Genomic DNA, 71,194 nt, shown 5'->3' with positions numbered 1-71,194 from the left:
GACAGCAGCCAGGAAGCCCACACTCTCCGGGTCGCTTTGGAATTCACGGGGAAGAACCTGATTGGCTCAGCTCAGGTCAGGGGACCAGACGGCTGTGGCAGGGAGGGGCATCAGGTTGCACCAGCAGGGCAGCGCCATCCTCCTCTCCACGCCTTCATACTTTCTTTCTACCACGTATTGGAAGCTCCGTGACGGTGTTTCTCTAATCTGGGGAGAAGAGGCATACACGCCGTGTCGAATCAGGACTGGAAAAAGGAACGAGAAAGTTCTAAAAATACAGACTGTGCAAAATCCCGTTTCATGGAGGCTCAGATTGGCGCCGGCCTCCTGCGGTTGGGGCTCTGCTGCTCTCCCAGCTCCAGCCTGGCCCTCTCCCTCCATGGGATGATGGCCTGGAACAGCTTTAATGCCATCCTGTTCTTGAACTGAGGTGATCGGCTGTGGCCTCCCTCCTGCACGGGGAGCCCGGGTTCCAGGAGGACTGGGCCCCATCCTGCCGGCTCTGCACACACGGGCTCCCCGGAGGCGGGCCCTCCATGCTTCTTGGTGGGATGGACCTCCCAGCTGGCCTAGTGGGATGAGCTTTCTATCTTGAACACAGCCCTGGTCAATAGACTTTGGCGTGTGGGGTAGAATCCTGTTTATTAGTAAAGGTGATCTGCATATGGGCAAAGAGGCTCTGGCTGGATCCCCAAAATCGCCTATTGGAGTTCGGAGCCAACCACTCTACCCGTGCTCCTACCCTGGAGGACTCGCCGTGCAGTGCTCTGGGCACAGCCGGTGATCTCCAGGGTGGCTGTTGTTGCCATCTTCCCTGGCTTGGATGGAGCAGGGCTTCCTGAGACAGGATCTCTAGCTGGTTTGGGGGGAGAAAAGAAGTCTGGGTTAATGGCATCCATGTTTTCTGCTGAGCGAGGAGGGGTCCTTCCTGCTACAGCACCCAGGTCTCTCGAGATGCTGATGACCTCCCGGAGGAGAGGGTGCAGGGTCACCGCCGGTCACATGCTTTGTAAACCCCACATCCAGCGGAGGAGCTGTGCGCCTGAGTGCCTTCACAGCCCTTTTCTCTTAAAATGGACTTTATCTGGGAAGCCAAGAGACCGTGCCCTTTCTTTATGGTACTGGAGATTGAACCCAGGGGTGTTCTACCTCTGAGCTATACTCCCAGGATGTTTTACTTTTATTTTTTATACATATTTTTATTGAAAATAAATGGTATACATTTAACCTGTACTTGGTGCCCTCTCCCCCTCTCCCCACTTTCCCTGCCCCCCTAACAGTGATTGTTCAGGGTAACCATGCTATTTTGAAATAGTCTCCCAAATCGCTCATGGTCTCCCCATAAGTTGCTGAGGCTGGTCTTGAACCTGCGATCCTCCTGTCTCGGCCTCCCAAGTGCTGGGATTACACTTGCACACCACCACGCCCGGCTCCCTCTTTGAACACTGGAAGCAGGTCTAGCTGAGCCGGGCAGGGTGTGCGGGGTCGGGGAGAATGGTGGAAGGCAGCTGTGTAGCCAGACCCATGCCCACGCCGGCTCGCTCGCCTGCAGGTGCCACCGCCCCAGGTCACCTGGGGCCTCCGTCTGTCCCCAGGCTCAGCTGCATGTGCCCTCCGTGGGCCCCGCAGCTGCTTCCTGTCAGCCCTGGAAGAAGGCAGCAAGCTGGAAGATAGGAATCTGGAGAACTTCTGCGGGCAAAGGACAAAACTCAGAACAAAGCAAGCCTCCAAAATGGGCCGCCTTGCTTCTTCAAAACCTATTTACCAGCCGGGCGAGGTGGCGCACGCTTGTCATCCCAGCATTCGGGAGGCTGAGACAGGAGAACTGCGGTTCTCAGACAGCCTCAGCTACTTAGTGAGACCCATTGCAACCCAGTGAGAGCCTGTTTCAAAATAAAGAATCAAATATAAGGCTGGGGATGTAGCTCAGAGGTAGAATGCCTCTGGGTTCCATCCCCAATACTGGGGGGGGGGGCAAAAACCTGATTTACCATGCAAGTGAAAGTCAAGGATGCGGTTTTCCCTAAAGATGGATGTACAGATACGGGCTCTGGGTCCCCTTGGCTAAGAGTTGGGGTGCGTTCAGACTTGGCCGTCCCACCTACGTTCGGCCGCTGTGTGTTGGAGGGAATTTACAGGGACTACATCTTGGTCCCCAAATTCCTGACCTGATTTGGGACGCCCTTCAGCAGGAGGGGTGCTAAACATTATTATTTCTGGAGAGGAATAAATGACGGTGAGCCTCCAGGTAGAAGCACCAATTCTATCGAGCCCCAAAGACTGGAATCATGTCCAGCGTCTGCGGCCGCTGCCCGGGCACCTGTCAGAGATGACGGGAGGCCGCGTGAGCCTCAGGCTGCTCCCCGGGGAGCCTGCGAGGAGGCACAGGCCGTCTCCTTGTTCTCATTATCCAGTTCTTGGCTGGAGGAAGTGGCCGTGCCCGCCCAGCACTGGTCCTGAGACAGCGCTCAGCCGGCCTGTTTGCTCAAGTGTCTTCTCTCTGGGGAGCTGAGAGCTGCCTCTCTCCTGGCTGTTTTCTGTTCTGGCTCCAGGGAGGAGGCAGAGAAACGTGTGCTGATTGACCCCAGGAGAGAGGCTACTCTCCGGCCAAGAGCTGGCTACCATTAAACATAACATCGGGGTTAGGGAGCCAGACTTCCAGGGGCCGGCCAGCCGATAGCAAACAGCCCCGTCCTGCAGGTGCGGCCCGGGAGCCCATGGCAGCCTGCAGCTGGCTGCAGGACCCTGGGCACCCTGCTCATTCTCAGGCACCTGCTGGGTTTTTGTGTTGGCTCGCTCTCTCTGTCTCTGTAGCAGGCCTGGTCATCCCCTGCCCCTCCCTGCCTTCCTGTGTAGCCAGGCCCAGCAGTGAGGTCTTAGTCCTTCCTGGTAGGAGGGTTGTTACTGCTGCCTTGTGTCTACAAAGGCTTTATTCTGGGCCAGCCCAGATATTCTGAACATCCACGGAACTATGTATGGGCTGTAGTTGTGACAAAATGGTGAACTTGGACAGATTGGAGAGGGAATATGCGTGGACTTGGAATTCTGGGGTGTCACATGGAAATTCAGGATAGGATCTCATAGGAAAGAAATGGGAGGTAACACATTGGCAGATCCTTAGGGAATACTTAGGAAAAGAATAAAGTTAGCCAGCAGGCGGTGCGTGCCTAAAATCCTAGGTACTTGGGAAACTGAGACAGGAGGATCACAGGTTCCAGGCCAGCCTCAACAAATTAGCAAGATCCTGTTTCAAAATAAAAAGTAGAGACAGGAGGATTGCAGGTTTGAAGCCAGCCTCGGCAACTTAGCAAGACCCTGTTTCAAAATAAAAAAAAATGAGCCGGGCGTGGTGGTGCACGCTTATAATCCCCACGCTTGGGAGGCGGAGACTGGAGGATTGTGCAGGTTTGAAGCCAGCCGCGCTGGCGTAAGAGACCCTGCTTCAAAAATATAAAATAGGTCTGGGAGTGCAGCCCAGAGGTAGAAGGGCTTCCAGGAACCCCAGTACCACCACCAAAAAAAAAAAAAAACCAAACAAACAAACAAAAAAAAAACAAAAAAACAAAAACAAAATAAAAAAATGGGCCAAGTGTGGTGGTGCACACATCTAATCCCAGAATTTGGGAGGCTGAGACCGGAGGATTGCAGTTTGCAGACAGCCTCAGCTACTTAGTGAGGCCCTCTGCAACTTAGTAAGACCCTCCCTGTTTCAAAATAAGGAATAAAATGGGGCAGGGAGTGTAGCTTGGAGGTCGAATGGCCCTGGGTTCCATCCTTAAACCCGAAAAGAAAAAAAAAAAAAAGAAAAAAAGAAAAGAAACAGGGCCGGGGGTATAGATTGGAGGTAGAATGTTCCTGGGTTCAAGCCCCAGTACCACAAAAAACAATTAATAAATAAAAAATAAAAAGGACCCAGAGTGTAGGTCATGGGTAGAATGCCGTTGGGTTCAATCTAGTGTATGAAAACAAAGAATCTTAAGGTCAGAAAGTCAAAGTCAGTGGGTTTTTTGGCAGTGGGGAGGGGGAGGTGGTAGTCCTGTAATTTGGTACACCTCTTTTGAGAAATAACTTGATAAAAAAACACCAGAAACCTTAAGTATATCCTTAACATTATTTCAGAAAGTCTGAAAAATTCTCATAAAAAACATCCTAAGTATCATAGAAAATTTAAGAACAAAAAATACACTCCATACTATAAGCTACCTAGGTTGAGATGCAGCCTGAGTGTCCAGCTACATGTGACAGCTAGGAAACCAATCCACCCCGTAGGATTTTGAAAAACTGCATTAAAGATTCTGTCTTCAAAGAATGTAACACTGGAAAGTGGGTGCTATGCCATTCAATAAAAATAAGACACAGTGGTGTGTATGTGGTATAACCCCATCTCTGTTCAAAATAAGTGTCCCCCCACACCAAAAAAATTAAAATAAAATAACTAGCAGAAGCAGCTGACTCCCAAAGCACGTGTCTGCGTGCTGGGGAGCTGAGCATTGTTTTTTATGCTCTGCGTTTTAAAAATCTTCTTTAATGACCACAGCCCTCTTTCATATTGAAAGAAAATATTAAAAGGACCATTGAAATATACATTAGAGGCTCTAATTAAGACATGCCATTTTTCGCTGGCTATTTAAATTTGCGTTTGCTTGTTCAATTTCCCTTCTGGTGGTAATGGCTGGATATTCAGAAAGCACAGCTGCTGGCCCTCTCTCCCTGTTGCAAAGGGCAGGGCGACCTCTGGGCACAATGCTGCCAATGAAATATGCACACAGGAGCTTGAAGAGATATCTGGGTAGAAGATCTCTCTCTCTCTCTCTCTCTCTCTCTCTCTCTCATTCTAGATATATTGAGCCAGGGCATTCTACCTCTGAGCTATACACCCCCAGCCCCTTTTTATATTTTTGAAACACAGTCTTGCTGAGTTGCTGAGAGTGGCCTCGAACCTGTGATCCTCTTATCTCAGCCTCCTAAGTACTGGAATTACAGGTGTGCGCCAGGACACCTGGCTGCACCCATCTTTTTCTTTGTGACTGTCACACCTCGAGTCCACAGGGGATCTAAAGACACAAGCCGGTCAGGTGATGGCGTTGGAGGAGGCCAGCTTGAGGACCTGGGGACGTCAAGGCTGTACTCCCTGCTCATCCAGTGGCCGAGGTGCCTCTGCTTGTGGGAGGGTTGAGGTGCTCACCACAGGGAGGGGCCGCGGGTCTCTTGTTCAGTCTTGGATTCACTCAGTGTTCATTGGGCACCTGCTGGGCCTTGGGAACTTTGAGGGTCACTGGACATAAACCAGTGGACAAGTGTGTCCTCAGACCTGAGTTCTAAGCACTGCCTTGACATCTGTTCTGGCCAGACTTCTCCCAGTCATTATCTAAAGACCTGACTGTGTAACTTAGAGGAAAGGAGATTTATTTTCTTAGAGAGTTTCGGGTTCAGTCCATGTGAGGCCGGGGACCACGGATCTCAGTGCATGGTGGCTGGAGGCAGAGAGAGGGAGGGCACATGGGCTGAGCTCTTCACATCATGGAGGCTGGGAGCAAGAGAGAGAGAGAGAGAGAGAGAGAGAGAGAGAGAGAGAGAGAGAGAGAGAGAGAGAGAGAGAGAACGAACGAACGAACAGGGGTGGAGGAACCATTTATATAATTCTCAAGGCCATGTCTCCAGGGACCGTCTCCTCTATCCACACCCTACTGCCCGATAGGTACCATCCAGGTAAAACCATTACAAGGTCTTATCCACCGCTGGGCTTACAACCCTCAATTATATCACTCCAAATACCAATTTATAAGCTTCCAAGCTCTTACATAGTTAACCGTTTACATATCTGAGCTCTTCTGTATCTAACTGTAACAACATCTGAGCCTCAGGGGCCCCAGAAGTCCGAGTGTGAGTTACCCTGGTCTCAGCACACTTAGAGAAGTCCCCCACCAGCCAACCCTCCATCATCAGCCTAGTGGCTCTCCCTCCCCCGGCTCATGGATATGCACAAAGGAGCCTGGCGTGCCTCTCTGGGGGACACGGGAATCTCCCTGCTCATTGCTGTAACGCCCCTCTGCCTCCCTCTTTTCCTGGGGGGGCAGCCCAAGGGCCCTGCGTGGTGGTGGTTCCTCTAATGACGAATGACCTCCTTCCGCCTCCTGTGCCCCTGCCGCGGTCCGGGTGTTCACCACTGTGTATTACTTAGAGTCGAGGCCCCCTCTGCCCGCGGGGTGAAGAGCGGCTCGCCAGAATAACCGAGAAGCAGGAGGTCATGTCCGAGTGGGCGTGTGTGGGAATAGAAAGCGGTGAGTTAGTGGACACGCGCACTCCCTGTTCCTCTACGCCCTGTGGAGGAAGCAGGCGGAGGCCAGGCATGGGGGCTCTGCTTCGGCCGCTGGAGGTCAGCAGAGGCTCCGCGAGGCCGTGGTATCTGCAGGCTGGGAAGGAACCAGCCTGGGTGGGCAGTGATATGATCTCAGGAGGGCAGGCAAGAGCTGGAATTTATTTCACAGATGGGAGTCCCTGAGCATTTTAGCAGGGAAGGGGCGTGACAGGGCTTATATTTTTCCAGAGGTTATTTTGGCACTTGGGTGGAAATGGATTCTGGAGACGGGACAAGATTAGCTGCAGGTGCCCAGGGAGATGGGGTGGGGACGAAGGGCGTGGTCAGAGGTAGACATGCATCTTGGAGCTGGACCAGGGAGAATGGCCGATGGACTGGCTACGGAGGATGCGGGAAGGCGAGAAGAGGACGTGTCTGTGGATTCTTCCTTGAGTGACCGTGCGGTGCTGGAGCCCTGTTGTGGACGAGGGAGATGGGAAGACGTGGGGTGTGGGTGGGGATGGGGCTGGAATCGAGGGTCGGGGTGGATTCTGTGCTGTCTGATGCTGACGTCTGCTGGCGGCTGGGCGTACTGTGAGGCAGCTCAGGACAGACGCGGGTGCCGAAGACATTCACGCGGCCATGCCTCTGCGTGCCAGTATTTAAATTGGTGAATAATACGGGGAGATGATAAAATATTCAGAATGATTTATCCTTGTAAAAGGAATGTCATGTTCGACACAAATCTGACTACATCAGCGGAATCTCGTCTACGGAGACCACTTCGGAAACTCCGAAGCCACTGCGGTCGTTGACACGCGGCCATAATTTTTGGGTCTCCCCGCAGCCCTTTTATTCTGGGATCTTTGGCGCTTCTGACTAGTGTTTCAGGCACAAAATACCTCCTCGTCATGTTCTCCCATCCAAGTTTCTTAGAATGCACTTGCCCTTCAACCGAGAATAACGAACGCTTTAGAAAGAATTTTTGCCAGATATTAAGGTTTGGGAAGCTCAGTTAAAACTAACAGTTATCTTGAGTTGGGATAAATTTCACGTGAGTTATTTTAGGTTTCATGCAGGGAGATTGGAGGCTCTGGGACTTCTCTGATCTGTGTGGGAGTTTGAAGAATGGATGGGGTTCCTTTTCTCCGGGAGCATTTTGGCTGTGGTCAGAGTGGTCTCCCCAGGGCGCTGGGTAAAAAGTCACGATTTTATACCTTCGTGGGTCTAGATGTCATGATTTGGGAGCGAGGCTGGCTGGCGGCTGTGCTTTTCCTAGCCAAGAATCACGTGGCAGATCAAAGAGGTGGAGTATATATTTTATAAGATTGAGTCCGGTTCAAGGGTAGTTACTTACATTTCAAAGAGATTCTCCTGAGTAGGCTTCTAGACTAACCTTTTTAGTATTTGAAGCAACCAAAGCCCGAAGAAGTCATGTGGATTTCCGAAGCCCACTCAACTACTCGCAACTTGACTTCCTGCCTCCCTTGGTCACGCCCCCTCCGCCGCCCCTGGAAACAAGCTCCTGCGTGTCCCCTTGTACGTGGGGGCAGCTTTTCAAGAACAATCAAATGTCAATACTGCGGTCCATCTCCAGGATCGTGGTCCCTTGAGTTGGGCCACCGTTCTGATCTAGAATACTGATGTTTAGATTCTCCTGGCTACATTTAAAACCAGAAGAAAATAGGGCAGGGCGCCCCCAGTTAAATGATGCGCATACTTTCAATGTAAGATTATCAGGTTACTCTAGGTAGAGAGGTGACCGTTTGATCATTGGATTGTTATTATTTACGTTGGGCTTGCCTTTAGGTTTGGTGTGAGCATACAAAACCCGAGGAGGCTTTCCCGATGACCAGGGAAACAGACACGTAACAAAGCAGAGGTGGTGGATGGGAACCCCTTGGCATGGCTCACGATCCTACCTGCGTGTAGGGTGGTCATGTGTGGTTGCTGTGAGGCTCTGGGCGGGGCACCCAGAGAGGAGTCACGGGGAGCCCTGGCAAGCTGTACACAGGCTGGTGAGAGTGATCAGGGTCCACAAAAGAGAGCCAGTGTCCAGGAGGAGGAGGCCAGGGCTTCCGGGAGGGGCATGGCTCTCTGAACCTCCTGGCCTTTAGGAGACTCAGAGCACCTGTGTCTGTTTCTAGTGCTTTCTTTGCACCCTACTGTGTGCCAGCCCCTCTGGAACATGCCCGTGCGTGGTTCTCACCTAATTATCTGCCCTTGCTAAGAGCGGGCACTGCCCTTAGCTCAGCTTTCCATCAACTTTCTCATGGCTGTGGCCCAGAATACTTGATGACCACAACCTCGAGTAGGGAAGATTTACTTGGGGGCTCATAGCGCTGGAGGTTTCAGTCCTAACACAGGCCTGTTCATGTATGCAGAGAGGACACCAGGAGAGGGGATGAAGGATACACATACAGTCCCCAGGACACACCCCAGTGACCCTCAGTCCAGCCGCACCCTGCCGGCTACCCTGCCACCCAGCGAGTTCGTTAATCCACAGAATGATCTCTCCACTGATGAGGTCAGGACTCTCGTGACTCATTTATGATTCAGCTGTTTCACTTCTGGACCTCCTTGCATTACCACACATGAGTGTTTGGGGGGTCATTCTGTGCTCAAGCCCCCAGCACCCCCGAGGGGTCGGGTGGCGTCTCCCCCTAACGTGTGTGCCCTGCAACTGTGGAATAGGGCCTGGGCAGGTGGGATTAGTTTAGGATGTTGAGGTTAAGCCTTCCTGGATTCAGGATGGTACCTAAATCCAGTGACTGGTGTCCTTATAGGAAGACACACGAGGATACAAAGGGTTGTGTCCCTGGAGAGATGGAGGCAGAGACAGGAGCCATGTGGCCAAAAGCCAAGGATGCCAGGGGCCCGACCCCGGGGAGGCCGGCCGGGAAGGGCTCCTCCATGGAGCCCTTCAGAGGGTCCGCGGTCCTTCTTGAGCCTTGGGAGGAAGGCCGTGCCCACTCATACCTTGACTTGGGGATTCAGGCCTTCAAAACTATGAGAGAAGCCGGGCGTGGTGGGCACGCTTGTCATCCCCGCGCTCGGGAGGCTGAGACAGGAGGATCGCGCAGGTTCGAGGCCAGCCTCAGCTACTGAGTGAGGCCCTCGGCGACTCAGTGAGACCCTGCTTCCAAAAAATTATATAAAATAGGTCTGGGAGTGTAGCCCGGAGGTAGAAAAGCCCCTGGGCTCCATCCCCAGTACCACACAACAAAACAAAACAAAACAAAACAACAAAACCATGAGACTGAGAACACAGACCCTTTGTTACAGCCCCCGAGTCGGTGACAATTGTTCCGGCAGCCCCGGGAAGTGAACGCCTGTCCGTTTCATTATTTATTTATTTGCTTATTTTAATTGGTGCGTTGAAATCGCACCTCGCAGCGAGGCTGGAAGTAAAACACACACGCTCACAGCCCTTGGCGCGTTTCCTACAGGATCCCGCCCGGGCCTCCCCTCCGCTCCTGCCCGCGTCGCCCGCACGCAGGCGCAGCATCACCTGAGAAAGCACACGGCCCTCCGCCCCCAGGACGGCAGCTTCTCATCTCATGTCCACAGTGTTCTCTAGTTTCATCCATTTGTCCTTAATTTATTTTTATTGTGGTGCCAGGGGTGGAACCCAGGGCTTTTCTACCTCTGGGCTGCACCCCAGCTCTATTTTATATTTTATTTGGAAACAGGGTCTCACTGAGTTGCCGAGAGCCTCACTAAGTAGCTGAGGCTGGATTCGAACCTGCGCGATCCTCCTGTCTCCGCCTCCCAAGCGCGGGGATGACAAGCGTGCGCCACCACGCCTGGCTCATCCATTTTTCTTTTAAATGACATGACTGTTTATTCTTTCTGGCTGAGTAAAATTCCATTGTGTGTATATGTCTGTCTGTCTGTCTGTTTATACGTATACATACCACATCTTCGTTATCTGTTCATCTGTTGATAGACAACTAGGTTCTTCTGTAATTTGGCTATTGTGAACTGTATTATTATATTTGTTTGCTTGTGTGTGTGTGTGTATGTATGTATGGTACTGGGGATGGGACCCAGGGGCATTGTACCTCCAAGCTACACCCCCAACCCTGTATTTTAGTCTTTTTTATTTTTGAAACAGGGTCTCACTGACCTCCCTAAGTAGCTGAGGCTGTCGGCGAACCCCCATCCTCAGGTCTCAGCCTCCCGAAGGCCAGGATGACAAGTGTGCACCACCATGCCCGGCCCTTCATTCACTCATTCATTCACTAATTCATTTATTTTTGTGGTCCTGGGGATTGAACCCAGGGGCGCTCTACCACTGAGCTACACCCGGCACTTCTATCTTTGAGGCAGGGTCTTGCTAAGTTGCCAGGGTTGCTTGCCATCCTCCTGCCTCAGCCTCCAGAGCGTCTGGGCTTGCAGGCAAACCCCACTTTGCCTGGCCACGTGCCTATTTCAGAGACAGGAAGCCACACCGTGGCTCAGAGAGGCTTACCCGGAAGCCCAGGCCACCCGACTAGCCAGAGGTCGGGCTGGTTCTGGACCTCTCCGTGACTTGCAGCCTGCCTCCCCCACCCAGATAAGAACTGATATTTATTGAATACTTCTTCTGGGTCAAGAAGCATTTGGCTTTGATGAATTCATTTCTCTTGAGGATTATCTTGCAAGAGATAAGTCCACTTGGAAATATGGACGGAGGCGGTCTCCTTGGCAGGGGATTGAAGCAGATTTCCCGCTTTGAGAGAGCTCATCGGCAGCAGAGGCGGCGTCGGGCATCAACCGGCGGCTCGTAAAACATTTCATCTTGTAATACATTAACAGGGAAAACCGTGGCGATTTTCAGCCCATTCCAGTAAATTGGTTTTAGCACTAATGAATTGTTCTGTGCGAGCAGAGCATTATTGGCAAAACGCTGGCGTTAATAGTGACACCCAGGCGCTCAGAACTCCATCAAAAATTATAATCTCCCCATGAAAGGTGGGAAAAAAACCCGTCTGTGTGCTATTCATTGACGTCCGTTGTCTGATCGATGCTTTTAATTGGTGGTCGATTACAGTATGGCTGGCCGGCGGCCGGGCAGAGGGGCAGAGCCGTCCCGGAGACCTGTTGCTTCCAATGACCTCATTCCAACATCTGTATTCAAATCCAGTAGCTCAGGACTGGAGACGTCAGCCGCTCATAAATTTCCCCGGTTCCTCTGGCTGAATGTCAGCCGTGCGGACCACGTGCCGAGAGTGAGAATGATCGGAAAGACAGTTGTAAGGCGAGCAGGGCGTGGGGAGAACTATTCTCCCTCGAAGATGTGGCAGCAGCAATTTTCCTCTGTGCCACGCAGACGTCAGCTTTGTGGGACTGGACTGAAATCGAGACGGCTCCGCCGATGACCGTGATGGGTGGGGGAGTGGCACCTGCCCCGTCCTCAGGCGCTTCAGAGTCTCATGGCCGATTCCCCGGAAGCCAGTGGCTTGCCTGCACAGACCAGCCAGAGGGAGTCTTGGCAGAGCAAGCAGGTGGGCATGGGCGGAGGGCCCGAGGCGGACGACAGCCGCCCCCAGGTCCTTGCTAACTAACCTCAGTTGTCCTGAATGACCGGCTGATGGACGTGTCGGGTTGACCTGGGGGAGGCCGCCCTGCCCTTTGCGCAGGACCAGAACACCTGCGCACCCACAGCTGCATTGTGCGCCACCTCTACAGCGACGAGGTGCCTGGCCCCTGCAGCAGAGGAGGAGCAGTTTTCCCCCTGCCGAAGTCACGACACTTGCTGGGAATGCAACAGCCCCATGGGGGGCTGCTCCCGGAAAAGCCACCCCATCTCCTCCTCTTCTTTTTCTCTTTCTCCTGGTGAAATCAGCCTCTGCTCCTCGTCTTGACCTCACAGGGGGCAGAGGCACACAGCATTATCAAGTGTGCACAGGGAAGGCTCTTCTGGTTCTCTGTGTGGGGGTGGGGACCAGGGCGGATCCCAGGGGAACCTTTACAAGTGGATGCCGGAGAGTCAGGAGAGCCTGGCGTGGAGGCTGAGACCAGAGGATCGTGGTTTGCAGGCAGTCTCAGCTACTTAGCGAGGCCCTGGCAACTCAGACCTTGTTTCAAAAAAAAAAAAAGACTAAAAAAGAAAAAGTGGATGGAGGAGTCCACGCAGGGTGCCTCAGTGGCTTAGACTAGAGTGTTTTCGCCGGGGGAGGGGGTCGCGGTGGGGGCTACCTTGATAAATCTTTAGGGTGAGAATCGCCCGGATACGCTATGGGCGGAGAGCCCTCCCCACTGTCCCCGCCCCGGCCCTCCCAGCGCTGGCTCAGATGGCCCGCGTCACGCGCTCAGCACACCTGTCCTCTGCCCCCTCTTGACCTAGGCTCCTGAGGACGAGGACCATGTCTCCCGCTTGTGGCTACCGCCGGCCTTGTAGTGTCCGGTCCAGAGCAGGCCAGCAGTAGTTGCTGGGTTAAACCACAGAATTCAGAACAGGCAGCTGCTCGCCACTAACGTGGATCCTACCCGTAGCGTCGGATGTCTGTCGCCTTCCAGTCTGGGTTTCCTTGTGCAGAGACAGTCAGAGGTGGAGAAATAATCCCCTCCGGCCCCCCAGCCCAGCTCTCCACGTCCGCGGCACCATCTCGGCCACGTCCTGGGGCCGCCGTGAGCCGAGCCCCGCGTTCCGCGCTCACGTGTACGGTGTGACACGTCTTTGTCCGTTTAACTCAGCTCATTTGGACCACGGCCATAAAGGTTTTTCTAGATAATTTAAAGAGAACATGCTGACCGGTACTATACGCTAAGTGCTTTTAAAAAGGGGAAGCTCTGTCATCTGCAAAATAAACTGGCTTTCATTAGGGCCAGTTCTTCTCTCCCGCCCCTCCCCGCCCCTCCCCCTTTCTTTCTCCCTCCCCCTTTCCCCATCCTCTCTCGTTTTGTGTACTGGGGGATTGAACCCAGAGGCATTCTATCTCTGGGATATACCCCATTTTATTTTTTAGTTTATTTTGCTAAGTTGCTGAGGCTGACCTTGAATCTGCAATCCTCCTGCCTCCGCCTCCCAAGTACTAGGATTACAGGTGTGTGCCACTGTGCCCGGCATTTTATCAATTTATTATCATTATCATCAACGTCATCATCAGTAGTAATGGGAATTGGACCCAGGGGCATTCCACCTCCAAGCTACACCCCACCACCACCACTTTTATTTTCTCCTGGTACTGAGTATGGAACCCAGGGATATTTTACCTCCGAAATACACTCCTAGCCCTAGTTTTTAGTCTTTTTATTTTTGAAACAGGGTCTCACTGAGTTGCAAAGGGCCTCTCTAAGTAGCTGAGGCTGGCCGCCATCCTCTGGTTTCCACCACTTTTCAGTTTTTATTTTGAAACATAGTCTCGCTAAGTTGCTAAGGGTCTTGCTAAACTGTTGAGGCTGGACTCAAATCTGCGGTCCTCTTGTCTCAGCCTCTCAATCACTGGGACCACAGGCATATGCCCCCCCATGCCCTACTTCAGGGGTAGACTTTGGGAACAGGAGAAGTAGAACATTTGGCATGAAGAATCTTTATTGCCTTAAAAGTGAAAAGTCTCTTTAACAGTCACATTGCTTTCTCTGGATGGCTGCAAAGGGTTTAGAAGTAGACCCTTACCTCGAGCAGGACCCTCGGGTGATGCCGGCGTTGTCCCATTCATTAGCGACAGTTCCTTTGCACCATGGGAGGCGAGTAACGGGCCCGTGTGCAGACATTTGCCAGGCGGAAGGGACAGTGATCTGCTGGCAGCCTTCTACTGTCCAAACTTTGACAGGGGAGCAGCAGTCTCGAGCAGAGGACTCTGCTGCCTCCAGGGGGGGGGGTGGCAGCCATGGCGGGAAAGTCTAGGAAACTTCTAGAATCAGAAGTGCTTCTCGTTGGAAATTCTCCACCCACCCCCATTTTTGTCCCTCTCTAAGAACCACAGAAGGAGCCGGGCGTGGTGGCGCACGCTTGTCATCCCAGCATTCGGGAGGCTGAGACCGGAGGATCGCGGTTCGCAGACAGCCTCAGCTACTTAGTGAGGCCCTCCGCAACTCAGTGAGACCCGGTTTCAAAATAAAGATTAAAAATAGGGCTGGGGATGTAGCTCGGAGGTAGAAGGCCCCTGGGTTCCATCCTCAATACCAAGAAAGAAAGGGGGGGGGCTGTAGAAGGTATCGTTGTGGGCACTGCAAGGTGTGACCTTGAGGTTTGGCCAAGAGGTCATGCCAGAGAAGGACTGTAAACAAAGAGAAACGCTCCCGACCACTGTGCTGCCCCGAGGTCGCCTGGCCACTAGCGCACCAGCCGGTGGCTGGCACAGCTACTCCTGTCCGCAGCACTCCCTAGCCCCCAAGGAGGGGGCCGCCTGACCCCCGCGGCCTCTCCCCGGTCAGAGGCCTCCCTCCAGGTTGTATTCCTGAGTAAGCCTGTGCCCTGTGTCGGCCGTGCTTTCTTTAGTTCAGCCGGTGGGGTGAGCAGGGTGGCCCCCAGTGGTCGTCTGGGGTCCTGGCACTTCATCCCCTGTGCCCTCTGGGCTCCCCTCCCTGCTTCCCATGGCCTGGTGCCAGTCCAGTCCTCGTGGGCTTGGGTGGTGGACGGCGTGGGCCCCAGGCAGCCTGCGGCTCCTGTCTGGGTTCCTTCGCGAAGCACCTTGTCCCTCTGAGGCTCCTTCCTGATCCGAGCGTGGGTTAATACGCCCGCGCAGACCTCTCGTGGGGACTCGGTGAGTGATGTGGATTTCCTGGCACGCTTAAACACCCGAAAGAACGAGCCAGGAACCTCGGCAGAACATGGAGCCTCCACACAGCACGGGCCTCTGGCCAGCCGGCCTCTACTCTCTACCTCCACCTGCGACAGTCGCTGTACAAAGTGGCCGTGTCCCGCAGCCCCCTTGCCCAGGGCACAGTGTGTAGCTGCAGGAGCTCAGAGGCCGGAGCAGGCCTGGGTTCGAATCCTGGCTCTGCCACTTATGCTCTCTGTGGTTGTAAGCCGGTTCTTACCCTCCCTGAGCCATCTTTCTGAGCTGTGGGCTTTCCTCGGCACCCGGACCTTCCTCTCTCCTGCTCTCAGCAGTGGTGACCACTTTCCTCGCTGCTCGGGGATGGCCGTGAAGCGTGGCCAGCGCCCACTACCGGCTCGCTCACTGGCGTTTTCAGTTCAAGTGTCCGCTTCTCTGACTGCTCTGTCCGCTGCCTCTCCCTGCTCAGCCTGTGCAAGAGTGACTTTAATTGGCTGCTGATCAGCCAATGGCATGGCTCCTTCCAGGCCAGGTGTCAGTCTCTGTCCAATCAGCTGAAGCTGGCGGTGGAGGGAGCTGGGACAACACGGTAGCCTTGGGGAGCGAATGAGGTCGGTCCTTGTCAGGAGCTGGATCTGACTTTTGACCTCCTGTTCTAAAGTGGGTGGGGGGGTCTTCAGGTTGCAAAGGGGGGGGTAGCCTATGGCTTGGGGACTGTAAGGCCTGGGCTTGCTTTCTTCAACTGTGCGGATGGTAAGATTAGACCTAGATGGGCTCTCGGTACATATCTGGGGTGGTTAGAAGTTAGAACCTTCCTCAAACTGGGGGAGGGGGAGAAGGAATGAATATACCACAGAAGAATGGGAGCACGCGAGGCCCCCGGGACGTTATACCACAGAACAGGGCTGTTTATTGAAGTGTAACGAACGCTTGGCCTCTCTCCCGCGTGGGCTGTGGAGAACAGCATTCTCCTCAAAGTCCCCCCGCGAAGGATCCTCACTTTCCCAGCCAGGCACACCCGGCGGTTGCCCTGCTGGTGCAGGCCGGAGCCCGGGGTGGGGACCGGAGACGGGTGCCCTGGGGCAGGAGCCTCCGTGGGGACAGTCAAGGACCTTGGACCCGCCCAGCGTAGCCCACCATGACGGAGCCCAATCACAGGTCCACCTGCACCAAGATGCTGACAGGACAATAATTCAGCAAAGACTTTTTTTTTTTTTTTTAGGAGAAAATAACTACATGCCTGAACTTGCCCTTGGCATCTGGGGAGCAGAGCAGACAGGGACTGTTGCTTTCTGAGATATTTGTTTCTGAAGGTGGCACAGCCCACCCTTACCTGTGTCTTCAGTGTGATTCCTCTTCCTCTGTGCTGCAAACCCCTGGTCATCCAGCTTCCTACCACAGGGCCTTTGCACGTGCCATTTCTCTGCCCCAAAATGCTTTCCCCTGACCTCTTTCCCCATGACTTCCTCCTTTCTCAGCTTCCTTGGGGATGTCTCCCCGACTGTCTCCCCTCACCCCACAGTCTACCTCAGGCAGTACTCGGGCAAACTTCACCCTCTCAGGAGCGTGCCTCTCACCTTCACAGGACGGCCGGTCTCCTTTTCTGTGTATGAATTTGTTTGCATGATTAGTTGATCACCTTTCTTTTGCACCAGATCCTAAATGCCACAGTTTTCAGGGGGATCGAGTAAATTAACTGGTCAAAATCTGAGGGCCCAGCTGGGCATGGTGGCACACACCGAAAATCTCCGTACTTGGGAGGCTGAGACAGGAGGATTGTAGGTTCCAGGCCAGCCTCGGGAACTTAGGCCCTGTGCAAATTAGTGAGACTCTGTTTCTAAATAAAAATAAGAAGGAGCTGGGTGTGGTGGTGAGTGTCTCTTCCCCACCCCCTTCTCTCAGGGGCCACAGTCGGTATCTGAACCCAGGGCTGTCTGCTTCAGTCTCTTTATGCAGTCTAATATTGAGCTGAGAATGGGGGACTCCAGGCTCCGCCAGTAACCTCATAAACCGTCTCTCCCAATTTAATATCTAAGCTGTGTGGAACGTGCTAATTGCACTTAGTCGCGTGGAGATAAAAATAACAGCAGCTCACATTTACTGAGGACTGGCCACTTGCAGGGCCTTGGGATGCGTGTCCTGAGTGCTGCAGTTGGAGGGGTCGGGGCCCCAACTACCCCTCTCCCATCCATAAGCAAGGCTCGGGCGGAGACCCTGCACCCCTGCTCTCAAGCAGGAAGGACTGTGCGGTCTGCCCTTGGGACTCTCGCCCCGTAGGACCAGGCAAGGGGGCGATGGGGACAAGGCCCACGCCCTGGGTCCTGGTAGGAAGACAGCCGTGAGATCTGAGAAGGGCCCCGGGGAGAAGGTCGATCACTCGCTGATTTACTGGGTCTGGATGCGTACAGATCCGGGAGAACGCGAGCCTGTGTCGTGCCCCTTTGTTGCGGTTCTTTTGCCGGGACCCTGCTGCGGGACACCAGGTCCATCCCACTGTGACCGCCGGCGAATCCGCTCCGATGTCCGGGACCCCTTCTTCCCCGCCCTGGGGATTCCGAGCTGGAGAGTCATTCCAGATGCACAGGGGAGCCTGTTTGGGGGACATGCCCAGGGCTGGGGGCAGTCCTGTGCAGCACAAGCGCTCTGTGACCTGGCCCCCTCTGAGCCTCAGTGCGTTCCTGGGGAAGACGGCTGGTCCCAGTCCAGGCCCGCCAGCATCCTTGTGAGGACCCAATGCGGTCACCTGGGCGCAGGTGAGAGGCGCTCAAGTGCGGGGCAGGTGCACGCTGAAAACACCGGTCCGATGGGGCCCCCTAAGGCCCCTCTTTATTTCTGGCACTCAGTGTGGATTCTGCCTGGGGTGAGCTCCTCCAGAGAGCCAGCACTGCTCTCCCTCTGGTCTGAGGTTAAATTGTCAGGCCCCTAGAGTTTCTTTCTCCTTTTCCCTGCGGAACAAAGACGTCCCCCTGAAAGGCCGGGAATGGAGGGTGGGGATAGACCTCGTAGTGTTGCGGTTTGTAATGACCCACCAACAGGGATGGTCTCCGCTGTGGCGAAAAAACAATGGAGCATCGATCCTGAGGCCCTATGAAAAGGCAGACTTATATGAGAATTTGGAAAAGCAATTAGTCTGGATGGAAACTGATTAGTGTTTGCTGTGGCCACCCATCAGGTGGTCTGGGTGGGGGCGTTCAGAGGGATCCGCTGGGGGGAGGAGCCGACAGGGAGTCAGAGGCGGCAGGAGCTCTAGCCACAAAGGGGCTTTGTCTGCTTGAGAGACCAGGGGAGTAAGAGGACCGTGACTCAGGGGAGAAATCAACACTGCAATACAAGTAAGGCCTCCGAGGCTCGAGGCTCGGGAGGGGAGACTCCGGCCCTGTTCGCAGGCAGGTGTCACCCCTCGTCCTGCTTGAAGGACACCTCCCAGCCCCAAGTCTCGTCTCTTCGTCCCATACCAGAACACCTGGCTCTTTCAAATGTCTCTTTATGAGCTGAGCTGGGCGTGGTGGGATACGCCTGCGATCCTGGTACTTGGGAGGCTGAGACTGGAGGATCACAGACTCAAGGACAACCTCGGCAGTAGTGAGGCTCTCATCAACCTAGCAAGACCCCATCTCCAAATTAAAAATAGAATGGGCTAGGGGTGTAGTTTGGAGGTAGAATGCTCCTGGGTTCAATCCCCAGTGCCACACAAAAAATCCTCAAAACCAAAAAACAAATAAAATGTCACTTTATATCCTTTCTGGTGACCCAGTCGCTCTTGGACTCCCAGCCCCCTCCACCTCCACCTCCACCTGCCCAGGCAGCGCCCTCTCCACCTAAGCTCCTCCCGGACTCCAGCTGCCTGGCTGACTTCTCTCTTGGGAGGACCAAGGTCAAACTCCCCATCTCCCCTACCTACCAGATCAGTGCTGTTACCAGGGACCAGGTCCCCTCCCCGAGCGCCACTTCCTTGGCTACTCCAGAGCCTTACTATACCCCTCTCCCGCATCTAACCAGCCACCAGGTACCCCGGGCTTTAAACACGTCTGGAGATTGCTTTCTCCTCCCTGTCCTCAGTGACTTCCCACCAGGACAGGCAGTGGTCCTCCGACCATCTCTCAGCCTCTTCTCCCATCTCCCCCGCCCCTCCATCCCCCGTCCACGGCTTGGAGGGACACACCTTCCCGTCCCCTTCAGGCCTCAGGGCCCTTCGGGGACACACGCTTCAGGTGGACTTAGTGCGTCCCCTGCAGTGGGGTCCCCTTTGCCTTTTTTTTTTTTTTTGGTGGCACTGGGGTTCCTGGAAGCCCTTCTACCTCTGGACTACACTCCCAGACCTATTTTATAGTTTTGAAACAGGGTCTCTTACGCCGGCGCGGCTGGCTTCGAACCTGCGCGATCCTCCTGTCTCCACCTCCCAAGTGTGGGGATGACAAGCGTGCGCCACCACGCCCGGCTCCCCTTCACCTTTTACTCTGTCTCTCGTAACTCACTAGCAACCAGCTTCCCTCCCTCCCTCCCTTCCTTCCTTCCTTCCTTCCTCCCTCCCTTCTTTCCTTCCTTCCTCCTGTCTCCCTATCCTTCCACCCATTATTTACCGGGCTCCCACTGTGAGCCAGGCAGGAGGACAAGCGCTTAGTTTTAGTGATGCACAAAACACATGGTCCCTGACCTCTCCCAGCCACAGTCCAGGGTGCAGGCCAGCAGTAAATAAGGCTGCGTGTGAAAGGCACCCCAAGGCACATCAGGGCGACAGAGAGGAGAGAGCGAGGAGGTGCGCCGAGGAGACTCCACCCAAACACTTGGCGCCGCGGGAATGTCATCCAGCACTCTTGGTACTGAATGCTCCAGCGGGCTGCAGGCAGAAACCCGCTTCCCTTGGGCCAGGCCAGCTGTTCTTCTTCATTTGCTGTGCAGTGAGGAAAGTCCACGAGGCAGCCTCCGCCTGTCCTGGCCCAGGAGCTGCGAGTGTCCTAGGAGCTGATTTCCGTGGCCCCTGCGCTGTGGGCGGGATGCGCAGGGCCCCGGCAGGGCGTCCACTCACAGAGCGGCACCCGCCAGCTGCTTATTCTAGTTCCGCCCAGACAGATGCAGGGCGCAGGTAAGGGGCCAGTGGACCCTCGGCAATGCCGCCTGGTCATTAAATCAACAGCCCGACTAATTAGCTACCAGGGCACGAATGGTAGGAGTTGACCAGGCCTCGGTTCTCATGCAGAGGGACACAGGGATGGTCAGCACTTGGCCTCCTGGAGAGTCTCCACAAGGTGGTCAGGGTACTGCAGCTTAGTTCCCAAGAAAGAAGATGGAGGAAACACATCCTAGGCCAAGGGAGGGACACAGCTGCAGTGTTCCAGGGTGGGGGCCGAAGCAGAGGGGATGCGGGACAGAGGCAGGGTAGGAGGCCCAAGAGGCGGGCTGCCGCCAGGTCATGCAAGGCTGTGCATGAAGCGTGCCTGTCTTCTCTGTTCTTGGAGGCTAAGACAGGAAGGTTGCAGGTCCGAGGCCAGCCTCATCAACTTAGCAAGATCCCGTTTCAGAATAAAAATAAAATAGGGGTAGTGGTGTAGTTGGGAGGTAGAATGCCCCTGGATTCACTGTCCCCAGGAAAAGGCTGTGCTCACATTTGGGTTGGGCTGTCTGAAGTTCAGGTTTTAGTCCTTGTTCTTAATGAGTCAAAGGAGAGGAACTCTCCTCAGCGAAGAGAAGATGTCCTCTGTTGAGAAGATGTCTGGCCAGAGCCCTCCCACTTCCCTGTAGGGCCCCCGGTCAGCGTGTTCTCATGTTGTGTTGCTGTATGACCTGGAATTGTCCTGAGCCCCTGGCCTGTGGTCCAAGCCTGCACGGATGCCATGGACCATTTTACCTATCACCGTGGCAGGCCCTGGTGCTGGGCCATGGGGTCAGTGTCCCTCTGGCTGGCTGGTGGGCCCCAGAGAGTGAGCTTCCGGGAGGCCAAGGCCACGCTGCGCATGGCCTGGACCCAGAGGTTACACAGCACCGTGTGCGCCTCACATGGATCCAAGCAGCCACTGACGCCCAGATTCAAGGGAAGGATGTGGCCTCTTCCAAAGGCGGGATCATTTAGGACCCGGTCTTTAAAACACCACAAGAGGCCGGCCTGGGAGAGAGAGAGGAAGAGATTCCCTCGTCCTGACCCAAGGCGACAAATGTTCAATATTTCTCTTCTCTTGGTTAGGCTTCTATTTATTCATCTGGATTCCGTTTCCCTGAAAACTCACCGTTGCCCTGTTTACGATCCACCCCTCTGATCTCCAACCGCACAGAGAGGCAGCCTCCTGGCATTCATGTCTACATTCTTCTGTCTTCTTGCAATGAGGAAGATTGAAAAGGAAGATGGCGGCAGGACCAGGGGACACTGGCCTTAAGGAGTAACTTCTCAAAGCGGAGGCAGGGAAAGTGTGCCAAAGTTCTTGGAAAATAATTAGCCTGTGACCATGTTCCTCGCGTTTTGGGGAGCGATTAGTAGCAGGAAACCAAGGCTTCTGGTATCTCTGTTAGATATTTGTTATGGTTTGAATTTGGAATCTCCCCCCCAAAAAATCTCATGTGTTAGCAACACAGCAGTGCTCAGAGTTGAAGTGATGGGATCAGTGGAGTTCTAACGCTGTCAGTGGGTCGATCTTCAATTAATAGCTTAAATGGACTTACTGGATAAGAACTAGAGGAAGCAGGTTCCTGGCTGTGTGGCCTCAGGGAGTATATGTATCCCTCGTTTCTCTCTCCTCTCTCCCCTTTCCTTCTCTTCCTCCTCCTCCTCCTCCTCCTCCTCCTCCTCCTCCTCCTCCTCCTCCTCTTCTTCTTCTCTCTCCTCCCTCCTCCCTCCTCTCCTCTCTCTTCTCTCTCTCCTCTCTCCTCCCTCTCTCTCTCCTCTCTCTTCTCCTCCCTCCTTTCTCCTTTCTCCTCTCCTCTCTCCCCTCTCCTCTCTTCTCTCTCTCCCTCCCTCCCTCCCTCTCTCTCTCCCCTCTCTCCTCCCTCCCTCCCTCCCTCTCCCTCCTTCTCTCTCCCCTCTCCTCTCTCCTCCCTCCCCTCTCTCTCCTCTCCCTTCTCCCCTCTCCTCCCTCCCTCCCTCCCCTTCCCGCTGTCTGAGTTGAACGCTCATCCCTGCTGCTGTGATGCTCCCACCCCAGAGCCTGCTGGCCTTGAACTGTACCTGTGAAACCTGGGCCCAGACGTGTCTCTCTTCCTTGATGCTGTTCGTACAGGGTGTTTTGGTCACAGCGACGCAACACTGACTAACGCTGTATAGTTTTGAATAAATGTCATGAGTTTTCTTTACTCTTGTAATATTTTGAATACCAAAGAAATACACATATGCTGTGAAAAAGGAAAAAATGCAGAAAAAAAATAAAATAAGAAATAAGTTAAAAGATAACCAACCAAGGCCGGGCGTGGTGGCGCACACTTGTAATCCCCGCGCTTGGGAGGCTGAGACAGGAGGATCGCGCAGGTTCGAAGCCAGCCTCAACTACTTAGTGAGGCTCTCAGCAACTTAGTGAGACCCTGTTTCCAAATAAAGTATTAAAAAGGTCTTGAAGTGTAGTCTGGAGGTAGAAAAGCCCTGGGTTCCACCCCCAGTACCACCAAAAAAAACCAACAAAAACAAAAGCAAACATTCTTAAAATGAGATGAACCTGTCCACACTCATAATAAAAGGTGGGCGGCACATTTAGCTCCTGTCTCCATTCCATTAAAGACAGCCTCAGGACGTTGGTATCTACAGGCCGCACGACACTCACTCTTGTGGACGCGCTGGGTTTCCCTGAGCCCATCCCCCGTGGCTGGATGTTTCTTCCGAAGAAGTCGCGCTGGGCCGCTGGACTCCGTGGGACGGACTGCGGTGCGTTTCACTTCTCCCCTCCCTCGCACCGCCCACGGCTCACATGCCTGTTGGGGGCAGACTCGAAAGGTTGTGCCGTGGAAGTAGAAATAGACTCACCGTGCAGGATCCGAAAATGGCCCCAGACATCATGGGAAGTGACAGCAGCTATGGGGACGGTGTCATGGACGGTCAGCGTCAGTTATTTAATGCCCGGCTCGGTTGTCCACGCTGCCAACCCGCACGCTGCCCTCACTCTTTCCTGTCTCACGCTGCATCCAGCTACCAGGACCTGTCACTGCAGTGTCCTACATATTTCTTTAATTTGGAGGTTTCTCTGTGGTCTTGGATGCCCCTTGCCCCTCTTCTCTCGACTGTGAGACCCCCCTCCGGCTGGAGTGGCCTTCTAACACACAGCCCTGCGCAAGAGACCCACTGACCTCCTCTTCATGGCATCCCCTTTGTTCATGGCACCCACTTGGCCTCCTCTGCCCTCTGGCCCTCCAGCCATCCCGAGCGTCTGTCGTCTGTAGCACAGCTCCGTCTGTGAGCCTTGCTGCGGCTGTAACAAGTGTCATCGCACGGTGTGGCTTAAACCACTAATGTGCGTCTCCCGGGTCTGAAGGCTGCGAGTTCAAGAGCAAGGCTGGCTGATTCCATTGATGGTAAGAGACGCTCCCTGGATCGCAAGCAGCTCATCTTCTTCTCATGTCTGCATGTGGTGGTGTGTAGGGAGACTGTGCCCATCCCTTTGTATCAGGGCACCGATCCCGTTTACTGGTGCCCTGATGTCTAATCCCCTCCCCGGGGGCCCACTGCACACTGTCACACGGGGAGTGGGCCTCGGCAGGTGGCTCTGGGGTGCACAGGTGGAGAGAGCATCGCAGCATTGACTGGAAACTTCTCTCTGCCTGGACCATTCTTCCCAGCATCTTCAGGTTATCTGGGAGAGTATCCCGCCCCCGGCCAGGCTCCTGCCCCTGCGTCAGGGTGGGCCCTGCGTGTGCCCGGTGTGACTTCCTCCCTAGTGCTTATTTTAGTAGCTACAGGATTTTATCTAATTTCCCACCAAGTCAAGCGCTCCATGGAGAGGGACCCTGCTTCCCTCTTGGTGTCTGAGCTGGTACCTGGCATATAATCTGACTTCATCCCATATACGGGTGGATGAGACCCTTGGCCACTTCTTCCGGATGCGCCCACCGTTATCTTTTTGGTACTGGGGTTCAACTCAGGAGTGTCCTACCTGTGAGCGATACCCCCAGCTATTTTTATTTTGAAGCCAGGCCTCTCTAAACTGCCGAGAACCTGCCATCCTCCTATCTCAGCCTCCCAAGTACTGGGATTAGAGGCCTGTGCCACCACGCCAGGCTGGCCACACCTACTCACAAGAGAACAACTCTGACCCACTTAGGAGCGCCCAGTATCCACTCTCGTTTGCTCTCTGGAGGGTGGAAAATTGTCTCCTGCCAGAGAAACGCTTTCAGAACAGACTAGGAGCGCACGTGTGTAAATCATTAATACGTCCGTTTACTATTTTTATTTGCATTGGATATCAAATTAAATATTGCATTAAGTGAGTCAAATATTAACATTGCATTAAATATATATTGCGATTTAAAAATTAAGTACCCGGCGCTCTTCCTCGGAGCCGATTTTGAAGGCTTTCGTGGTCAGCCTGCGTGTGCTAACCCAGCCTGCCCTAACCACGCTAGTGTGTTCTGTCGCACTGATGGTTTACTAGTGCCCACAGGGAAATAGAGGGAAGGGTACCACCTCGGCTGCTGTCCCAGGCAGCAGGACCCATGTTCTTTTTTATGTAAAATCCAGTGTTCTATTCAGAGATATGTGCATACTTCACCACAGTTTTAGCAAATTTTTATCATTTCATGCACCTTTTAAAATGTTTTCGTGCATCTCGATGGAGTGCAAGATGGCGGGGCCGCGCATGCGCCCATCGCCGCTTAGCCCTCCCCTCCGTCCCCTCCCTCCCGCTCCTGCTTGGCCTAGTGACGGACTTTGACGTGTTTGTGAATGTTCATCCTGACACTCGGGGTCTCCCTCTTAGCCTCCCACCCCCTCAGTGAGGTCGCCTTATTTGCTCATCTCTGGTTTCTCCTTCGTCTAGAGTTCTTCTTATGACCCATTTCCTCCTTGGCTTCTGCACATTACGGAGAACATCCGACTTTTCACTTTTGGTGATTGGCTAATCTCATTTAGAATAATCTTCTCCAGTTCCATCTCTTTCCCTGCAAATGACGTAATTCTGTTATTCTATGTGGCTGAGTAAAATTCCATGTGTACATATCCCACGGTTTTGTGATCCATTCATCCTTTGATGGACATCTTGGCTGGTTCCATAGTTTGGCGGTACTGGGGTTCCTGGAAGCCCTACTACCTCTGGGCTACACTCCCAGACCTATTCTTTTATACTTTTTTATTTATTTATTTATTTTTTTTTTGGTGGTACTGGGGTTCCTGGAAGCCCTTCTACCTCCGGGCTACACTCCCAGACCTATTTTATATTTTTGAAACAGGGTCTCTTACGCCAGCGCGGCTGGCCTCGAACCTGCGCGATCCTCCTGTCTCCGCCTCCCAAGCGCGGGGATTACAAGCGTGCACCACCACGCCCGCCTTGGTTCCATAGTTTGGCTATGGTGAATTGTGCAGCTGTGAACATAGATACACATGCATTCGTTTGGTAGTTTATTTGCCATTCTTTTGGGTAGATCCCCAGGAGTGGTATTGCTGGATCATATGGTAGGTTCATTCCCATTCTTCTGAGGAACATCCGTACTGTTTTCCAAAGTGGTTGCATTAATTTTTAATCTCACCGGGACTGTATTAGAGTTCTCAGTTTCCCACACCCTGGTCAGCATTTGTTGTTATTTGTGTTTTTAATGATTGCCATTCTAATTGGGGTTAGGTAAAATCTCAGGTAGTTTTGATTTGTATTTCTATGATTGCTAATGATGTTTAACTTTTTTAATACATTTATCGGCCATTTGTCTTTTTTTTTCTTTTTCTTCTTTGTGTTTTTAGTACTGGGGATTGAATCTAGGGGCATCGTATCTCTGAACTGTATCTCTATTCCTATTTTATTTTGAAATAGGGTCTTGTTAAGTTGCTGAGGCTGGCCTTGAACCTGCGATCTTCTTGTCTCAGCCTCCCAAGAACTGGTATCACAGGCGTGTACCACTGTGCCCGGCTATGACTCATGTTCTTAACTATGACCCACTGTTGCTCTTGGAGGAGGTCTCCTCAGGTTTCTATGGACCCAAATAGACTCGGGAGCTTGAGGAATTCTACACTTTAGCTGTCTGAACCCCTAACAATGACAGAATTTGGACCCATGGTTCATCTGCCCATTTGTCCATCCACAAACCCTTGTATCCCGTGTGTCTGTCCTCCTACCAGTCCATCCGTCCACCCATCCACCTGACCGGTTCTCATGAAGCCCCAGATGGGAACCAGGGTTGGTCCAGCCTTGGGAATATGGTGGAGAAGGAGGCAGATGTGAGTCCTCTGCTCCTGGGTTGCACGGTCTGGTGGCAGAAGCCGGGAGCATCTGGCTCTAAACACCTGGCCGCCCCTGTCCACCGGCTTCCCCTTTCCCAGGCTGGTGTCTGTGCCTCGGACAGCCAGGACGAGGCAGTGCTCACAGAGCTGGGCCCTGCTGCTGACCAGCCCCATGCCCTGACCTCCAGCGACCTTCTCAGGGTCCTTGGTCCACAGCGTCTTCTGGATCACTGGGTCCCCACCTGCTGGGTGAGGTGGGGTCTTGGCGTCAGAATCAGTCCCAGCAGATTTGAAGCCCAGCTCCTTGGCTGCAGGGCCCCGGGAGCTCACTGCTTCATTCTCCTGGCCTGCAATGCAGGTCTAATAGCGAAGACCTTTTATTGTGGGGACTTGGCATCTTAATTCACCACTATCCTGTCTCTCTCTCTCTCCCCGCTCCCTCTCCCCCTTCCTCCCTTCCTCTCTGCAGTACTGGGGATTGAACTCTGAGCTACATCTCCAGCCCTGTTTTATTTTTATTTGGAAACGGTCTCACTAGGTTGAAGAGAGTCTCTAAATTGCTGAGGCTGTCCTCGATTCTGCAATCCTCCTGTCTCAGCCTCTCAAGTACTGGGATTACAAGTGAGAGTCCCCTTTTAGAAAGGAGGAGCATCCTTGAGAAAGGACCCACAGGTCAGGCTTGTTGGGGCTCCCGAGTGGCTCAGGGCTTGGTCGCAACTCCTGGACCATGCGTAATCTTTGAGCAGCTGCTGCTCGGGAAGGCTATTTGCAGATGGTAATGAGGACTTGGCCGACAGGGCTGCTCAGATGTGTCTGCAGATGGGGATGATTGTCTTGGAATGGGATCCCCCGCTTCCCCAGAACTTTGGATTTCACAAAGCCCAAACCTGCCTCTTTCTCTTGCACTCCCGCTCAAGTGACCCTGGTTCTCCCTGAGGCCCCTGACTGAGAGGAAGAGCACAGAGGAGAGGCACAGACACGCGTGCGGGCTCTCATCCACCGTGGGGCAGAGTGCGCCACCTCACTCATGCTGCTTGGGCACCGGAGAAGCTGCAAGAATGGCGTCACTCCCTCTCCAAACACCATGTACTTGCCACGGGGGCTGGGAGAGGGATGAAGGGATGTGTTCTGAAGTCAGGGTTGAAATTCTGCTCATGAAATGAATGTTCTTGTCTCTTCCCTGCTGGGGGAGGGAAGGGAAGGGACGCTGCTTGTAAGCAAGTCATTTTGGCAGGATGGTTACAATTTGGCATTCTTGGTGAGCCTTCCGGGAGCTGGCAGATAGGAGAGAAAAAGAAAATGCTGGCCCAAGGCAGCAGGCGGGTCTTGCGGTGGTCTGCTGCTGGCAAGGTGAGCCAGCGGGAACAAAGCCATCTCTGACAGAGGTGCACAGAGTGGCCCCAGCTTCCAGAGCGCACCTGCCCGGAAACTCCCGCGCAGAACCCAACACATGGTAAGGGCACTGGAGCCCGGCAGTCCTTGTCTCTTCCTCCTCTCCTCTTCCCTTTTCCTGCTCTTCCATTCCCCTTAAGGCACTAGGGTTTCCAAGGCTGAGAACAGAGGCAAGGAGCCTGGTGGCCGACACGGAAGGCAGGTGCCTAATTATTGCGCCAGGCACCTGCTCAGAATTAGAACTCGAGCCCCCGCCCCCGCGCCCCGCAGCAGCAGCCCTGCTTAGGCGATGTGCATTTCTCTCCCCTTTCAAGACCTTTCAGGATATTTTCAGTGGAGGGAAAGGGGGTAGAGATCGCCTTAATCCTTCTCTGTCCCATATTTCTGCCTTTAAGTGGATCCAAGCCTGGGCCGTGTAATTATCTCAAAAATAGACCCAGTACCCCCGGTGCACCCGCTGGCTTCGGCGCTGGTGGTGTCTGATGAAGCCGCGTGAGGAGAGAGCTGGTTGGCGGGGCGGATGGATGGCCCCGCGTCTGCTAATCTCACATCTCATCTCGGTTTAAGCAGCCTCTGAGCTCATTAATTGTCTCTCTCCGAGAAGGGCCAGGCATTTATCTTGGAAAGCGATCCGGCTCTGCTGAGCTCGCGGAGTCTAAGGAGAAGGGAAAGGGCAGGCGGCTGTCGTCCCTCTCGTTTTCCTGAGCAGGAAGCACACAGCTGGATGGGCCGCGGCTCATCGCCCACTGGGGAGATCTCCCACCGGCAGCTGGAGAGCACTGGCACTAAGGTCTCCCTGATGGAAGACGGAACGCCGTTGTTGCCCTCTCCCTCTGTGAGGGAGCGTGAAAGAATCTCGCGGAGCCCCCGAGTGCACCTGCTTCACACAGACGCGATGTACTATAATTCAAATTTTATGAGAAGGATAAGGCAAAGTGACCTTTTTAAAAATATGCCCTGACATCTTTTTAAAGCCATCCAATTCCCCTGATGCATTTAAAATGGGTCTTGAGTGTTGGTCAGGTGGGATAGTTGAGTGAACAAGAGGACCTGTAGTGTGGTGTTCTTTGCAGGAAAATAAGAGGCGCCCGATGCCGAGCCTCCTCACTGGCGCCCGGGGGATGTTTAGTTGCTCCTGGAGACATTTTTTGGTTCCCATGGTTGAGGGAAGGGACGTGCTCTTGGTGCCGAGTGGACGGGGCCAGGGATGCCGCTAGCCATCCTGCAGTGCACAGGGTAGCTGCCCTCAACAAAGAAGGGCCCAGCCCCATTTTTTGTGGGTGGGGGGGCAAGTGCATTTGAACCCAGTCTACCTCTGAGCTGTATCCCCAGCCCTTTTAAAAAATATTTTTATTTTGCCAGGCGTGGTGGCGCATGCTTGTAATCCCCACGCTTGGGAGGCTGAGACAGGAGGATCGCGTGGGTTCAAAGCCAGCCTCAGCTACTTAGGCTTTCAGCAACTTAGTGAGACCCTGTTTCCAAATAAAATATAAAAAAGGCCTGGAAGTATAGCCCGGAGGTACAAAGCCTCTGGGTTCCACCCCCAGTACCACCAAAAAACCACCACCACCAACAACAACTATATAATATATATATGTATATTTATTTATTTATTTATTTATTTATTTATTTATTTATTTATTTATTTATTTATTTCGAGACAGGGTCTCCCAAGTTGTCAAGAGTCTCGCTAACTTGCCGAGGCTGGTCTCCAACCTGTGATCCTCTTGTCTTAGCCTCCCAAGTACCGGGGTTGCGGGCACACACCGCCACATGTGTTTCCTTATCTGAGACGTAGCACGCTTTGGTCCTGAAGCCACCCTGACTTTGCCTCTTAGGATCACTCCACCCTCTGGACTTCTTCCACTCCTGCCTGCCCCAGGGCCTCTGCGTCTGCTGTCTATCCTCACCTCCGCTCCTTCCCAGCATTCCCCTCTCAGCTCAGCGCCCCTCCAGCCCACCCGTCTCATCCTCATCCTGCAGCCCGCCGCCATGGGAAGCAATGGCTGCTATTTACCTATTAGCTGTATTATTTGCCTTGTCTTCCCCACCTGTCCCTCTTGCCCCATGGCTGGGATTTGTTTTCTCTTGTTAAATCTACAGAGGCCACGACAGAGCTTCACACCCGCTGAGCACTCAGTGCATCTATTTTTTTGCTCGGCACTGGAGATGGCTGATGAGTATCGAGGGCGTTTGTCTCTATTGCTAACCGTCCACAGTCTTCTTAACAGCCCCCTGCACTCACCAGGGCTCCGGGGCATGACTGGTACTTAGTTGCCACACAGCTGAGTACTCCAATCCCTGTGCCCAAGGCAGACATCAATAATTAACCTCAGCACTGTTCACCCCACAAGCAGAGCAGTCACTACTAATCAACTCCGTGAGCTCATGAGATAAAGCTCGTTGGTGTCTGTAATGTCTGAGCTGTGGAAATAGAGTCACTTTTGCCAGGGCTGGAGGTGGGTGTTAAATGGCTCATGGGGGACGAGGAGGGTGTCTGTCAAGATGGGTGGCGAGTTGGAGAAGCTGCCTGTCCCAGTCCGTGTGGTGTTTTGATGACCACAGGAGGCATGGAGCCTGGCCATGCAGGAGTGTCACTGAATCAAATGGATCTATACCTGGGGCAGTGTTTTTTTTTTTTTTTTTTTTTTTTTTCTTGTTTGTTTTTAGTGATTCTAACTCAACGTGATTATTGTCACTTAACGAGGAGCTCGTGTAATTTCTAATGAAGCCGCATGGCCCCCGGATAGACAAGCAATGATTTTATTTCCCCCGCGATGCTGGGGCTTCTCTTCAATTAAAACTGGGAAGGAGAATTAATACACATGTAAGAATTTGTTTTTTCTCCCTGAGATTAGTGTCAAGACAGCAGCTTTTTATTATACGTGTAAGTTTCCTGCATGGTGGGGTTGGAGAGGGGCGTGTGGCTGGGCTGGGTGGAGAGTCTGTGGGGAGACTGACGTTACAGTCGGGCCCAGAGCCCGGTGCCCCCACTCCTCCCCAGGAGTGGAGAGAAGAATTTGAGTGGCTGTCTTTTGCAACGTTTTCATTGAGGTGAAAGTCAAATATCATAACATTAGCTATTTGAGTCAGACATGGTGGTGTATGCTTGTAATCCCAGCATTCAGGAGGTTGAGACAGGAGGATTGCAGTTTGCAGCCAGCCTCACCTACTTAGTGAGGCCCTTTGCGACTCAGTGAAACCCTATTTCAAAATAAAGAATAAAAATTAGGGCTGGGGTGTAGCTCAGAGGTAGAATGCCCCTGGGTTCCACCCCTAGTACCACAAAAAATAATAATTTTATTTTTTTGTGGTACTGGGGATTAATTCCAGGAGTGTTCTGCCTCCAAGCCATGCATCTAGCCTTTTTTATTTCTTCTTTGGGTCTTGCTGAATTTCTGAAGGTCTTGCTAAGCTGCTGAGGCTGGTCTCAAACCCATGGTCCTCCTATCTTAGCCTCCCAAGCACTGGGTTCACAGTCACACGCCCCTGCGCCCAGCCACATGTGTGAGCATGCCAAGGCCAATCTCCTGTGTGGGGAAGGGGGAGGGGCATGGAGCCGGGGGAGTCTACCAACCGCGGTGTATGTAGACGCCACCATCACTGTGAACTGCATTTATTTGTTTACTTTTTTGTGTGTTTTGCACTGGAGATTGAGCCCAGGGGCATTCTACCTCAAGCACCCCCAGCCCTATTTTGGTTTTATTTGGAAACAGGGTATGGCTAGATTGAGAATCTCACTAGCTGCTGAGGCTGTCCTCGAACCTGCCATCCTTCTGTTTCAGCCGCCCAGGTATTGGAGAGCAGGTGTACACCATACTCGGCCTATGAACCACATTATGATGTGAGACCATATATATCAATGAAAATATTTAAAAAAATGAACAACTTAGTGGTATCTGGTGCATTCATAGTGCTGCACACAGTGTTGGAATCTACTTCCCAAATATCCCCATCCCTTCCCAAGTAAAGCCCCAAATCCACGAAGCACTCGCTTCCCCGCCCTCTCGCTCCAGCCCTGGCGGACACCCCTCAGCTTCCTGTCCCTGTGGGTTTACCTGTTGTGGGTATTTCATAAAGCTGGACTCATCCAGTCGGCGACCTTTTGCGTCTGGCTTCTTTATGTGGAATACAGTCTGGCAAGCGCTCAGCTGGTTAAACACAGCATGACCACATGGCCCAGCAATCCCGCTCCCATGCACGTACCCAAGAGAACAGAACGGGAACAGAACGGGAAGGCTCCACAGGTGCAGGGCCGCCCTCGTCTGCGGCGGCAGCCAGCGGGTAGGGATGGCACAAATGTGCATCATGGGAACAGACTTCTCTCACCTGAGGAGCCAAACGTGTCTCTTCCTGGGGTCTCCTGGCAGGTTCCTACCCTTGTAGCCCTCTCACCCTCTCCTCCCAAGGCTGCCCTAACTCGAGACTCCTAAAAGTCTGTGTAGTTGCTAGGTCACTTGATTGGTTGCTTTTCTTTGACCCAGTTGTCCGTCTGTCCATCCATCCATCCATCCATCCATCCATCCATCCATCCGTCCATCCATCCATCCATCCGTCTGTTTGTCCGTCCGTCCATCCGTCCATCCGTCCGTCCGTCCGTCCGTCCGTCCGTCCGTCCGTCCGTCCATCCATCCATCCGTCCATCCGTCCATCCGTCCATCCATCCATCCATCTATCCATCCATCCATCCGCCCATCCATCTATCCTTCCATCCATTTGTCTTCCTAACCATCCATTTATCTTTCCATTCATCTATCTATCTATCATCCATCCATCATCCTATCTATCCATTTATTTATCTACCATTCATCTTCCTATATATTCACCCATCCATAATCTATCCATCCATCCATTTATCTTCCTAACCATTTGATGTATCTATCTTCCATCCATCATTCATCCATCTTCCTATCTATCCATCTATCTACCACCCATCCATCCATCTTCCCATCCATTCTTCTAACCATCCATGTATCTGTTCTTCCATCTATCTATCTATCTATCTATCTATCTATCATCTACCCACCATCCACCCATCTTCCTATCTGTCCATCCATCTCTCAACCCATCGTCCATCCACCCATCCATGTGATGTGTATTGAGTGTCTGCTCCCTGCTGAGATGCTGAGGATTCAAGGTAACAAAAAGGTACAGGAATCTTATGGACAAGTGATTGTCCTCGTCCCTCACCTGACCCTGCACCTTGCCTCCGCAGGGTTGAGGTCGGAGCCTGCTCTGTGGCATTCCTCACTGGTCCCCGCAGAGGGAGGGTGCAGGCACCTGGGGGTGAGCATCCTGGGCGAGAGGGCCCAGGGTCCTGAAGGAGGCGTGAGCAGCCTCCCCGGGCCTGCGGCAGGTGAGTGCTGTGGCCGGGTCCCCTCTCCTGTGCACGCAGCCCAGCTGGGGGACGGCACCTGCTCCCGCAGGACTTTCAATGCCAATAATTCTCTGACCTTTTAAAATGGACGCATCTCCTTGGCAGGGGTGTCTTTCTAGAGCTTAGCCCGGAGTGGGGATGAGGTCCTGGTGGATGTGACCAAACCAAGTTTGGGGGGGGGATTGTTGCCCTCCCCCGGTCCTTCCTGGGAACTTGCCCTGTCTGCAGCTGCTTTGGGTGGGAAGCAGTGTGTTTTGGCTGAAGCACCCGCCCTGCCACCTCATACTATCTCCCAGGGGCTGAAAGCACAGGCTGTTTGCAGATCAGGATGGATTTATCCCTTTGATCAACCTGCCTTTGTCTGCCTCCTCGCTGAGCCCCAGTGATGTTCTGTTCTCTTGTCACACAGAAACTGGGGTGAGGATCTTATTGTTGCCTCCCAGCACCCCAGGTTGCATAACAATGCCCATGGCTGCCGGCTCCCCCTCGCCCAGCACTTCAGAGCCTAGGACAACCGGGAAAGGGGGCAGGGCCCAGTGTTTCTTGAACACCTGCCTTGTTCTAGGCTTCTTACAAAATCCATGTCATGCAGCAGGGTGTGGTGGTACACTCTTGTTATTCCTGGTACTTGAGAGGCTGACAGGAGGATCACAGGTTCGAGGCCAGCCTCAGCAACTTAGCAAGACCCTCAGAAATCTAAGGAGGCCCTCAGCAACTTAGTACGAATCTGATTTGAAATTAAAGAAAATAAAAAAAAAAGGGTTGGGGGCTTAGCTTGGAAATAGAACACTCTTGGGTCCAACCCCCTGTACCACAAACCAAACCCAAAACTCAAACCAAAACCATCTCTTGAAATCCTCCCAGCATTCCTGGGAGAAAGGCTATTATTAGACCTGTTTGCAAGAAGGAAAGCTCAAGGTCAAAGGGACAAGTAGCAGCTGTCCCTGGGCTCCCAGGTAACCAGAGGAAGGACAAGGATTAAAATCCAGGTCCGTCCGAGCTGGGCATGGTGGCGCACGCTTGTAATCCCAGTGTTCGGGAGGCTGGGACAGGAGGATCACAGATTCGTGGCCAGCCTCAGTTACTTAGTGAGGCTCTCTGCAACTTAGACCCTTTTTCGGAATAAAAAATAGAAGCCAGGCACGGTGGCACATGTTTGTAATCCCAGCATTTGGGAGGCTGAGACCAGAGGATTGTGGTTCACGGACAGCCTCAGCTACTACTTAGTGAGGCCCTTTGCAATTCAATGAGTCCCTGTTTCAAAATAAAGAATAAAAAAAATAGGGCTGGGGCGTAGCTTGGAGGTAGAATGTAGAATGCCCCTGGGTTTTACCCCAAGTACCACTAAATAAATAAATAAATAAATAAATAAATAAATAAATAAATAAAAATCAAATCCAGGTCCAAAGGGCTGAGAGCACTGGTCTTTCTAGTGTGGCCTCAGGACCCAGGCCGGGCAGGGTGTGCTCCTTCCCAGGGGCAGGTCCCTCCATGGTGTCCGCGCTCCCTGTGGACGGGCCTCCCCTTCGGTGGGTGCTCCGTGGCCTCCCGGCACCCTCCGGGCTGAAAGCTGGCACCGGCTCCCCAGCCCTGATTTTCAGCAGCAGCAGCATGCTCTTCTCTGCTCCTCATCGTTACCAGGGTGATGAGAGCAGGGCTCACCACCTGATCCTCTGCTCGCCTGCCCGCAGAGGCACCTCTGGCAGGGAAGGGTCTGTCTCCCCAAGGAGCCTGCGGTGTCGCTGGGCCCAGAAGGCCCCCTGGAGCTTCCGGCTCACCCCACCCGGGAGGATGCTACTGCTCCTTGGAGGCTGCGCCTTGCTCTGAGGATAACTTGCAGAGGCCGTGTGTGAGCGGGTCTCTGTTGCCTTCTGACCTCGCCTCAGCCTCTTCCCAACCCCTGGGGCTCAGACCCAGCCCCTCTCCTGCCCCAGGCCTGCTGTCGGCCCGTTTGCTCTTCCCCAGAGCACGCTGTCTGGAATAATGGTCTTCCTTGCGGTCATGTTTATTCATTCGATTCTCTCCCACTGAAACATAAGCTTCTCAGGAATGGCACCTTGCTCGTCCCGGCAGCTCCCAGGCACGGCACGTAGAGCATCGCATGCTCTGGCAGTGAAGAGCCGAGGCCTCGCCTGACATCCTGTTACCCCTGTTATGCTCTGTCACTACGCAGGCACCTCGTTGTACCTAAAGTTCTAATTTCTTTGTGTGTGTGTGTGTGTGTGTGTGTGTGTGTGTATGTGTGTGTGTGTGTGTGTGTGTGTGTGTGTGTGTGTGTGTGTGTATATATATATATATATTTTTTAACATCAGGGAAGTCCTTAAAATTCCTAACTGGGCACTTTATCTTTTTATTCCAGTTGAATCTTGGTAGGGAGCGGATACTCAAAACATACTACATAGATGGGTGGATGATGGATGGACAGATGGGTGGGTGGATAGATGGAAGGACGGGCAGTATGTGGGTGGGTGGATGAACATACGGGTGGGTGAATGGATGGATGGACAGATGGATTAATGGATGAATGGATGGGTGGATGGATAGACAGATGGGTGGGTATACAGATGGATGGATGGAGAAGTAGATGGATAAATAGGTAGATAGAGAGATGGATGGATGGGCAGATGGGTAGATAGATGATGGGTGAATGAATAGATAAGCAAATGGAGGGGAGGATAGATGGACGTATGGATGGATATATGGACAGATAGATGGGTAGGTGGATGGATACATGGATGGATGGATAGATGGACAGACAAATAAATGGGGGAATATATGGACAGATGGACAGATGATTGGGTGGGTGGGTAGACAGATGGATAGACGAGTGGGTGATGGATGGATTGACAGGTGGATAGATGGATGGCTGGATGGATGAGGGGGATGGCCTCTCTGAATTTTTCTGAGCTTGTGACCACATTCCAAAGCAAATAAGAATTTGGCACTGCTCTGTCTGGAGTTGTTGAACTCTTCTTATTTTCCAGCAATAGCATCAAAGTGCTTGTGGATTTCTGAGCATTATGTAACTCATCACAGCATCACTTCTAAAGAATTATTTTCCATGTGTATGTATATAGATTATAGGCTGGATTGTGGCCTATACAGAATCAACTTAGGGGACTTTTTTTTAAAATATATTTTTATTGGTGCATAGTAGCCAAACATTTTAATGGAATAAGATGGAATAAAAAAGTGTGGAGAGGTACATGCACACATCACCCAATTAGCCTTTATCCAGTCCCCATCCCATTCCCTCCCCTTCCCATGCTTGACTGAGTGATTGACTTTGATGTGTTTAAGTACATCATGTACTTTAAAGAGTTTCCATCTCTCCCCTCCCATCCCCTCAGATAGGTCACTTTAATTGCTTCTTTATAGGGTCCCTTCTTCATCTAGAGTTCCTCCCGTTACCCATTTATCCCTAGTTTTTGCATATTAGGGAAAGCATCTGATTTCTTATTTTTGTGATATTTCCCTGTAGATGCCATACTTTTGTTCTCCTTTATGGCTGGGTAAAATTCCATTGTGTTTATATCCCATAGTTTTGTAATCCACTCATCTGCTGATGGACATCTTGGCCGGTTCCATAGTTTGGGGATGATTAATTGTGCATCTATGAACATAGATACTTGTGCATTGGTTTGGTAGTTTGGTTTTCATTTTTGTGGGTAGATACCCATAGGTGGCATTGCTGGGTCATATGGTAAGTTTGTTTTCATTCTTCTGAGGATCTTCTATGCTATTTTTCAAAGTGGTTGCATTAATTTGCAATTCCACCAATAATGTATTAGAGTTTCTACTTCTCCACATCTGATCAATTACAGTTTATCTCTTCCTTGGAAGCTTACTTATATTTTCCACAATGATTCCCATTTGCTGACATCATGACAGCCCGAAGGTAAGTGACCTTGATGAGATGATCCACTCACACCCAACTTTTTAATAGAGGTCACTTGGATCTGGAGATCTGCTGAGAGATGGGGTGAGGCAGCAGCAGCTTCCATTGCTTCCTGACTGCATGGTTGCAGGGACCTGCTGGACCTTTGCTGTGCAGCAGGCCATAGTCCCGGCCTCGCCGCATGGCAGGCTCTGATCCCAGCCTCGCAGGCTCTGGCACTGGCCTCGCCGTTTGGCAGGCCCCAATCCTTAGGGGACTTTATTAAAGCTCACGTTTGCACTAATCTGTGATTAAAAAGGATGTTCAGTGGATTCTTGTATGACAGATACTTGATGTCCAGTGGACACTCTGTATGATGAATTTTATTAATTTTACAATTCAGGAGCTTGGGATCCTTTTTTTGTGAGATTGGTTGGTTAGAATCTCTCAACCTGTTACTGGCCAATGTTTGTGTTGAATAGACTACAAGCCTGTATCATGTGACTCACGGAAGCTCTTTATTGACTAGCACTAATTATTAACTGGACCTTTAGTAGTATAAAGTGATTATCCAGAGTTCCCTCTGCACTTCATGAGCTACACCCCCAGCCATTTTTATTTTTTACTTTGGTACAGCATCTCACTTACTTGCTGAGGTCAACCTCAAACAAGATCCTCCTGTCTCAGCCTCTCAAGTGTTGGGATTACAGGTGGACACCAGTTGGGGAACACTATAGTGAACACTGTGGAATCAGGGGTGAGGTTCCTGGGGGGTGCATGGGAGCAGAAACAGCATGCTGGCATTCACGGAAGGGCTGCTTTCCCGAGCAGGTCCTACAGCATGTGTCCAAACAAGAGCTGATTAGGGAGACAGCTTTTTACACACTGCGGGGCGGGGATGGGAGCAATGATGAACTAGTTTCTCCAGAAAACTTTTGGAGAAAGATCTGAGCTCTTTGAAGTGATTGTTGGGAAATTCTGCATAGTTGGAAACATTTCCCTCCTGCCCATCAACCTGCCCAACTGCTGTCAAGTAGCCTGTCTCTGTTATTATGTTGGCCATTTTGGGGAACATCACTGAGGTGCCAGTATAGCTGCAAGGGAAGCATGTCAGGAGTGCAGGTGACCCAGTGGCGGCCCTCTGCACATGGGCTGCATGCTGAAGAAGGACCCAGGTGCTAATGCGTTTTAAACTCCCAGGTGAGTCCAAACTATACTGAGATTGGGAACCAATGGGGGTTGTGTAGCTCACAGGAGCTGTGCAGGGTGATCAGAGTGCTAAGTCCCCAAAGAGATTTTTATTTTTTTGCTGTACTGGGGATGGAACCCAGAGGCATTCTACCTCTGAGTGATACCTCAGCCCTATTTTTTAATCTTTATTATTTTTTTTGTTTTGTTTTTGTTTGTTTTGTTTTTGTTGGTACTGGGGTTCCTGGAAGCCCTTCTACCTCTGGGCTACACTCCCCGACCTATTTTATATTTTTATTTGGAAACAGGGTCTCTTAAGCCAGCGAGGCTGGCTTCGAACGTGCGCGATCCTCCTGTCTCCGCCTCCCAAGCGCGGGGATTACAAGCGTGCGCCACCACGCCCGGCATTAATCTTTATTTTGAAACAGGACCTTACTGAGTTGCAAAGGGCCTCACTAAGTAGCTGAGGTTATCCTCAAACGGTGATCCTCCTGTCTCAGCCTCCCAAATGCTGGAATCACAAGCATGCACCTCCACACCTGGCTCAAAAGTTTGGGTTTTTTAAAGTTGGTGATAGCCGGGTGTGGTGGCGCACGCTTGTAATCCCTGCGCTTGGGAGGCAGAGACAGGAGGATCGCGCAGGTTCGAAGCCAGCCACGCGCGCTGGTTTAGGGGACCCTGTTTCCAAAATGAAAATGTAAAAAATAGGTCTGGGAGTGTAGCCCGGTAGAAGGTAGAAGGGCTTCCAGGAACCCCAGTACCACCAAAAAAAAAAAAAAAAAAAATAAAGTTGGTGATAATGATTCTGTGGTCATGTAAGTATGGGAAACAAAGATAATTAGATTCCTTGCTACAGGACTTATTAGTGCCTTTCATGCAATCACATGGACTGTCAGCTTCCCAGACATGGGTACTATATGAAGTTGTCCAAATACACGTGACCATGAAACCTATCAGTATCCTGTGGGTACTTGATACCTGCTTTGTTTTGCCCATTTTGGGGGATTTGAAGATCCCCTGGTTCACGATGATGGTGCTGGTGAAGGAGAGGATGGTTTCGGTGATGATTATCTCCTGACAAAACAAATAGCCAAAGAGTCAGGGGAGCAGTGCTCGGCCCCTCCCGGGGTCGGGCTATCTTCTCTACCAAGTGGCCTGGACTGTCTTTCCCCATCTGGGAGCCGATCTCGTACTATTTGCACAAGTGATTGACATAATTGCACTGGCGGTCTCTCTTCCTCTAGGAGATGCTGAGTAGGGGCGGTGCGGCTAATAGAGAGAGTTCTGATTTCCTCTCCATTGCTTTTGATCCATAGTTCCGGACTAATTTCCCACCCTAATTGCGAGCGTCCTGCCAGGGAGCCAGGCACGTATGATTTCAACCCTCCCCTCCTCTGATGGGCTCCTGTCAGGACAGATTTTTCTTATAGGTCTTCACAGCTCACTGGCCCCAGCAAGAGCTCCCCAGGGACAATGCACACTTGGAGGCTGAGGTGCGGTGTTGCTGGAGGGAACCCCTGGCTCGGGCCCGTTGCCTGTCTCGAGCCCCTTAGTTTGTTTGGCCAAGGGTGGGGGTCTTGATGCAGACCTCAGCTTGCAGCCCTGGTCACCTCTCTGTAGGATGCCAGCCGCCTGGTGCCCACTGAGCCTGTCTGCTTCAGCAGCTCGGGACGACCAAGGAAGCCACAAGCCTCAGACCTGTGATTCTGTCTTTCTTGACATTTCTTGGAGAATCAGGTGGCAGCAGAGGCAGCCACATACTCCCCGGTTCCACAGCCAAACGCTGCCTCCTCCCGAGGGCTCGGCTTGGCAGAGTCCATCTCGGAGCCTTGCATCTTTCATCCCAACTTAGGCTGGCAGTAGGGTTGGCTTTCTGAAAGCCAAACAGGATTCTCACGGTCCCGTCCAAGCCGCCTGGGGTCGAGAGGGGGTCATCAGGGGAGAAGGAAGGCTTGGAGCAGGGCCGGGGCCGCCCGCTCCCAGAGGGGGAGCTCCCGGTGCGGCTTCCGGTAATGGGCAGTAACTGTGCAGTTATTTAATCTGGAGCCAGGGCTGCAGCATTATCGATGACCTGGAACGTCTAAAGCTCCAGACGGTGAACGTCTCTTGCACGAAGTGTCTCAAGCAGATCATCCAGCGTTCAGAACTGAACAGATGCACATAAAACACAGGCCGGGCACTTCTCGCGGGACCGAATGCAGGGTGCGAAGTGCTCGAGATTCAGACGTGCCAAGGACTGAGAGGCAGATGGCGTGCGCTTGCCCCTCCGGACCCACTGTCTGCTCTTCCCTGCCTGGCGGCGTGCTCTGGGAGGCTTCTCTGTGTAGAATGTAGCATGAGGCTGGCTTTGGGAGATGGGTTTGGACAGTAGGGAGCCGCCACAGCAAGTCACGGGAGGGAGGAGAGGGCAGGCATTCATAGCCATGCTCCCCGCATGAGCTGCTACATTCCTAAGCTGCGACCTCTGCTCCTCTAAGGCATCTCTCTCTGTCTGGTTCTGGGCTTGGGGTGTTGGCAGAGCAGGCAGCCCCCATCGCTAGTTTCTGTACTGTTTGTTCCTTAGTCCCCGGGCCCCCGCTTTGGGCCATCTAAGTGTGAGCATACACCAATCCCTTGCTGGGGCCCTCGCTCACATCATGAGCCAACCACAGTTTAGTCCACACCTTGCGATGGCTCACGGTCTAAAGTTCACCTCCTCGGAGAGTCCTCCCCGCCCGTCTGCTCAGTCGCAGCCCCGGTCACTGTCCCGAAGGCTCCCGTCCAGTGCTGGTGCCGCTTGCCTGGCTTCTCGGCCTCTCTGATGTTCGCTGCCTTTATTAGAAGGACTCTAGGCACAGAGAAGTGATGTGCCTTGGCCACGGCCACACAGCCAGGAGAAAGCAGAGATGCAATATGGACCCATGTTTCTCTGATTCAAGGGTCCTCCCTCCCAGAGCCATGTGCAACCCGAGCCCCAGGCAGGCGCTGTGGCCGCCAAGCCCAAGCCTGCCTCCTCTCCCCAGGAAGAGACAGGTTTTCACCATCGGGCATCCTTCCTCCCATTTCCTCTCCCCATCCCCAGCCCTCCCTCTTCCCTGGGCAGGAGGCTCTCCAGGGATGGTGCAGGGCCCGCCCAGGCATGGAGCCGCATGCCAGTCAGTCACTTTGCCTGTGATTTGGTTTGAATTCGGCAGGAGGCCACCAGGGGAAATCCTCTGTGCCCAGTAGCAGCGCTGATGGTGTGTGGGAGAACTGGGCACAGGTCGGAGCCCAGGGGAGAGATGCTTTCAGTTCCTCAAAGGTCCCTGGAGGAGGGAGAAGCAGGGCCACATGCTGCGGGTCAAGGCACACCTCGCCCAGCAAAACCTCGTGTATAGACTCAAACAACCAATGTCTATGGTTCCTCAAACACAGACAAGTGGAGGCAGGCGTGTTGAAACACTCCTGCGATCCCTGCGCTTGGGAGGCTGAGACGGGAGGATTGCAGGTTCAAGACCAACCTCAGCAACTCAGCGAGATCCTGTTTCAAAATAAAAATAATAAGCCGGGCGTGGTGGCGCAGGCTTGTAATCCCAGCATTCGGGAGGCTGAGACAGGAGGATTTCAGTTCATGGACAGCCTCAGCTGCTTAGTGAGGCCCTCTGCAACTCAGTGAGACCCTGTTTCAAAATAAAGAATAAAAAATAGGACTGGGGGCATAGCTCGGAGGTAGAATGCCCTCAGCCCTGGGTTCAATCCGCAGCATTGCCTCCTTACCCCCAACAAATTAGTATCAGAAGAAAAATGTTCCATGAGCTCACTACCACAATAACATCCTACTGATGTTAAAAAATATACTTGGGAAATTCAAGCAAAGTAAAAAGGCACAAAATGCTTCTTCCCCTCAGCCCCCCGCCTGGCCCGGCCTAGCTCCCAGGGGCTTCCTGAATTCCTTCTAGAAGACCCACCGGTGCTGTGTTAGGGTTTACGCGGACGTTGACGGATCACCTTCAACGTTCACACCCGCGAGGCGGCAGCCGGGCGCTGGTGGCTCAGCTCTGTCTTCCGGATGCCCGGAACTCTTTCCCTGGTGGCACAGCTTCGCAACACGTGGTCCGTGGGTGTGGCACGACTGTCTGACTCTGACAGTTCAGTGGTGGTGGCCGCTGGTGCTGGTTTCTTAGAGATAACATTCAGTGAACATCACCATGATTATGTCCTGATACACCCCGCAAGGACACGCACAGCGTCCACGGCGGAGTGCTAACTGTTCCATCACAACTGTAGATTCAATCGGACTTTGCTGCCTCCTCTCCCTCGGGACGTCGGGGCGGAAGCAGCACGCGTGTTGGGGGTGTCGGCTGTGGCTGCCTGCTGCTTCGCCCTGCAGAGGCTTAGAGACGGGGATGATCGGCCGCCGGCTGGTTTGCTGTGGGTGCATCTTGGCCGCACGAGCACCTGGTGGCAGTCTCCATAGCTGGAAATGTCCAGTGGGCTCTCTCTTCCTGCCTGGCCGTGCTCCACTAAAGTTCTGCCCCGGGGCCTTCAATCCAGCACTCACCCAGCGCAGGGCCGGCTGTTTTGTGCCCCCTGACAACTGCCCACCCACCTCTCGGCCCTCAGGGGTGCGGCTGCCGCCCAAGGTGCCGGGGGTCTTCCTTCTCAGCCACAGCCCCGAAAAGGAGGTGACGTGTGCCTCACCCTATAACCTCTCGGTCAGCCCTCTTGTTAATCAGCTCAGACTGCCTTATCAGAGTGCCACGGACCGGGTGGCTGAAATGACAGATGCATATTTCTGTTCAGTTCTGGAGACTGGAGGTGTGTGCCCCTTGTGCACACAGCCTCGCTGGCTCCTCCTGAGGCCTTCCCTGTCCCCCAGGCTGGCACATGCCGCCGCTTCTCCACGTCCTCACCCCCTGTCCTGATAAGCATGCCAGTCATATAGATCAGGGCCCATGCACGTGGCCCTGTTTGACCTTAATTACCTAAGAACCCTCGTCCCCAGACACAGGTCACCTTCCAAGGTGCTGGTGAACATGTAAGCTTTGGGGACACGGTGCAGCCCATGATAGGTGTCTTCTTGGGGCCCCGTCCAGATGAGATTGGACACGATGCCCTTACACACGGCCTTTTCTCTTCACCATGGTGTCCTCTCTTCAACCTCCGTCTGACTCCAGGGGCCGGGAGTCTCAGAGCAGGGTGGTCGCCGGGACAGGCCAGGGCGCTGGTCCTTCTTGATTCTCCAGGCACGGATGTCGGTGACTCTTCCTCTGTGTTTCAGCACTAAGGACCCTGAAACACACCATCCCATCCTTGGAGGCCAGGATTTCGCCTCCCAGCCCAAGGAGGAGGCTGCAGGGGCCAGCTGGGCCGTGTCCTGCCTCCTGCAGCCCAGCCAGGGCGGTTGGCACAGCGTGGCTTTGGTGGACGACGCTGGGGGTGAGAGCCAGTCAGGCTGCCGGGGCAGAGCTCAGCCGTGGAGTGGGAAGGCAGGTAAGATAGGGCAGGTGCTTGACGCAATCTAGTTGTCCATTCTCATACGTAATGGTTGCAGGGGCTGCTAGAAGTGCGTTGTTGACATAGGACCACGCTGGGGTCATCAAGGGAGGATGCCAGCTGGGCGTGGAGGTGTACACTGCAATCTCAGTACTTGGGAGGCTGAGACAGGAGGATCACAGATTTGAAGCCAGCTTTGGCAACCTAGGGAGACCTTCGGCAACTTAGTGAGACCTTGTTTCAAAATAAAAAATAAAGTAGGGCTGGGGTGTAGCTCAGGGGTAGAATGCTGGGTTCAAGCCCCAATACAGAGAGAGAGAAGAGAGAGAGAGGAAAGGGAGAGGAGAGAGAGAGAGAGAGAGAGAGAGAGAGAGAGAGAGAGAGAGAGAGAGAGAAAGAAAGAAAAAGAAGGAGAAGGAGGAGGAGGAGGAGAGGAGAGGAGAGGGGAGAGAAAAGAGATAGGGTGCAGGATCCGCGAAGGATGCTGAGCAAGGGCCGGGCAGAGGACGGTGTGGGTGTCCCTCATTGCATCCGGCTTCTGAATGAGCCACCGTTGCGCAGAGGGTTCCTGCAGCCCCGCGGCAAGTGCCGTGCCTCAGGAGGCCGCGGGCAAAGAGTTTTCATGGGTGACAGCGGCAGATCAGCCGGCCAGATGTGAAAGGGAGGTTCACTGGCCGCTCCGAGCCAGGGGTACATTCAAGGTTCCCGGGAGCCAACAAGAAACAGAGAACCACGCTTCCCCGGAGACTGTGAGCATCTTGGGGTTGGAAGTCCCTGTTCCTATTAACCCGTGACCCTGTGGGGCCGACCCAGCCTGACATCTCTCACGGTCAGTGGAAGTGACCACGTCCCAGCGTCAGAGAGTTCTGGCCCAGGAGGGAGCCTTCAAGGGCATGGCCCGGCGCAGGGGAGCCCTGAGCACCCCCAAAGAAGTGTGGTCTGCGGGGAATGATTTAGATACTCTCATTGTTAGAGTTCACGGACCTCTGTGAGTTGGGGTTCTGCTGTGGGGAATAACTGCTTCCCTCTTCTAGGGTCACGCACCATTAGCGGTGACGTGTGGCCTGCGCCCCACCATGAACACACCACTGCCGAGCTCCCAGACATCGGCGGTGGGTCAGGACTCACTGGGTCTCTGCCTTCCCAAGTCAGCCTGCAGAGGGCCCTAGAGGACGTCTTGCTTGACTGATCCCAGCAGGCATTCTCCCCAGCCCCCCATTTGTGAAATGGAAATTGGAAGAGCCGCTTTAGACGTGTGAAGCCCCTTCCGGATCGAATCATTTCCAGTTTCCACCGCCTTCTAACCATCCTGTGTAGACCGAGGGCTTCCTGCCTGCATAGCTTGGTGATGCTCCAGATGGAGGAGGGGCTGAAATTTACCTTTCTGTTTGTCGATGAAGGCTTGTTGATAAATATAAGAACAAGTGTATCAGTTATCGATTGCCGGGTAACAAGTCAGCCCATACAGCTAATGTGTATTATCTCACAGTTTCACTGGGTTGGGAGCTGCAGTGGCTTAGCAGGGTCCTTAGCAGGTAGCGGGGGCACCTCTGATCTCCCTGGCTGCTGGCTGGAGGCCCTGGGTCATTGTTCATACAGCTCTCAACTCAGCACCTGGTTTCCCTTAGTAAGAGCGGATGGGTGAGGGAGGACACCCAGGACGGAAATCCTAGGATTTTGGGGGGAGGGAAAGCTAATCTTGGAAGCAGCATCTCATTGCTTCTGCTTCATCGGCTTTGTTAGAAGTAAGTGACTAATTCACGTGAAGGGGATCGAGTCTACACAGGCATAAACACGGGTAGTGGGGATCACGGGGCGCGTCCTAGACGCTGTATACCACAGTTAGGCGCAGGGTGACGTAGGTAGTGATGAGGGCTAGCATACAGTAAGCACATACTAAATGCTTACCCGGCCTTTAAAGTTTATTTCCCATCATAACGCAATGAGGAAGTTACCTTTGTCCTTAGTTCACAGATAAAAGAAAGTGAGGCTTACAAAGCTTAGATAACTGGCCTGTTTTTTTTTCTTTTACTTTTATTGGTGTAATTTACATCAAAATGAGTTTCAAAGTGATACAATCACAGACAGAATTCTTGGTGCATTTCCCCACATCTCTCCCCTGGACCCCTTCTTCTATTCCACTGGTCTCTCTCTTTATTTATTTATTTATTTTTTGAGGTATTGAAGATTGAACTCAGGGGCATTCTACCTCTGAGCTACAACCCTAACCCTGGCCCTATTTTTTATTCCTTATCTTTAAATAGGGTCTCACTAAGTTGTGGAGGGCCTCACAAAGTAGCTGAAGCTGGCCTCAGACCTGTGATCCTCCTGTCTCAGCCTCCCAAGTCCTGGGATTACAAGCGTGCGCCACCACGCCCGGCTCTCTTCATTGATCTAAAGCCCCCTTTGTTTCCTGGCTTCTCTCTAGCTTCCACATACTAGAGAGAACACCCAACCCTTGACTTTCCGAGACTGACCGACCCCACTTAGCCGTAACATCTCCTAGTTTCACCCACTGACCTCCAATGACATGATTTTGTTCTTCTTTAAGGCTGAGCAAAACCCCGTGGTGTGTGTACACCGCGTGTGCTTGTCTTTTTGTCTGTTGATGGACACCTAGGTTGGCCCCAGACTTTGGCTTTTGTAAGTTGTGCTGTTCTAAACCTGGGGAAGCCCCTGTCGCTACGGGAGTCTGCCTCGAGGTGTTTTGGAAAGATCTCAGGGGTGGAATAGCTGTAGCCCCAGGCCTGACCCACAAGGCTCCACCCCCTCGCACTAGCTCCGGAGTCCCCTTGAACGCTGTCAAGAGTCAGGAGTGCTGGTGAGTGTGCGCCCAGCCCGAAGCGGGATGGCAAGCAGGGCGGGCTTGGGCCGGGGCCGCTGACCAGGCTCCGCTCTGTCGCCTCAAGACATCTTACCCTCTCGAAACTCATTTTCTCCACCTGTACAGTAGAAGCAAGGTCCTGTAATTATTGTGCCACTAAAAGAAGCCGCAGATTGAAAGGACTCAGCCCCCGGTGGGAAGCGAGGATGACCTCGATTCCTCTCTGCTACTTCCCGATAATTGGTTCTGATTTTTGACAACACTTGTCTCTCTCCAAAGTTGCTCTTTAAGGTCATGATGCTTACAACCCTGTACCAGTACTCTGCCGCTCGGACTGCCTGCCCTCGGGAGCCCTGGCGACTCCACGCAGGGCATCAGGGTGGTCGAGGCTGAGTCACGATCCCTTGGGGGTCATCTGTGCCTGGAGCTGCCCACCATGGAGGGGCGTCTGCAGAGGAGGGCCAGGGGCTCCTGGCCGCTCCTGGTTCTTCATCTCACCTCCAGCTGTGATGTCGTATCTTCTGAGCAAGAGGAGAGGAGTCCAGCTCCCATCTTGCTCGTGGTGTGCCCTCTTGGGTGTGGCAGGCAGGAAGGAGGTTTGTGCAGATGGCTGCCGGTGCCTTGGTCGCCCAGCTGCTGGTGGTTTGACAGTTCTTCTGGGTTTGGGCAAAATGGTCCTCAGCCTGGGGAAGTGCTTGGAATGTCTTTCTCCCTCAACCCCTGCTCCCTCTGGGAGATGCAATCCTGCTTCTGGATCCTGGATCACTCTCAGGAGAGGAAGCAGACACTGGCTCGGGTGGTGTGGCCCCCTTCTTTTTTTTTTTTTTTTTTTTTGTAGTACTCGGGATGGAACCTAGAGGCATTTTATCCCTGAGTTACATCCCCTGCCCTATTTTTTATTCTTTATTTTGAAACAGGGTCTCACTGAGTTGCAGAGGGCCTCACTAAGTAGCTGAGGCTGTCCGCGAACCCCGATCCTCCCGTCTCAGCCTCCCACATGCTGGGATTATAAGCGTGCGCCGCCACGCCCACTCTCCCCCTTCTGAACACCAAGTGCGCGTCAATAAAAGTTGCTCTTCTGTTTGGAACTGGGGGCTAAATCCAAGGGTGCTCTGCCTCCGAGCTATACCTGCAAGCGTTTTCTTTTTTGGTGGTACTGGGATGGAACCCAGGGGCCTTCTTCCTCTGGGCTACACTCCCAGACCTATTTTATATTTTTATTTGGAAACAGGGTCTCTTAAGGCAGCAGAGGCTGGCTTCGAACATGTGTGGTCCTCCTGTCTCAGCCTTCCAAGCGCGGGGACTATAAGCGTGAGCCACCACACCTGGCTTACCTGAAAGCTTTTCTATTTTTTATTTTTGAAACAGGGTCTCATTAAGTTACCGAGGTTGGCCTTGAACCTCAGGTACTGGGATTACAGGCATGTGCCACTATACCCAGCTTAAAAAAATTTTTTTTTATGGTACTAGAGATTGATCTCAGGGGCATTCTACCTCCAAGCTACAACTCCAGACTTTTCTTAATTTTTTAAATTTTGAAATAGGATCTGCTAATTTGGTGAGGCTGGCCTTGAATCTATAATTCTCCTATCTCAGCCTTCCAAGTACTAGGATTATAGGCATGTGCCACTGTACCTAGCTTTTTTTTTTTAAAAAAAAAATATTTAACCTAAAATTTTCTTAATGGCTTCCCAGGGATTTAAGAATCAAACCCCAGACTTTCTTATTTGGTCCAGAAGCCCTGGCAGAATGAGATGCTCCCGCCCGTAGCCTTGTGTCGGCCCTCTTCCCCCTTGTCCTCCACCCTGGCCAGTGGGGACACGGCTCCCCTAAAGCACCTCTGGGCTTTGCAGATGCCGCTCCTCTTTCCAGGCTCCCTTCCCCGTCTTCCCCATGCCCCTTCACTCTGAGCACCCCTCCCCAGCTTCCAGGGCTCAGCTTCAGCCTCACTTTCTCAGGAGAGCCATCCTGGAGTTCCCTAGACTGTGCCAGGCTCCCACTGGTCTCACCCAAGCTCTCTGCGTTTCCCTCCTCAATTCATGGCGGCCGTACCTACATCGTCACCTCTCTGTGTCCAGAAGGGCTGAGGACCCTTAATCATGGAGGATGACCACTTTATTTTCTGCTGTTCCTTGCACAGGGCTGGGAGGGAGAAGACACCTATTATTTTTTCAGTGAGTGAGGGAATGAGGAGGGAGCCAAGATGGCGAGGAGCTAGCATGGATGGGTTCTGGGCCACCTGGGATCACCGTGTAGAGCCAGAGGGTAAGGTCGCCTAGTCCCTTTTCTTTCTTCCAGAAACCCCTGTCTGAAGGCACTGGTCTTGGCCTCTGTCCTGTGAGGTCCAGAGGTTGTATTGAGGACACGTGGGGGCAGTAAAACCTGTGCTGCTGTCTCTGGGATGTTCTGACATGCTTGAGCCCATGACAGATAGTGTCTGAGGAGCAAGACCAGCCACGAGTTCAGTCTTCCAAGATGCTGGAGCACACGTTACCTTCCAGGTGTGGAAGCTTTATCACACCTCTTCGTGCCCTCAGTGTGCATCACCTCCTGGAAATGAAATAGCAATGATTGTGGTATGTGATGAGGGCGATGGGGGTGATGCTGGTGAGGTTAATGATGGGTGATGATGATGATGATGATGATGATGGTGGTGAGGATGATGGTGAGGATGATGGTGAGGATGATGGTGCTCCTGCTGCTGCTAGGGATAATAATGCTGGTGATGCTGGTGGTGATAATGATGATGGTGTTGATGGTGGTGGTAATAATTATGGTGATGATAACAAGGGTGGTTGGGGGTGATACTACTGCTGATAATAATGGTGATGATGATGGTGATGATAACGATGGTGATGGTGATGATGATGGTGATGATAATGATGGTGGTTGGGGGTGATGCTGCAACAGATAGTAAGGGTGATGAGGGTGGTGATAATGTTAGTGGTGATGGTGATGATGATGGTGATGATGATGATGATAGTGATGATGGAGGTGGTGATGATGATGGTGATGATGATGATAATGATGGTGGTTGGGGGTGATGCTGCAACAGATAGTAAGGGTGATGATGGTGGTGGTGATGATGATAATGATGGTGGTGATAATGATGGTGGTGATAGTGATGGTGATGATGGTGATGCTAACGATGGTGGTTGGGGGTGATGCTGCAACAGATAGTAATGGTGATGATGGTGGTGGTGATGATGATAATGATGGTGATGATGATGGTGGTGATGATGGTGATGATGATGGTGGTGGTGGTGATGATGGTTGGTGATGATGATGGTGATGATGATGATGGTGATGGTGATGATTGATGGTTGATGATGGTGGTGGTGATGATGGTTGGTGATGGTGGTGGTGATAGTGGTGATGATGATGGTGGTGATGATGGTGGTGATGATGATGTTGGTGCTGGTGATGATAATGATGGTGGTGATGATGATGGCTGGTGATGGTGGTGATGATGGTGATGGTGGTGATGGTGATGGTGGTGGTGATGATGGTGGTGGTGATGATGCTGGTGATAATGATGGTGATGATAGTAGTGATGATGATGGTTGGTGATGGTGGAGATGATGATGGTGATGGTGGTGATGGTGATGATGGTGATGATAATGATGGTGGTGATGATGATGATAATGATGGTGGTGATAATGATGGTGATGATGATGGTGATGATCGTGGCTGGAGGTGATAATGATGGTGATGATGGTGATAATAATGATGGTAGTTTGGGGTGGTGATGATGGTGATGATAATGAAGGATGATGATGTGGTCCAAGCTTGGTGATGACAAGGAAGGATTCTGGTAATGATGATAATATTGGTGATAATAACGGGGAGACGGAGGGGACAGCAGCTGACATCTGAGCACTGACTCGAGTGTCGGTCCAAGCGCTGTAGACACGCCTCACACAGTCCTTGCTGAGCATTTCCTGCTGGATCCTCCCTCCCTGGCATTACTCACATTTTCATGAATGCGGCTCTGACACCCAGGGATGTGGCCTCCCTGCCCACAATGGCGCTGTAGTGAGCGACAGAACCAGGCCTGGAGTCCAGCTCTGCCTGACACTGAGGCTGCGGGCAGGATGTGGAGAGGCATGTTTCTGCATCATGGGGGTTCTCAGGTGTGGATGACCCCAGTCACCCCTCTCCCCTGACCCCCACCTCCCAGGCGGTGCCCACACCTGTGCTCACAGGTGAAGAACCAGAGCCGGGAGATGCGTAGGAGCTGCTCGCTTCTTCATGAGGAGAGAGGTCAAAGCACCGGGTGTGAGCATCCTCCGTGCCCTGGGCTTGCTCCAGGGATGGGCTCTTGGACAGTGACTTATGTTCTAATACAGGCAGGCAGGGGTTATGAGAATAGCTCTGAAATTAGACAGACGTGTTCAAATTCCACCTCTAACCCTTGATGACTTGGAGCAAGACAAGGTCCTTATGTGTTCTGTCTTGGGACTCAATATCCTTGCCTGAGAAGCACAGACAGTGTTGCCTACTCTGGCTGTCACACCAGGGAGGGAGTCCTCCCATGTGAGCTGGTGTTATTGGTGTCTCTGTGGTTATTGTTCAGAAGCCCAGAGTCCTCCTGAGGGAGGAATGGTGGCCCACACCCCCAGGTACTATTCTCTGCAGGCACTTGACACACCTTCCTTTGCTCTCACAGCAGTTCCAACGTGCGTCTTCCCCTGGGGAAGACAGATGGCTTTATAGAGGTCAGGTCGCTGCCTCAGGGTCACACGGTTAACGAGGCACCCGGGCTAGGACGGGAACTCAGTCTGAGCTCCCGAAATAGCTTCCTCCCTCCTCCAGCCCAGTGTATTCCAGGTACCTGCCAGCCTTTTGACACCTTCCATGATGAATCCTAGGGCTCAGCCCAGAGCATCTGGAAGCAGGTGAGACCCAGGCCGAGCCTCCTCAGCCTCCGGCTGTCCACCTTGCTGCTGCCCGCTGGCTGACCCTGGCCACCGCCTCGCGGGTAGGAGCCGGTGTGCCATAGGCACTGGCCTGAGCTCTCCTCTGCTTCTTGTGTGGAGGGCTCCGGGGCTGAGGGATGGGCTTCTGTCCCACCCCTCTGGCTGCATAGAGCTGTGTGGAGGGGCAGGGGCATCTGTGGCGGGCTGATTGGTGCAGGAGGGGAGAGCACCGGCTCCGAGGGCATCCTGAGGCAGACAGTGCTGTCAGGCACACTTTCCCCCAGAAGTGCCCCCATCACTCCAGGAGGCGGTGGTGCCCTGGAGAACAGAAGCGGAGGGGAGGCTCTCTGCTTGGGTGCCTCGGCAGCTGATGCTGCAGCCAGGGTGTGAACCCCGGTTGCCCTGACTCTTACCTAGGTTAGCTACAGTGCCCCCTCTCCGTGTGTTGCGCCTGGGGGGTCTTGGTGGAGGAAGGGGGCCCTGGAGCTGCCATTGCTGCGGGCAGCTCTTTTTCTGGAAGAATTGCTGGGGATGCTGAGAGCTTTGGGGAGTGGACGATTGCAGCCCCCTGGGATGTGGAGCCCAGAGCTGGGGAGGTGAGCGCTGGGGGCTCCTGCAAGCTCAGAGCACCTCTGCTGTGCAGCTGCCCCGACTTCAGGGAGGCCAGGCAGGCGGATTCTACAGACCAGAGCCGCAGCCTGGAGATTAGAGTTCATGAGGCCGCTGCGCTCCCTGCAGGCCGCAGGTGGAGATGCACCCATCTGTGCAATGGGAAATGTTTGCTTTAGGTAAAATTTTTAAAATTTAAGCATCAAAAAAAAAATAAGTTGAAGCATCATAAATATTCATAAAGACAACCGATCTCTACAGTATGGATAGATGGATCACCATAGATTGGACTCAGTTGGACACAAACACCCAGATCTCTCAACAGAACAGTCCTCTCCCTGTACCTATGGGGGCTGGTTCTGAGACCTGGGTGGAAATTTACCAAGCCCAGCAGATGCTCAGGATTTATTTATTTATTTATTTTTATTTTGGGCAGTACTGGAAATTGAACCCAGGGGCATTCTACCTCTGAGTAACACCCCAGCCCCCCATTTTTAAAAATTCTTTATTTTGAAACAAGTTCTCACTAAGTTGTGGAGGGCTTCACCAAGTAGCTGAGGCTGTCCGCGAACCCGAGATCCTCCTGTCTCAGCCTCCCAAGTACTGGGATTACAAGCGTGCGCCACCACGCCCGGCTCCAAGCCCCTTTTATTAGATGATGTGGTACCTGCATAAACCTACGCACACCCACCAGTATATCTTATGCCATCTCTGGTTTGCTTATAACATCTAATGCTGTGCAAGTGCTATGCAAATAGTCATTACACTATTGTTCAGGAAGCCGCAAGAAAAACGTCAGCCAGACATGATGGCACACACCTGTAATTCCAGTACCCGGGAAGTGGAGACAGGAGGATCACGTGGTGGGCCAGCTTCAGCAATTGAGACCCTCGGCAACTTAGTGAGACACTGCTTTAATATAAAAAATGAAAAGGGCTGGGGCGTGTAGCTTGGAGGTAGACTGCCCCTAAGTCAATCTTCAGTATAAAAATAAAGAAAGAAAGAAAGAAAGAAATGAAAAGAGATAGACATTTAACTTCGAGGTAAAATGCCCCTTGGTTTAATCCCCAGGACTATTAGAAAAAGAAAGAAGTCTGTGCAATTAAAAAAATGTTTCAACCTATGGTTTGTTGGACCCGGGGGGCTGTGGAACTTGTGGCTACCAAGGGCTGCCTGCGTTACCAGCACCCCAGCGCATCACCCCGTATCACCCAGCACTCCCAGGCACCACCTGACTTCTGCGGATGTAGGATAATTTTGCCCACTTGGAACTTCCTGTCCATGGAATCACCAGTAATGTACATTCACTTCCTTTGGCCCAAGAGAAATGCGTATGCATGTTCACCAAATGGCGTGCGCCGGGATGCTTATAGCAGCAGTATTCTAATACCCTGCCTCGTCCACTCACGGGCGGGGGATGCTCTGTATTATTTATACAGCGAGATTCTGCCAGCCATGAAACAGATGAGCGGCTGCGGCATGCACCACACAGATGGATTCTCACTGAGCCTTGTCCCCGGGCCTCCCAGCGGCCACGAGCGAGCCGCGCCTTGGGATGGATGCTCCAGACTGTTCTCAGATGGCCACGAGGACCAGCGAGACCCTAAGGACGGCCCTCGTGCTGTGGGCATCTTTTGACTCAGCTGCTGTGCGAGCCAATGTCCTGACCCCAGGCAGCTTAAAACAACGCCAGTGTCCAGGCCCCCTGAGACCGGTCTCATCAGCAGCTCCCGACCTTACAGAGCTTCCCTGGTGGTTCTGAGGTGGGGCCAGGGTTGGGAATGGCCAAGTGTGACCCCCAGACCAGCAGCATCGCCGTGGTGGGGAGCTCGTTGGAAGTGCAAGTCTCCAGCTCCATTCGAGACCTATTGACTCTGCACTGGGACCTGGGAATCTGTTGCAACGGGCCTCGGTGGGACGCTGACCACACCCACGGCGGCGTGAGGACCCCAGGACGGCCCCGTCTCCCTCTCTGCAGAGATGGAGATTTTTCATGAGTATTTGGCCATAAATAATGGTTTCCAGTTGTAACAGGCACCTTCCTTGCCTTTTATTTCATGACCTTTCTCTTGGCACTCCTGCCTGCCAATGCACCCTCTCCCCAGTACCCACTCCTCAGAGCCTCCTGAGTCTTAGTAAGGCTGCAGGTTAGTTTTGCTGCCGGGGTGCTCAGCTAGGTGTCACCTTGTGCCTCCCATGGTCTAATGAGGGAGGAGAGACTGATTCCAGACGACGACTGCAAATCGAGCTAAAGGCAATAAGGTGTTAACAGTGCTTGTCAGGCGTGGGACGCACCGGGCAGGCTTTTCTGGAAGGATGTAATCTGTGAGCTGAGACTCGAGAATAAAGAAGATTTCCTTGAGAAAAAATGGGACCAAAAACGTTTTAAGCAGAGGCGGTACAGCACCTGCAAAGGCCCTGTGGCTGGAAGGACACACCTGTGCTTTCTTGATCTAACAGGCAGCTCATTTGACTAAAATGACATCTGCCTTCTGCAATAACCCCCAACCATCAAAATACGGTCACTTCTTCTGACCTGGAGGCAGTGACCTTTACAGGAGGGAAATTTGACCTTGACTCCTCACACCTTCGCTGCAGGGTCCTATTTACATTCTTTGACCCTGGAGGAGAGACTGGGGTTTGGCAAACTGCAGGCCATGGGGCCAGTGTGATCCACTGTTTGTTTTTGTCAATAAAGTTTTATTGGGACACAGTCATGCCCATTTGTTTCCATACTGTCATGGCTGCTTTCACGTTGCCACAGCAGAGTTCAGTGGGTGTGAAGCGACCGCACACACACACACACACACACACACACACACACACACACACACACACACAAAGTGCTAATGTCTGGCTTAGAGGACTCTTGAACCTCAGATCCCCCAAACCTGGCTCTCTCTGCCTTTCTGACCTTCTCCCCCAAGATAAGCCCTCTCCCTCTGCTGGCCTCTCCTCCTCTTTATCCTGTGGCCCCTCTGAGATCCAGGGTATCGAGTTCAGGCCAAACCTCTTTAATCCAAAATGCTTGAGACCAGCCATTTTTTGAATTAGGATTTTTTCCCGATTTTGGAATATTCGCACACGCATAATGAGCTCTCCTGGGGATGGGACTCAAGTTTAAACACAGAATTCATTTACATTTTATGTAAACCTTCTATGCAGAACCCGAAGGTAATTTTATGCAATATTTTCCCTGGGGTTGGGTGTGGCTGCGACCCGTCACGAGGTCCGGAGCGTAATTTTCTTGTCAGTGCCTAAAACATACTGGAGTTTGGATTTTGGGATGAGGGATTCTCACCCCATTAAAAGAATAAACGTCTACCTTGACGCACGCATGGAAACATCCTGCCTTCCGCACCCTGGCAAAACTTTGCGGAGTCCCCCGCTCCCGGTTCTCTCGAGCGCGGTGGAACAGAATACTTTCTGAGCACACTGACGGCCGCTCTGCAGGCCCGATGGGCCTGCTTTTCTCCCCGGTGAGGCCGAGCCGGGTATGGACACAGCAGTATTTTTCCTTGCTCTTGCCATTAAAATTTAATCTTGAGAAACTCTTACATCGCCTCCGTCAGAGATCTCGAGCGCGCAGGGTAACCCCACAGGAGAACTATTAAATCCCTTTCTTTTTTTCTGCACCAGAATTTGAAGGAAGATATTTCTGCAAAGGTAGCTAAAATAGGAAATAATTCTCCCTGCTTCATTTGTAGTGGCTGTACAGCAGACATGGAAGGGGAGAGGAAAAACGCAAAACAAAACAGAACAGAAAACAAGAAGAGAAAGGCTTTCAGAAGGGCGGAGATAGACAGCCTCCTCGCGGGGCTCTGGGAAGAGCTGCGGTGATTTATTTCATAATGGAGCCGGAGATGGGGCCCAGCTCAGCGACAGCGCGTCCTTTCTCCTTGGCCCGAGGCTGGGGACAAATCCTGCCGGAGTTCAGTGGAAGCCGAGGCTGAACTCTTAATGTGCTTCCTTTCCAGATAATTCTAGGCCTTCCAGCTGGTGATCCCTCTCTCGTCCAAATACCTTATTTCCCAAGTCTAGACACTTGGATTCCGGTCTAGCCTCTAAAACCAGTAGAACATGTGGCCCGGAGTTGGGTGTCAAAGGAGGGCGGCCCGGCCGACCTGCCCTGTTGGGGAAAGAGCGGGGCCACTAAATGCCAGCCAGCTGTGTCTGGCTCTCTCCCCTCCCCTGTCTGCCTACAGCAGCTACAAATGTAGCAGGGTGAATGATTTCATATTTTGGCTACCTTCACAGAAACACCTTCCTTCAAACTCGGATGCAAAGTGTGCACAGAATTTGGCAATGATGAGTCATTCTGGGGGTGCGAGTGGATCTTGGCTCCGTGTCTGCGGTCTGAGCCTGAGTCCCTGCCCGGGGGTGGGAGAGTGGATGGCGAGGACTGCGTCACAAGGTGTGGGAGGCGGCGGGCAGAAGGTCTTGACCTGGCTCTGCACCTCCCCTCCCTCAGGATCTCTGGGCGCTGGTGTATGCCTGGGGCCAGTGTGGGAGGAGCCAGGTCCTCTTGGTAGCTGGTGGGTGTGTTTGGAGGAGCGTTAGGGGGTCGCCGAAGAGCAAGAGGGGCGGGAAATGGGCACTGTAAAAGCTGACCACCGCTGGTCCATTTGGAGTAGGATACTCAGTAGCTGTCCCAGGATGGGTACCTGGGGTGGACCAACTGAGGGGTCTGGGTTGGAGATGATGGGTCAAGGTGGTTGAAAGCCCCAGAGCAAACATGGCCCTAGAATGGCCCCTCTTCACCTCTTGTGATTACGTTTTTAGTCAATTTTCCGTTGCTTTAGCAGAATACCTGGGACCAAGAGGTTTATGAAGAAGAATAGCCCACTTAGCTTGTTTCAGTCAGCATTCTTATGCCTGCAAGCCAGACACCTGACATATGATATGCGCTGAGATTAGAGGAAAGGAGATTTATTTGCTTACAGCACCAGAGATTTTAGCACTATATATATATATATATATATATATATATATATATATATATATATATGCACTATAGTGTGTGTGTGTGTGTGTGTGTGTGTGTGTGTGTGTGTGTGTTCCACTTTACACAGGCTGCCAAGCAGGAGTTGGGGTGATAGGTCCTTAGGTCATGATGGGGAGGAGCAGAGAGAGAGAGGGCCTGACCACAGCTGGGTAGGGCCGGGCCGCACCCTCGGAGACCCCCTTCCCAACATGGTGGCCTTCGGGGAATGAGGAACGGAGGGACATTTTAAATCCAAACGATAACGTAGCTCATGATTCCAGGGGCTGGGCAGCACATCTGGCCACGCTCTCTGCTTTGGGGAGCAGATGTGCAGGAGGGAGAACTCAGGGGCAGCCTGGCTTGGCCTGGGCCTGCTCTCGCGAGAATGTGCCAGGTGCTACGAGGAAAGCGCGCATCCCTCTTACCCACAGCGCTCACCAAGGCCTAGCTGGCACCACACCACCGTGGCCATCGAATGCCAGCATGAGCTTCAGGGGGGCAACCGAACTGAACCAGAGTAGTAGACCCAGACATGTGGGCACGGTTTAACAGCTGCTGTGACACGGTTCTGCCAGTTCTTCCTCCATCGTCGCAGGCCTGGTTTCTGTTCACCGCTGGGTCATATCTCAGACGTCCCCACCTCAGAAAGCTCCGCAGTCTACAGCGGTCTCCCGGTCGCGCCCTATTTAGTATTGCGAGGAGTCGTTACCCTGCGTTAGTGAAACTGTTGGCTCCGCAGGTACTGGGGGAGCCACCCCCACCAAGCACAGCGCCGGGCACGGCTGCCCCTCGGAGGAGTGTGGGTGCACAGGATGAATTTGGGTAGGGATGGCTCCGTGTGGGCTCTGAGGTTGCCGGGGAGTTTGGTTGTTATTACATCTTTATTTCCGGTCGTCCGCTCCATCCCTGCACCGAGCATCAGTTTTGAGTTAGAGATCATTTTCAATTAAAAGATGCATAAACCACAGCCAAAGCGCTAATATATTTCTGCTCAGTAGAAAGACCCAGATCATGGATTTTATCATTCGCCACCATTGATTTTCCATGAGTGATAATTACATTTTATACACAACATCTGCACTAAGTGATATTTATATCAGCAATTATTTGGAGAAACTTTTAATGCTAATTTTTTATTTTGGGGTTGGGGGATGTTGAGTAAATTGAATTTTTTACTTTTGCCATCATTTTTAAAATCCAGAGAATGCTCTTCCTCATATGAAATAATTTTGCAATCAGAGCCTGAAATCATTTTATAAATGAAGTTGGAATTGACATTTCTACCAGCTGGGATGGTAATTTTCAGCCTTCACCGGGGCTGGTGAATTTAGATCCGCTCTTGAAATTTATTTTGCTTTTATTATCTTTAAATCCTTTGTTTTTTTTCCCCCTTAGACAAGAGTGGCACTTCTCTCTCTGTGGAGCTCTCGGCAAATGGCCCCTCCCTTCAGCTCAGCAATCAGGGCCTCACACAACTGATTCATCTTTCATGGCTTCTGAAATGCTCCTTGAGCCCTGGCTGTGTGCTACCTGTCCAGTGGTGTCTAAGACAGCCCTCCTGCTCCCTTTCTGGAGTTTGTAATCTACATGAGGACAGACGCTGGGTGTGGCGGTGCACATCTGTAATCCCAGTATTTGGGAGGCTGACAGGAGGATCACACATCTGAAGTTAGCCTCGGCAACCTAGTTGACCTTGTTTTGAAATAAAAAATAAAAAGTACTGGGAGTGTAGCTTGGAGACACAGTGCACCTGGGTTTAATCACCAGCATAAAAAATGTAGATAGAGGCAGTAAATAAGCACATTTAGATAAGAAAAATGAACAGAGTTTGATAATTGTCTTCAGGAAAAACGGGTGAATTGCTATGGTGTGAATATGTCCCCCAAAAGCTCATGTGTTGGACCCTTAATCCCCAAATGCATATGTTAATGGTGGTTGGAGGTGGGGCCTCTGGGGTAATTAGCATATTGGATGAGGTCATGAGGGCGGGGCCCCACAAAGGCATGAGTGACTTCACATGAAGAGGAAGAGAGGCTTGAGCTGGCCCAGGAGTACTGTCTCACCGTGGGAAGCCCTCCGTGGTGCTATGATACAGCAAGAAGGCCTCCCCAGATGCTGAGCAGACACCAGCCATGCTCTTGGACTTCTCTAGAGCCGTGAGTCAAAAAGACCTCTATTTTTGATAAGTTACCTGGTCTTGGGTATTTTGTTGTAGCAAGAGAAAACAGGCTGAGACAGGGATCTGACCAAAGGCCTGAGGGAAGGAGGTTTTCGGGAGTGTGGTTATTGAGAAACGTCCATGGGAGGAGGTGCCATTTGAGGAGGAGCCTGTCACAGAGCCTTCCTGGCAGAGGGACAGTGTGTGCCAAGCCTGGGGGTAGGAGCAGCTGGCTGCTCCAAGCACAGGGGGGCTTCAGAGTATCCAGAATCAGAGCAAGAGAAAGAAGAGGCAGAGGGCTGGCCCTGGAGGAGCTGAGGCGCTTGCCTCGGCTGAATTCTTCTCCTTTTTTTTTTCTGTGGTGCTGGGGATTGAACCCAGGAGCATTCCACCTGTAAGATACATCCCCAGTCCTTTCCATTTTTTAATATAGAGACAGGGTCTCGCTGAGTTGCCAAGGTTGGCTCCAAACCCTTGATCCTCCTGTCTCAGCCTCCCAAGCACTGGAATTGCAGGTGTGCGCTACCACGCCCGGCTTGCCTCGGTCAAATTCTGTTCCAAGGTCAACGTCAGGGACATTTCGTGGGCGGCAGTGGCGGTGAGTCTTGTCTGCTGAACCTGGTGTCTGGGGGGTCACAGTGGTCGCAGTGAAGGAGCCCAGAGGTGGGGCAGATGTGGCATCAGGAAGGTTGTTTAGGAGCTGCGGCTGTGGTGAGACAGGGGCAGGGGGGCCACCGGAGAGGGGCTCCCCGCACGCTCTGCCCGATGGGCTCTGGCTTCCGGAAGACTCCCTGATGGGTTGTTCCTGTACCGGGGCTCAGCTCTGGGCCTTCCCGCCTGCAGCCCTGACCTCCTGTCACCACTCCCCACCTGCTGCCACTAATGTGACCCTGGGCTTGTGCTTCTCCAATGTACTCAGTCCCTTGTGGGTCCCCCTTCTTTTTGGAGGCGGAGTGGGTGTCCTTATGCTGGGTGTTTTAGTGGCTTCCGGGCAGCCTGAGGTGCCAGGCCCCGACCCCTGCCCTCCATGGCTCCAGCACCCTGGGTCTCGGTGGCGCTCCGTGGGTCTGGCTTCTCCTGTCCCTAGGGGATGCGGGTTCTGGAGGACCAGGGTGGCCTTTGTTTTCCTTCCGCCCTTTGGGTGCATTCATATTTTGTCTTCCATTCCAGTGCGTAGGTGCTTTGAGCAGAGAACCAGACTGAATTTCATGTTTGCAGTCAGGCCTGGAGAGGCCAGGTTACTGGACCAAGGTCACACCACTGCAGAGTCGTCCAGCTGAAACCTGGGTTTCTGCTCAGAGTCCACATCTGCAGTGGCCACTGTCATGCAGCGGGTATTGACAGCTGCCTCTACCTGTGCCGCACTCGCCTCCCTCCCTCGTCTTCCCGCTCCCGAATGACACAGACCCACCCTTGGGGGAGTAGCATCTCCCACTGTTACAGAATATACCATCCGTGAACTGTGGTCCTCCTGTTCGTGAACCGTGGTCCTCCTGCCTCAGCCTCCCAAATGCTGGGATTACAGGCATGGTACAGGCTTCTCGCTGTCTCAGGGCAGGAGAGCATGCATGAGAGAGAGCGGGAGCCAGACACGAGGGCGCGCTAGGAGGCTTGACTCTCTAGGGAGCTGCTCCGGGGGCGACCAACCCTCCCCGCTCTCCGGGCACAGACCTGTGTGAGGGGGCGCCCCCGCCACCTAATGGCCTCTCACGGGTCACCTCCTGCCATCCCAGGGGCAAATGACTTCCAGGGTGACGCTGGAGGCCACCTGCAAATCCTAGCAACCATTGTTGTTGCTTTGGGAGAGACAGTTGAGCTGCCGCAACGTGGAGGGACCCGCGGGGTGAGCACGTGGGGGCTGCTTGGAGTAGGGTATGTGGGGCGCTGCAGAGGGCCGTAGCCAGTGCACGGGTGTCACAGTATCCCCAAGGAGCTCGGAGAGGAGGAGTCTGCGTGGACACCTCTCAGCCACGCGTCATCCCCAGGGTGGGCTGGATGGGACAAGGATCTTTCTTCCTCAGCCCACCCAAGTTTGGGAGGGACGGCCCACCTAGCAGACCTCAGGCTTCGGCCCACTGCCCCACTTCTGGAAGCTGCCTGCTCCCTGGGTCAGGTTTGACGGGGACCTGCCTTTTGTGGCTGCCACTCTAGGTGGCAGCAGAAGCTCAGCAAAACCCATCCTACGGGGTGGCGGGAGGGGGAAATGCAATCAGACTAGACTTGGGCCTCTTTATCTCCCCAGTGTGCAGGCCAGGAGCCCTGGGGGCCGGAGCGGGCAGCAGCAACTGTATTAGCGCGATCCTCTATTGGGTTACAGCTTCCTGCAGATGTCCACGGAGGCGGCAGTGCTCGCCGCTGTAAGCTGAATCGTTATCAGACCCACTTCTGTTGGCTCCAGACTGCGCCCTGCCTTGGGGACCCCGAGAAACAGCCGGAGATAGGAGGCTGGGGTGTGGATGCTGGCGGATTAAGACTGCAAGCGAGCCTGTCATGGAAGAGATGTCCCCCCCCACACACACACACAGAAGGAGCTCTGATCTTACCTACGCTTGCTTTGATTTTCCTCTGTAGAAGTGTTTGAAAACACATGTCTTTCCAGAAATCTTTTCATTTTCTTGCTTGTCACTTGGCAAGTGGCCCGAGCATGTGTTTAAGCTTTGTATTGGTCAAGGGCAATACAGGCCGGCGGTTAAGAGCATGGTCGTCAAGACCCCGTGGCCTGGCTTGGAGCCCTGCTGTGTGCCTCCAGGCAAGAGGACTCACCTCTCTGAGCTGTAGCCTCCTTTGTGAAGAGCCCCCTACATCTTTGCACTTCTTTTTCTGTTTTTATGAGAGGCCCCAAGGAGACCTTCTGTCATGTGGATAGAGCCGTGCTCGTGAGATGTCATTCTAACCCGTCCCTGGCCTCTCTCCTTTTTGTGACAGCTTTATTGAGAGGGAATTCGTATGTTGTATAATTCACCCATTTGTTTATTTATTTTTTATTTATTTTATTTATTTTATTTTTTATTTTTATTTTTTGGTGGTACTGGGGTTCCTGGAAGCCCTTCTACCTCCAGGCTACACCCCCATGGGCTACACTCCCAGACCTATTTTTTTTACTTTTTTTGTGGAAACAGGGTCTCTTAAGCCAGCGCGGCTGGCTCCGAACCAGCGCGCTCCTCCTGTCTCCGCCTCCCAAGCGCGGGGATGACAAGCGTGCGCCACCACGCCCAGCCAATTCACCCATTTAACCCATACAAGACAATGTTCTGTGTCTTCTCAGTTGTACCACCAGCACCACCTTTGCGTTTAGGGAACGTCAATCACCCCGGAGACCCCAGCGCCTTCCAGCTGTCAAACTCAGTCCCCATTCTCCCCGGCCCCTGGCAACCACCGGCCCATGTCCGTCTCTACGCCTTTGCCTGTTTGGGGCATCTCACAGAAACGGCCTCCCTCCTTGCCTGGGACTCAGCGTGTCCCTCCTCCCGCCATGGCTGCCTCTAGGGCTGGTTCCAGGTTGTGTGGCCGCCCCTCCTGGGGCCCAGGGCAGCCTCTCCAGGGGCCGAGGTGGTAGAGGAATCAAGAAGAACCAAGCAGACCTTGCTCACAGCGCAAGTGGCTTGGCACAAGACGATTCATTTCAAACTCAATTTGAGGCTCTGCCAGGGGCAGTTGTGTCTTCAGAGTGTGTAACCCAATTAGGCCCGGCCCTCCGCAGTGCCCACGGCCTCCCGGGGACAGGATAGCTGCCAACTGAGAGGCGGGGCCTGCCAGCAGCCACTGGGCCTCAGCACTGGCTCTCCACAACAGGCAGTCCTCCGTGTATCTTCAGGTCCTTGGGAGAGTTTCCTGCCCTGGGACTAGTGAGTCACTGTGAGGACCGGCCGCACCAGCCCCTTGTACAAACGCCTCCTCTCATTGGCCAGGCTCCGGCGCCCTCCCGTGCCCCTTTCCTGGAACCCTGCACCTTGTCTGTTGCTACCAAGAGAGAGGCCCTGCCTGGTCTACTGTGAGCCCGCCAGGTGCCAACAGGGAAGATCAGATGTGCCAGCTGCTGTTAGCTGAGCACCTGCTATGGCCAGATGCTCCCGGGGTGTTCACGGGGGGCGGGGGAGCCTGGCTGAGCCCTCCTTAGAGAGGATGCTGCTGCCTGGGTGGCCGTGAGGCCCAGGAGAGGAGGGTGGAGCTGGAGGTGGGGGAGAGGGGCCCACACTGACCCCAGCAAGGAGGAAAGGGGCCATTTCCATGAGAGGTCCATGGCCTGGCTCAGGTTAGTGGTTGCTGGGGGCTGGGGTGATGGATTTGAGGTCTAAAAGGTGAGGTTTTAGCTAAAGGAGACGGGGTTTCTTTTAGGGGCGGTGAAAATGTTCTAAAACTCATTGAGGTGACAGTCACACAATAATATGGTTATATTAAAAAAAGAAGTGTGAACAATGCACTTCAGATGGGCGAGTTGTGTGGCCAGAGTGGCATCCCAGTAACAAAGGAAACAGGGCCCCCGTCGTCCTGCCCCATGTCCAGTTAAAGCCTGCGACCTCCTCTTCTCCACATTTACCCCGGGGGTGGCATCGGGTAACTCAGACCCAGCCGGCAGAGCCACAGAACCGAGGTGTGGACCTGCTACTTGGGGCATAAGGATTCCTCTCGGGTCTCAGCTCACAGATCACAGGAAATGCTCTCCTGGTTCAGATTCCAGCTGTGTGTTTTCACAGGGTGAGGGACAGTGTGGGTGGGGTTCATTCACCCAGCGGGTCTCCAAGCAACACTCCCAGCTCTAGATTCCAGGGAGACAGAAGTGGGGGCAGAGAGCCCCATCCAGGGACACCCTGTCCCTCGAGGTGGTCTGGAATCCAGGGAGGCGCCCAGGCCTTTCCACCTGCCCCAGCTCCCTTGTCTTCTCACCTGGAAGGTCTTTTTCCTTCCAGCCTTGACTTGTGTGACAAAGATCATCTCAGATCATCCAGGAAGGGTGAGGGGCCATCCTGTCGTGCTCTGGGGGGCTGTCTGTGGTGGTGCCTGGTGCATTCTCTCTGGACTACAGTCTGGGGGGGTGCCGGGTGTGTTTGGGGCTGAAGTCTCTCTCTGTCTTGATGTGTCTGGAGGCAAAGGGATCCCAATAGCTTGGTTTACCCTCCCTCCCTCTCCCCAGCCTGGTGGTCCTGATCTTATCCACACTGGCTGGGGACGGGGGAGAAGCTGCCTGGATCTCAGGCTGGTTGGGGTCGTGCACTGGAGACCCCCCAGGGTTGAGGAGGCATAGCCCTCCCTTGCCCGAGCCCGCTGTGGTCAGCCGCCCTCGCCTCAACACCACTGGGCTGTCCCTTGGTGTGCTTGGACCTTCTGTAGCAGGTCCCGGTGTCCCCAGAACTCAGCACCAGCCATGCGCTTGGGCCACGAGGAGGAGGCACAGGCACCGTAGAATAGGATGGACGCTCTGCACAGGCCGCCGCCCACCCTCTTCTTGGCTCTGTTCCTCTCTGACTCTGCGGACTCAGTCTCTCTTTTCTTCCTCTGAACCACGAACCTCCATCCTTCCTCGATCTTGTCCGAGCCACCTCCCAAGTCCCAGTGAGTAAAGCCAGATCAGAGAAAAACAAACAAATTAGAAATGTCCACAGCACAGAATGAATATAAATAAGTTTGCAGAGACTTCTGCCCCCCCACGACTGCTCAAACACCTGCCCCGGACCCGCGGGCCTCACTCAGCTCCGCGGAAGTTTATGATAAATTAAACCTATTAATCACCCCCGGCGGTGGGGCAGCCTGAGCGTACAGGGGAGGGCAGACACGGGGCGGGGGGACCACAGGGAACGGGCGCTGTGCAGCAGCCCCAGGTCGCGCTCATCGCCAGGAGTCCTCTTTCTTAAGGTGTTGGCGTCCTGCCCACTCTGCAAGTTCAAGGTGGCCACTGACATTTCAGCAACTGTCCTCCTGGGAGGAGTCTCGGCCTCCTCCTCCCAGGGACCCCGCTGCTGTTTTTTATGCCCTCCCTGTACATTCCTCTCAATCTGGGGCCACTGGTGCCCACCTTGAGCCTGGCCCCTGGCAACCCCCAACCAGAGTCCTGCTCCCCTCCCACCCTGCTGTCTTTGCACCGGGCCCTGGCGTGCGGCTGCGTGGACTCCAGTCCTGGCTCGGCCGTCAGCTGTGCGCTGCCTCTCCGTGCCTCAGGTTTCCCGTCTTTAGAGCAGGGCTGGTCAGTTGCTGCTTTTCAGGTGAAGAGGATGGCTTCGGGCACCGAGCACAGAATCCCCGACGCTGGCCATGTGGTGTTCTAACTCCTGCTGCTCTGGTGCCGTGAGGGGAAGCTGGCTCCTTTATTTGCTGGTTGGTTCTCTCTGACATGAGCCAAGGCTCCACAGGGATCCGGGGCATGGGCATCTTCTTGACTGTTCCCACCGTGTCTCCATCAGCCAGTGGCCCACGTGGGCGCCCGGCACACCTTGCTGGTTGGACGAACCAGACTGGGCGTGGGAATCAGAGAGGGTCAGAAGCTTCCTGGGGGCTGGGTTGGCAGGGAGACTCCGTGCTCTGCTCCCTGGGCGTGAAGACAGCATCTATTTGGGGTTAAATCGTGTCGTAAACCGAAGTCATGACAGCCAGCACTTGCGAACGTGACCACACGGAACCTGAGCCGTGGATGCATGTATGGTGCTCAGGGTCTCGGTGTTAACTGGCTTCGTCCCCACGTCCACTCCCCCTTTGTCCTGTCCAGCCCTGTCCATGTCCAAGGCCCTGAGAAAATGGTATGAAGCAAGACAGGGTGGGGTGTTCATACCTGCGGGCCTTCGAGGTCCATCGTGAGACTCAGATGTCAGCCATCTTCCCATTCCAGTGTGTGACTGCCTGCTGTCACTCGTACCTAGGTGTCCAAAGCAGGGTGGTGTGAGATCCATGCGCAGCCTTAGGCCTGGGCTGGAAGCGGGGAAGGGAGGCAGTCCAGGCCAGTGCAACCATAGGAGCGAGCCCTGCAGCTGGCTGGAGCGCTGGGCCATCTAGGAACGGAGAGGGAGTGGGGTCTCTCCCCACCACCACCACTGCCCTTCTGGCCCCAACTGAGTTTCCTGAGGGAAGGGGACGCGGCTGTGTGAGTTCACTGTTGTGTTTCCAGCGTCAAGCGCTGTGTCTGGCTCATGTTGGCACTCACCAAGTAGATGCTGATATGAAAGAAAGGAGGGAGGGAGAGACAGAATAAGAATGAATGCGCAAAGGGGGCCCAGCTGGTACAGGCATCAGATTCTATCCCCAGTTCAGAGAGCAGCTGGGCTCCAGAAGCTCTCCCCATCCAGGGAGGCAGCGCAGGAGCAGGGCTTTCAGCATCGCCGCAAGTGGACGGACGGATGGATGGAGGGGAGGTGGGTGCTGGAGGGCAGGTGGGGAAGGGGAGAGCTGGGGGAGCCAGGCTGAGTGAGCACGATGGTTTGGGTTTAGAATATTCCCCCGAGCTGGGCGTGGTGGCGCACGCTCGTAATCCCAGCATATGGGAGGCTGAGACAGGAGGATCCCGGTTTGTGGACAGCCTCAGCTACTTCTTAGTGAGGCCCTTTGCAACTCAGTGAGACCCTATTTCCAAATAAAGATTAAAAAACAGGGCTGGGGGTGTAGCTCGGAGGTAGAATGCCCCTGGGTTCCATCCCCAGTGCCACACACACACACACACACACACACACACACACACACACACAAACACACACACATCCCCCAAGAGCTCACATGTGGAAAGCATGGTCTCCAACGCAGGGAGGTTCAGAGGTGGGGTGTGGCCGTGGGGACTAAGCACGTCCCTGGTCCCCTCCTCTTGCCCTCTCTGCTTCCTTCCGGTCACTGTAAGGTAAGTGCGGTCTTTTTAAATCTGTCTGAAAGTGTTGCCTCTGAGGTTTTTGGCTTGGAGCCGGCTAGCCACGGACTGACCTCTGGAACCGTGGCCCCAGCAGAACTTTCTTCCTCTAAGTCTGCTGGTATCTTGGTCACAGCAGAAAAGCAGGCTAAAACGGGGGGATGAGGGGCCTTGTGAAGAGACACATAGAGGGGAGTGGGCCAATCCAGGGGGTTTGTGGAGGAGGCGGAGTCGCAGGACGGAGTTTGGGCTGTGCAGGCCACAGAGTGGACCTTGGCGACCGTAGAGCCGAAGAAGGCTGTTATCTGTGGATTCCTTTGGTTTGCACACGAGCGTTCCCAGCGCCGTCCCGCCCTCCCCAGGGCACCGCGCCCACCAAGCTTTCTGATTTTCTGTTGCTTCTTCAGACCCGGGGCATCTGCTCGTAGGACACTGTTTAGATTCATGACAGTCAGATGAGCAAAAGTGCCTCTCCGGGGCCCTCTGGCCACGACCAGGGCTGGTTACTAACTCTCCGTGACCCAGTTCCTTCCTAACTGAGAGGGGGCATACTGCTCTGTGACTGCAGCCAAGCAGGCCACTCCAGAACTCGGGGGCTCTGAGCAGCCGTCACTACCGTCGCTGTGAGACCGTGGGCCCCAGGGCTCAGCAGGTCTCACTGGTGTGACGGGTGCCACCTCTGACCGCAGAACCCCGGGTTGCTCCCCGTGCCTCCCGTCCTCTAGGGCCCGCGGGCCAGCCAGGGCCGGTTGCTCTCAGGGACTTGGCAGATGGGCAGAAGCAGGAGCAGATGTGTGTGGAGCCTCTCTGGGTCTCGTCTTGGAGCCGGCATGCCATCCTTCCCATGGGGTTCCACTGGCCAAAGCAAGCCAGGGCGGGGGTGGATGTTTGGGGCGATCCAGCTCACAAGGCAGGCAGCGACAGGGCCCTCCTCAGAGGTGGCCAGAGGGCCAGGAGCGCCAGGCCATCAGCCCGCCGCTCGGCCTGTGACGGTGACCCATCACATCTCCGCACGCTTGACACCTCGGTCCTGACAGCTCTGCGCAGGGGGCCCCAGAGCACCGCAGATGGCAAGCGGCCTGCCTGGCCTCTGCCCGCCAGATGCCACGAAGCCCCTTCATCGGGACGGTGACAGTCTCAGAGGCCTGCTGGGGCGGGCCCGCTCCGCGGAGGTTAGTTGCCCTGAAGGTCCCTGAGCCGCGGAGGCGCGTGAGGCCCCCTTGGCCTTTGCTTTCCTTTGCTGTTTTCCTGGAGTCCTTGCTGATAGAGGAGGAGGCCTTTGGAAGGAAGGGAGGCAAAGGGTGGCGGGAGGGAGGCACCGGGCTCTGAAACAGCACGCTTTGTTTTTTTCTAATTGCCTTCAAAGGAATCGGAAAGTTACAAAGAGCTCAGCCTAAGCCGGGCCCCTGGAGGGGTCTCTGGAAGGCAGGCAGGCAGGCGGTGCTTGCATCAGAGAAGCAGTTGCCATGCTTAAAACAATGGCAGGGACTGAGAGAAAATGGAGGGCTCAGCGCAGGCCAGCCAGCAGTGCATGCCCAGAGCAGAGAGAGGGGGGGCCGCTGGTCCCCTGCCTCTGCTCTCCGCAGAGATCTGGGCCAGGCCAGTCTCTCCTTGTCGTAGAGAAGCCTGGTTTTTGCATTTTGCGTTTTGCGCGTCTTTCAAGCTTAAGTCCAAAGTGGCCACGACCATCAGTTATTGTATGCTCAGCAGCGAACACCTCCAGGAAGGCGCTGAGCACTCCAGCTCCGGGCCTCTCCCTCAGGCACAGACACACCTACCAGGAGGAGTTGGCGACCCTGGGGGGGACTTTACAGTTTTGCTCCCATTTTATAGACCAAGAAGCTGAGGATCAGGGAGGTTAAGCAGCCGGCCCAGCGTTGTGCAGCTACCAAATGCCGCACCCAAGGCTGGAGCCCACGTCGTGCGGTTCCGGCACTCAGCCTCCGATCCACCAGGCCATGCCTTATCAAGGTGAATCTATCTACCTGTGTCCCCGCAGGGCTCAGAACTGCAGGGTTCAGAGGGGGAGTCAGGAAAACTGAATTGAGCTGCCAGTCCCCAGCTGTGTGGAGTCCATCCTGAATGGAGTGTATAAAGCACCAGGTATTAAGGTTTATGAGTCTATTAATCCACAGCTTTGGAGGAATTAAAGTTTCATATTGATGATAAACCTTCCCTAATAAAGTGTTAAGGAAGCAGGAATAAATCTCTGTTTTCTGAGGACCCCAAACCACTTAAACAATTGTAGGCGAGACAGATGTGTGAGGTGGAGTGGGGCGATGCATCTTGTCCGGCGGAGGGTGCTTTGGCTAAGTGGTTTTTGCTTCTGCTCACTGGTGGAGGGAAAGTGATGGATGTGAGTTATTGATTTCACCGGGGCTGGCGCGAGGGTGCTCACGGCTGGATGAGACGCCCGCAGTGCGGCTCAGAGCTGCTGAACGTGCGTCGAGGAGGAAGGAGACAGGCGTCTCGGTGGCCAGTGTCATCAAACAGAGACAGGCCCTTTGCCCGTGTCCACCGCCCAACTAGGGCCATCGATTTCCCTTTCTTCCTCTTCCTATCTCCCTCCTCCTTGTACCTTTCTCCCTTCCTTCTTTTCTTATTTTAATTGGGTAGCAAGGTACCATAGTTATGTGCAGGTGAGCTATAGGATGTTGGCTTTAACATAGCCTTGGACTATAATTCTGATTCTGACATTAGGAGCTCTGTGGCCTTGGGTAATTTGCTTAGTTTCTGTGGGCCTTAGTGGTTTAACTTATCTTTATTTTTTGTTTTTCTTTAATTTTTTATTGGTGCGTTGTAGTCATATATCTCAATGGGGATGGTTTTATTTATTTTTTAACTAGTCATATTCACTGCGTGTGGTGGTGCATGACTGTGATCCCGGTATTTGGGAAGCGGAGACAGGAGGATCGTGAATTTGAGGCCGGTCTCAGAGATTTAGCAAGGACCTCAGCAACTTAGCGAGATCCTATTGCAAAATAATCAATAAAATAGGGCCAGGGGTGTAGGTTGGAGTAGAACGCCCCTGGCTTCAATCCCCAGTACCAACCACAAAATACAAACAAACAAAAATGATTCCTTTGAGAATAGGTTTAAAGAAAAGCCGCTAAGATAACACAGCAAGTTCCCCATACCTCGTCCCCAGCCTCGCCCATCGCGAACACCCCCTCACATTCCCCTGGGACCTCTGTAGAGTTCCTGGACCAGTACCGATGCGCTGTTACTGACGCAGGCCCACGCTCCCTGTTGCAGGATCCCGCGCAGAATACCACACCACATTTGGGGTCCCACGTCTGTGGGTCCTGGGGCTTTCCTGGCTTTAATGGCCTTGGCAGTTGTGCAGGGGACTGGGTGGCATCTGGCGTGCTCTCCTCCACTGGCATCGTCTGCTGATTTCCCCAGGAGTGGAACACGGGCTGCGCGTTTGGGGAGGAAAGCCGTGCAGACCAAGGCCCCTCTCGCCAGTCTTACCGAGGGTCCACGCTCGCAACACGGCTCACCAACGTGAGTGTTCAGTGTTGACCTTGGGCAGGCGGGGCCCTGATCCTCAGGTTCCTCTACTGTAATTCCACTTTACACACCGTGGACCTCTTTTCTTTTCAGGACTGGGGTTGGAACTCAAGGGCGTCCACCTCTGAGTTATACCCTCAGCCCTTTTTTTTTCAAACAAGGTCTCACTGAATTACCACGGGCTGGCCTCGAACCTGTGATCTTCCCATCTCGGCCTCCCGAGCACCGGGATCGCAGGCGTGCGCCACTGCGTCCGGCCGTGACCCCCTTTTCATCTGCGCCCTTTGGAAGGATGTCACCACGGGCAGCCCTCGCTGCAGGGCTGGGGAGTTTTGCTCCGCTTTCGTGACGAGGGAGTCTCTGCATGAATTATTTGGAATTCTTCTGCATGGCATCTTTTTGTCTATTTGTCTGTATTTATTTATTTATCCAGCCAGTTCTTTACATCGATGTGAGACACAGATGTTTATTTTATGCTCTGAGTTATAATCCAATACTACATTATTTATTTTGTTGCTCAGATTGTTCTGGGCTTCATCGGGGCCTGAGTCTTTTGATGGATTTATTTTTATGAGGAATAAATGTGATAATCAGGGCCGGGAATGGGGTAAGGTGGACGAGTGGTAGAAAATGATAGGAGGTGTCACCACACTCGATAATCGAAATAAATAATGTACTGAGGTGGTATTTAAAAAATCATAACGAATGAGGCAGATTTCACAGTAAATAGAATATCAA

Source organism: Muscardinus avellanarius (assembly GCF_963383645.1).
Source record: "Muscardinus avellanarius genome assembly, chromosome: 10".
NCBI classification, from domain to species: Eukaryota; Metazoa; Chordata; class Mammalia; order Rodentia; family Gliridae; genus Muscardinus; species Muscardinus avellanarius.
The sequence above is the reverse complement of the archived record's forward strand: the minus strand, read 5'-3'. Positions refer to the sequence as shown.